We start from the raw sequence: 67,596 nt of genomic DNA, 5'->3' as shown, positions 1-67,596 counted from the left end.
GGCCGCGGAGGAGTGGCCGCCGCCATATTGAGGGAGCGCATAGTCCGGGAGCCTGACAGCAGCCGGGGCCTGGCTGTGCAGTGCGGCCGGCGGCGCGGCTGCCCTGCCCTGCCCTGCCCAGCCCTGCCCTCCCCAGTGGGACCCGACAGACGTACGAGACCCAGCGGTGGAGGGAGTGGCCGGCCGGCCGGGCGCAGGCGAAGCCAGGTGAGGCAGCCCTGAGAGGGTCCGGAACTGGGATGCCCTGAGCCCGGGTCCTGTCAGTAGCGGCAGGTCACTTGCCAGGCCTGGGCTTGTCCCTCCTCATCAACCACTACCTCCAAGACCCATATCTCGTTCTCTGTTGCCCCCTCACTGGGCCTACGGGCCTCCCTCCCCATGTCCTTCTCCCTCCACCCCCCTCATCCTACCCCCGCCCCCCTACAGCCCCTGACTGGGGCCTGCTGTCCCCACCATCCCCAGACCCACTATTTCTGCTGTCTTTTACTGCACTGCTGCCCCCCATCCCCACTATCATTGCTGTTCTCTGTTGCACCCCACCACCCCAGACCCAACATCCTTTGCTGACCCTTGCCTGCTTTCCTCTCAAAACAGTGGACCTCCCCTTGTGGCTCCCACCTTGGTCATGCTCCCCCCACCTGTGTCCTCTTCTGACCCTTGTCTGCTATCCCCCCAGACTAATCCTTTCTACTCACCCCAACAAACACTCCCTACTGGTGTACTCTGCTGCCCTACTAGACTCAAATATCCTGCTGCCCTCTTCACAGTCTATTAAATGTACTGTCCCCCATATGTTGTCTGCTATCTTCCTTCTGTTCCTCTCCACTCACCTCATATTCATTCCTAAACCCACTTCTGTCCTCTCTACCTTTTCCTCATCTTTTCCCAAATAAACTCCTGCTTCTTCCATCTCATTACTACCTCATGATCTACTTATAGTTCCCCATCCTTTCTTGGCCCTTGTCTCTCTTCTGTTTCCCCATTCTCTCCTTGTCTCTTATATTCACTTGTTTCTACTTTTCTACTGTGTTTCCAAACCCACTTTCATTTCCTTCTTATTTTGCCCTTAATTTACCTGGGCTCTCATCACTCCAGATCTACCACTGTTCTCCCTAGCCTTTCTCTCCTCTTCTTGTTTTACTCCTGCTTCCCCCAGTCCACTTAATTCTGTCTTCAGTCCATATATGTCATACATCCTTATCCCTCAAACCCAACTTGGCCCTCCCTAACATAAGCCAAACTCCCAAAACCCTGTCTTGCCCCATCAAATTTGGGAAATTATATATCTACTTCTCAAACCCAATTTTGCTTCTCTCAAAACCTAGTCCCATCTTCCCCAGCCAATTTGTCTTTCCCTGTCTCCTGAATCAAACCTCCAAGCTCCTAACTCACCCTTGCTTCCTCCAAACATTGGCTTCCCTGCAAATTGAACACTGTCCACCACTGTTCTGACCCTTGCTCCCCTCTGGTATGAACTCCCATAAGTCCTGCCTCTTGCCCCTCCTCACTCCAACTCTGCTTCTTCTAAGCTTGATCTGTACCCCTAAAGCCATCCTGTCCCTCAGAACTCATCTCTGCTTGTCCTCTTCCCCCTACTCCCTTGGCTCACTGAAGTCATCTCTAAATCGAAGCCCTGTTTGTTTTTTTCTTTTGAACCTCTTTCCTTGAGACCAATCACCTTTTCCTACCAAATCTTCTTTTGGATCTCTTCCTTGTTTAAACATGAGTTACCTTCTTTCCTTGAGAGAACACCTCACCTGATTTGAAGGATTAAGGATAACTTTTGTGCCAAAGAATTTCAGGGTACACAGAGGACAAGGGTCCAAGAGCCACTACTACAGTTCCTTCTCTAGATAAAATGCCTTTACTGCCTTGTTGAATGGAGTAGCAACTGGTTCATTCTACTAAACCTGGGTGTTAGCCTCAACATACCATCTTTACCTTCTGTCTTAGTAAGAGTTCTAAATTAGGCAAACGGAGTTAAGTGGTTTGCCCAGGGTCATATAGCTAGGAGGTATGAAGCTAGATTTGATACCTGGACCTCTCATATCCAGGCCTGGTGCTCTATCCACTGTGTTAAATAGCTGCCCCAAGACTATCCCTTCTATCCCTTGAGGATCAGTACCTTCTTACTATTTCTGCCTCTAGGGATTAGTTAAAACTTTTTATCTTTTGAATGAAAGAGATTTACCCAAATAAAAGGACACTTGCCTCTAAGTATTGCCAGCAAAATTACTGGGAAAGGTGAAAATCTCTCCTTAAAAGATGGAGAGATAATCTGTGGGAAAATAGTAAATTGTTTGGAATCTGGTAAGATTTGCCATTTCCTGTTAACCATGTATGTTATGAAGGTGAGGAGAATGTGGCAGCTCATGGCTTAGTTACAGAATACCTTGTACCTTGAATTACTATATCTTGCTATAAAAATTTTCATTTCTTTCCCCCAAGATTATCAGAAATCTTTGGGATACTAGAAGAGAATAGATAAGAGAAAAAGGGACTGAACAGGCATGTTCATTATTCTTGAATAATTAAAGTGTGGGACACAAAAGGTTTAGTCAAAAATATAAAGCTCTGCCAGTAAATTTTAAGGAAAAAGTTTTGGGCTCTCTCCTTATCCATGAACAGCTCCTTTTTCCCAAGAGATTGTATTTCCATGGAGTTAGGTTTTAGCTACTTGATCTACCTAGACTTGTACGTTGAAAAATCTTGAGTGTTTCACATCTTGAGAATGCTTGTTTTAAAAGGGACATTTGGATTAAAGTAGGGCAAGAAAGAGAAGGTTGTGTGGAAGCAAAATGTATGAAGTTGTCAAAAACAGAAAAACGGCAAGGATATTCTGCATTGGTTTTTCTTTTAAAATGTATTTCCTTGCTTTCACATTTATATTTCAGATTAATAAATAACTATGTATTGTACAAAAGGGACTTCTCTAATAGGCTGGTTCAGATGATTGACAGTAATTTGGTTATGGAGGCCTTTACATCCATATGGATGGTAATCAAAAGTCATTACCATTTTAAAGGCTAACTAGGTTATTGGGAAAGAATTCTCAGGTCTGTATTACTTAAGGATAAAACAATAGGAATTCGTAAATCAGATGAGTTGGACTGTAGAAAGGCATTCCCTCAACCCCCATTTCATGAAGAAACTGAGGCCCAGAGAGAAGTGACTTAAGTGTTCAAGGTCACAGAAGTAGTATTTGGCAATGCCAGGATTTGTCAGCTTTTTTACATTATTGCTCCTAAAAAGTATATATTATTTTGAGTTTTGTTAGAGATTCATATTATTGCCTCTTGAAAGGAAGAAGTGGCCGGAGCTGAAGGCATTATATCCCATTTTCATCTGTGTCTTTTGTCTGTTCCTGAATTTGTCAGACTATGGTGCGAATAAAGCTGAGCGGTCATGTCAGGATGAACTACTTTGTTTCTTTTTGTAAACTCCTACCAACTCTGTCAAATTTTTTTCCTTCATCACTTCCTCCTTCTATTCCATACTCAGCTGAGCTGCCGCTGTTTGTTTTTACTATTTCTTATGTCTGGAATAACTCCCCAGCCACCTTCAGTCCTCATTGAAATCTTCTTTGATCCTCAGCAGTCAATGAACTTTAATAAGAAGCACCTTGTTCTTGATTCTGCATTTGAGAATCAGTTTGGTGTAGGAAAAAGAACACTGAACACTAGTTCAGTAAAGATCCTAGGGCTAGTTCCAGCTCTGCCACTAAATTACCATAATAAGACCTTGGGAAAATGAGTATTAGAGGACTACAGGCTATCTATGATCCCTTCTAACGCCATTATTTTTTTATGACTTTTGTTTTATATCATATTCTGTCTTCCCTTAATGATACTCTTTTTTTCTTTCCATTTTCTTTACATAGTAGGTTCATAGAATTAGAGTTAAAAGAAACCTCAAAGGCCATCTATCTAGTCTAGTTCTCTAATTTTAAAAATAAGAAGCCAGAAAACCTGTGATTTAACTTAACCCAAGGCCATGTAAATTAAATGTTAAAAGTTCAGAGGTGGGATTTGAACTCAGGCTCTCTGATTCCAGAGAATCATTGTTCTTTCCACTGCTTCCAAGGAGATGCTTGATAAATATTTGTTATCTTTAAATATATTTGTTCATTAAAGAAATTGGTGATTCTACCCCTACTATACCACCCTCACTATGGGCAGGACATGCAATTTTCTTAACTACTAAACAATAATTATGAAGAAATATGACATTCTATATAAATATGAAGAAATGACTTCTCCAGTGCTATCACTTATTTTAGCTGTCACCTAATCTAATTACTTTATAGAGGAGAAAACAGATCCACACTAGGGAAAATGACCTGCCCCAAGCAATACATTTAGTTAGTGGCACAATTTGGACTAGAAAGGGCCCTTGACTAGCTTTTATATTGTATCACTCTTTGGTGATGACTAGAATAATTTTTATAGGCATTGAAATGAAGAATGTTAGATGTAAATGTTACTTGTAACAGAAGCAAATAAGATAACCTCTTTTAGGATTTATTCACTTTTGTCTTCCTTCCTTGAAGTAGGAAATCGACTTTAGCTCTTGCTGCTACTAAGCTGCCATATTGGTATCACCCTTGGAAATCCACTTTATAAAATGTTTTGAAAGCCTCATCAAATATCCCTAAAAACCAATTTCCAGTTTCATTTGCACTTTAGTCCTCTTTCTCCGGCTTCATTGTAATAGTACTTTTTGCCTTGGTCTGAAACAAATTTTTTAAAGAGTATAAGGGCTGAAACTTCTAATCAAAGCATCTTTTTTTTCAATTTGGGCTCTGCATATTTAGTGCCTGATTGACCTTGAATAAGTCACTTACTCTCTTAGTCAAGAACCTTAGTTGGAAAATAGAACATCTCAAAGGTCTTTTCAATTCTACAGGTTTATGAGACATTTTCCTTCAATTTTTTAAGTGGGGTAGGCAGAGTGACAGCCAGACCCAGAGATGGGAAGTCCTGGGTTCAAGTCTAGCCTCAGACACTTCCTAGCTGTGTGACCTTGGATAAGTTCCTTACATTGTCTAGCCCTTACCACTCTTCTACTATGGAACCAATACACCTTATTGATTCTAAGACAGAAGGTAAGTAGGGGGGAGGGGGAGGTGGGAGTTAAGAACTTCCCATTTGAGGAAATCTCAGGGAAGCCTGCTTGTAAAATTCTGTTCCTGATTGATAAATAAGTGATTTCTGAACAAGATTCTCTTCTTGGTTCTGGGAATGTAAAGATGAAATAAAATATAGTTCTTGATCTTGGGTGTACATACACTCAAAGAAGGAAGATAATACAATATAAACTTGACTATAACACAGATATGACAGTATGTGCTAAGGAATTCATTCAAAGTACTGTGAAAAATTTAAGGAAGGAAGATCACTTCCATTTGAAGAGAATCAAAAAGGATTCATAGAGAAAGTATAGAACCCTGAGGGAAAGGGAATGTTTGACTTTAGATTGGGAAGTGAGATCCCCATTCTCAGGATGGAAGATTGGGATGAGAATTCATAGTATGAAGACAGGTTATGGAAGGCTATGAAGTATTTTGTTTGGGTAGACTGCTGGATCATAATTAAAAGTTTTTGATTTAGTGAAGTACTATCAAAGCAATGCATTTGACAATATTTCAGAATTGGGAAAAGACACATAAGCATCAGGGAAACCAGTTTGGAGACTTTTATCATAATCCAAAGGAGACGATGATAAAGGCCTAAACTGGGAAAACTAGTGTAAGAATAAGAGGATCAAAGAGACTTTACAACTGATTAGATGGCTGAGAGGGGAAGGGGACTGATTGGTCAAAGAAGGGAAAGAAATAACCATTTTATTGGATACCTTTGATGTGCCAGACACTGAGATTAAGTACTTTACAAATATCTCATTTAGTCTTCTCAAAAACCTTACAAAACAGAGTTGTGTTCACTTCTTTGTGATCCTATGGTCCATGCTAGGCCCTGCTATCCTCTACTATCTTCTGAAATCTGACCAAGGTCATATCCATTGCTTCCACGACACTATTTCATCTTTTGCCATCTCCTCCTTTTACTTTTAATGTTTCTCAACATCAGAGTCTTTTCCAGTGAGTCCTTTCTTATAAGGTAGGTGCTGTCATTATCCCCATTTTAAATTAGAGGAAACTGAGGCACACAGGTAAAGTAATTAATTCAGAGTCATGGCTAGTAATTGTCTGAGGACAGATTTGAATTTAGGACTTGTTAACTCCGCACTCCACTATTCATTGTGCTACCTAGCTGCCTGAAAGATGATTGGGGTTTCAAGCCTAAGTGGATGATGGAGGCAAGGAAAAATCATTCTAAAATCTTTTTATTACCTTTGCATTGAGCCAGTTCCTCTCTTCTAGCTGAAGGTACTCATCTGAATTTTATTCTTTCAGGCCTTTTAAAATGAATTCTTAAATGTAGGCAACTAGTTGGCAGAGTAAATAGAATACCTGGCCTGGGATCAGGAAGGTCTGGGTTCAAATCTAGCCTTGGATATCTACTGGCTGTGTGATTTTGGGCCAGTCATATAACCTATATTTGCCCAAGTTTCCTTATCTGTAAAATGAGGATAATAGTAGTACCTTCCTTCCAGGGTTGTTGTGTGGATAAAATGAGATAATTGTAATAACAGCACTTACCTTGTAGAATTGTTATGAGGAAATAATTTTAAAGTGCTTACCACTGTGCTTGGCACATAGTAAGTACTATATAAACATGTGCTATTAATAAGTGGGAATCTGGATAGTGACAAACTAAACATCTGAGCTGAGCCTTATACTGTATACCTGAATAGAACAGATGTACAACATTTAGTAATTTTCTTGCAGCAGATAGAACTAATTGAAACCTATGGATCATTTTCAAGAAACAAATCAAAATCCCTTACAGAAATGCTAGAATGATTTTTACTTGATTTAATGTTTCTTATTTATCTTTATTTTATTTTAATAAAAAATGTCCACATAAGTTTTCCAAAGTTATATGATTCATATTGTCTCCTTCCCTTCTTCCTTCCCCCCTCCAGAGCAGACAAGCAATTCAATCTGGGTTATACGTTTATTATCACGAAAAACTTATTTCCATATTATTTATTTTTTGTAAGTGAATAATCTTTTAAAACTGAAACCCCAAATCATATAGCCAAATAAAAAAGGGATAAATCATATGTCTTCATCTGCATTTATATTTCAACAGTTCTTTCTCTAGAGGTTGATAGATTTTTTTTCATAGTCCCTCAGAATTGTCCTAGATTGTTGTATCGCTGTTAGTAGCAAAGAATGTGACATTTGATCATCCTACAATATTTCAGTTACTGTGTATAATGTTCTCCTTGTTCTGCTTATTTCACTCTGCATCAGTTCACATAGGTCTTTCCAGTTCTTTTTGAAATTATCCTGTTCATCATTCCTTATAGATTTATTATGTCTCTTGAAGGCTTTTTTCTCCCCAGGAAAGTGAAGATTGCTGTGGGGTTTACTAGTAGTAAGTTTAATAATGCTAAAAGTTGGTGCTTAAGGGGAGTCATCCTGCTAAAAGCACCAAAGTTGGTGCTTAAGGGGAGTCATCCTGAAAGGAACATTCTACCATGGCTACATTTCTTCAAATGAAAATAATTAGCAAGATCAGTCTCTGTAAATTGACTTAGGATGCTGCCTCTGAGGACACATGGCTTTGTCATTTTCTGAAAAGAAACGGTCAAAGATTGTAATGGATCAAATAATTCAAACATCAGGGGGCAAGTTACCAAATTGATGCTTGGTGTGTACAAAGTCATACCAATAAAATCATTGTTTAATGAGGAGTGCCCTGGGATAAAGGTTCAAAAAATAATTTGCCAGTAAGCTTATATTCAGAGAAGCCTATAAACTAGATTGTAAAATCCCTGTGCTTAGAAGCTAACGTTTCCCATTCTTTACAGCACTGAGTATAGGACCTTCCACATAGGTATTTAACAAAGTTGAATCGAATTCAGTACAACTTGGAAAAATTAAGAGACAACTATTGTTTTTTTTAATTAGTCATTGGGCAAAGCTGGGACTAGAAGTAGACAGCTGGCCTAGGACACAATGTTAAAGGTAATTATAGAAGATAGTAAAGAATACTTTTTTATATGACTTTGAATAAATGTATACATTTTGAATGTCAAAAAATTCTGCTTTTTGTGGGACTTCATTATTTTGTGGTAAGTCAAGAGGTTTCTATAGACAGAAACATAGGGAGCACACACAAAAAATTTATTGATGATATCTTTTGTTTTTACATTGCCACCATTTCCTAATGTATATAGTACTCCCTTTTAGACTATCATCCCTTATACAAAGAGTTAAAAAAAAAAAGAGAAACAGTTCAACAAAACTAACCAACATATCAGTTAAGTCTGATTTTATAGGGTTTGTTCCATACCCATAGTACCTGCAGAGAAGGAAGTAGGGATGTATATTCTTGTATTTTTGCTTTGGGCCAAGCTTCATCATTATTAATTTGAGTCAATTGAGTTAATACTCATTTATTTAGTGCTTACTATGTGCTAAGCACTGTTCTAAATGTAAAATATTAAATCTTAACTTTATTATTTTTTAATTTAAATTGTTATAGTCAATATATATTGCTTTCCAAGTTGTGCTTTAACCTTTACATCATCTTACTGCAGCTGCAGTTCATACATGTTTTTCCATTCTTGTATTCATCATATTTTTGTTATTTCATCACATTCATGTACCCTAGTCTATTTAATAATTTTTCTCTTGATTAATTTCCAGTTCTTTGAGAGAATACAATTTTCTTATCTGTAATGTACAAATGCATTTTCAGTGGTAGATCCAAGTCTATATGTCCAGCATATTTAAGGAAGGTTAAAAATAAAATTAGAATCTATGTCCATAGGGGATGGAATGTAGTCTCGGATTCAGGAAGATCTGTGTACATATCCTGCCTCTGACACAGTAGTTGTGTAACCATAGACAATTCAGTTGACCTTTGAGTATACCCAGGAAGTTCTGTTAGACTCTAAATTACAGAGAAATTGCCTATCTTTATTGGTGGGAAGATTTTTCATACTCAGGAGTAGCTCACACCAATGAAATTATGTATCTGTACCTTTTTCCCCCACCTCTCCCCAGGTTAATGAAATCATAGGTTGTTAGAGCAAAAAGGAACCTTTAGAGGTCCTCTACTTCATCCACAGATGGAGAAACTGAGCCTTATAAGTTGATATTACTATCCATTATTATATATTGTATGTAATAATATTATGTATTGTAATACTTTATTATTATTAGCCTATTTTAGGTCTTGTAGCCTGTTTATTCCTGAATATGGGGTTAGACAGAGTTCTTAGTTGAGAACTTTTTTTCTACTACCCTTTTTATATTTTGTCAAGTGGTTGAAGAACATGCCTTTTTTTTTTTTTTTTTTTTTTTTTTTTAATGCCATTTCCTTAAGATCTTTCCTAGCCCTACTGTAGACCTGAAATTTTAGAATCAAGGACTCTGAAAGCTGGATGAGACCTCAAAGATCATCTGGTTCAAACACTACCTGAAGCAAAAATACCCCTCTCCCTGTAAAATGAGGAGGTTAAATTAGATGTCTTCTGAGATTCCTTCCAGCTTCTAAATCTATTATCCTTGGCAAATCATTCGGTTTCTGCTTGAATGCTTCTAAATGAATCTTCTGGAAACAGCCAGTTCCATGGTTAGAACCATCTGATTGTTAAGAAGTTCTACTTGAAAGGAATCCATATCTGTCTTTCTTCAGTACCTTGGCATTGATCCTACTTCTGCTCTGTGGGGCAAATCCCCAATTTGAATTTTGACTTCAGGTTTGAAACAAGTGTTTGAGGCAAAACAAATCAAAGGTATACTACAGTTGTTATTATTAATAATAATTTAAATTTATGACTTTTTTGCTATATATTGGGCATGGCTCCTGATATTCCCTTAGCACTTACCATTTGTTTAATCCATGTGATACACAGCAACTAACACTACAGATTAATTACTTTTTAAATGTCTATGTCTTGTTTTCCTGATTAGGTTCTAAAGTTATTGAAAGCAATGTTTTATAAAATGATAGAATTTTAAACTTTGCAAGAAACTTTAAAAGATTATCTAGTTTGACATCATCATTTTATAGAGAGAGAACCAGACCCCAAAAGTAATGCTTGCCTAGAGCCATACAATAATTTTTTTAAAGAGATTGGACTAGAACCCAGGCTTCTTGCTAATATGATGCTTTTCCCACTCTACCACAGTGCCTTGGTTTTTTTGTTTGTTTGTTTTTGGTTGTTGTTGTTTGTTTTTAAATATTTTTTCCATTTTTACATAATACATTTTCTTTCTCTCCTCACCTCCTAGAGCCAACAAGCAATTCCACTGGGTTATACAAATGTTATAACTTGATACCTATTTCCATATTATTCATTTTTGCAATAGAGCAATTGTTTGAAACCAAAACCCCAAATCTTGTACCCATATAAACAAGTGATAAGTCATATGTTTCTCTTTTGCGTTTCTACTCCCACAGTTCTATCAATGTGGATAGCATTTTTTTCTCAGAAGTCCCTTGGGATTGTCCATTGCTTCTAGTAGCAAAGTTCATTACATTCGATTATTCTACAGTGTTTCACTTTCTGTGTACAATGTTCTCTTGGTTTTGCTCATTTCACTCTGCATCAGTACATGGAGGTTCTTCTAGTTTATATAGAAATCTTCCAGTTCATCATTCCTTATAGCACAATAGTATTCCATCACCATTGGATACCACAATTTGTTCAGCCATTCCCCAATTGAAGGATACCCCTTCATTTTTCAATTTTTTGCCACCACAAAGAGTGCAGCTATGAATATTTTTGTACAACCTTTTTTATTATCTGTTTAGGGTACAAACCTAGTAGTACCACAGTGCCTTGTAAGTAGCTAGTGTTCAATAAAATATGTTGCTTGATAGTAGTGATGAAGGCCACAACAAAAAAATTGTTGGCATTGTCCTAATAGTATCTATTTGCCTAAATAGGAATCACTATTTTATAAAAGCATCAAACTTTTATAAAAGCATCTGAAGGCAGGGCAGTATCAATTTTAGTATAAACTGGGTAGTTTTATATCCAATATTTTAATGAAATTTTTTACAAACCAGCTGATAATAATTCATATTGGCACCAGTATGATTTGCCTAGCTCTACCTACAGCATGTGTGTCCTTCCTTTTGCTCAAGATGTCACAAAATTTAAGAGCTATAAGGCATCACAGATGTTATCATTAGAGAGAGCTCAATAATGTAATGCATAGAGTGCTGACCCTAGAGCTCAAATTTGGCTCAGATACTCAAAAACTGTCTAACTTTGCAAGTCATTTAATTTTTATTTGCGTCAGTTTCCTCAAATATAAAATGGGGTTAAATAGCATCTACCTTAAAAAATTGTTGTGAGGATAGTATTCGTAAAGTGCTTGGTAGTGTCTAACACTAGTAGTATTAGTAGTAGCCAGTAGCAAGTTATTATTCATTATCATCTTGGCTAACCTGTTCCTTACCAATAATCCTCACCTCCAACATATATGTTCATCAAGTCCTTCTTTGAGGACATGTGATAAGGCAAAGACCCACTACCTTCTGAGGCAATTTAATCCACGTTGGACATGTCTGATTGTGAAGAAATTTTTCCTTACGTCACACCTAAATCTCTCTGAAGCTGCCTCTGGAAATGATGCCACCCATTGCACTTAATTATCCTCTCAATGTCAGTAAAATAAGATAAATGCCCCTCCCCCTCTAAGTAGTACATCCATTAGTTTCATTTCTGCAACACCAGAAACATCCATTATCCTACATATCTGATGTTCTCAGGTCATATTAAATAACATTAACTAGCCCTTTCTGCTATAAGACAGTCCTTTTTTACCTCACTAATTGATTACAATATTGCTCTCAAGATAGCAACTTTTCCGAATCTTTTTATCCTTCTTTAAAGACTCCCATGGATTCCCTCCTCCCTCTAGCTTCTCAGCTAAGAACCTTGCTTCATATATAACTGAAAAAATTGAGGCCATTTGCAGAGAGCTCCCATTTCTCTTTTTCTCATCTCACCACTCAGATGCCATCTCTATCTATCTATTCATCTCACTTATAAAGGAGGTAGCTGTTCTCATCTAGGCAAAGCCCTCTACCTACACAGGTCTTCCTGTCTACTGGCTGATTCCCTACTTCATACAACACATCCACATCTCCCTTATCCTTAAAGAAACTACTTGATCTATCCATCCCTGCTGGCAGTCATAAGGCTCATCTCTTTTGTCCCCACTGTTACTCAGTATTGTACTAGAAATTCGAAGTATAGCAGTGAGACAAGAAAAAGAAATTAAAAAGATAAGAATAGGCATTGAAGAAATAAAACTATAACTCTTTATAGATGATATGATGGTGTCCCTAGAGAATCAACTAAAAAACTAAGTGGAATAACTTTAGCAAAGTTGTAGAATATAAAATATTAATAAAGCATACTTATATTATTTATGAATATATAATCACATGAATCATCATTTCTAAATATTACCAACAAATCCCAGCTGGAAGAGACAGAAGGAGAAATTCCATTTAAATTCACTGCAGCCTAAACTCAGGAACTATATATGAACACAATTATGAAACATTTTTCACATAAAGACATCTAAATCTAAACAATTAGGGAAATATTCATTGCTCATGGATAAGATGAGCTAATATAGTAAAAATTAATTAAAATGACAATTTTAATTAATAATAGAACTTTCAGTTCTATATCAATAAAACTGGAGGGAGGGATAACAAAATTTACCTGGAAGAACAAAAGATTAAGAATATCAAGAAAATCAATTTTCAAAATATTAAGGAAGGCAAACTAGCAGTGCCAGATTTCAAACTATTACAAAAAGTGGTTATCATTAAAGCAGGCTGGTAATGAGTAAGAAATAGAATGGTGGGTCAGTGGAATAGATTAGATACACAGTAGTAAATGACCATACTATTCTGGTATTTGACCAACCCAAATAGCCAAACTTTGAGGGCAAGAATTCACCATTTGACCAAAAAATTGTTGGGAAAACTAACACTGTGTGTCAAGATATGGTCAAAATGATATAGACATTAATTAAGGTAGCATGGGAAAGTGCACCTGTCAGTTTTTTATGGATAATAGAAGAGATAAGTACAATAGGTAGTGTAACGATTAAAAATGGAAAAATTAGATATTATATAGACATATATTAAGGTGTGGTCGCCAGGAATCAATCAGATTTAGATTGATTCCATAATTAAAATGGACCCAAGTCAGGATCGGTTTTATGGTAGTTTATTTACAATTGGGAAGGTTGAAGGTAAGAAGAGAGAGAGAGAAAAAACTCTGGTCCGGACCAAGTGAGAAAAGATTAATTAAATTAGGCCGTAGCAATTAGAGAGGCAAGAAACCTACTTGAGGTAGAGAGTCTGGAAAACACCAACGTAGGCCCAAGGAAGTCAGCCTAACTTACCTACGTGACAGTTCAGAGAGAAAGCTGCCTGAGGTCTCAGCCGAGATCCTTCAGCACCAAGTTCAAAGTGCGAACTGCCTCAACAGGAAGTTACCATCATACTTGAAGAGATAGTATCTTTCCGCACTTCCTGGGGGTCCACCTCCAATTCAAGTGGACAAATGGCAGTCTCATACTGGTTTTGGACTGCCCAAAGGGCAATCCCTTGTTTTTGATTTGTTACTTATTGTCACGTGTGGGTAACTCATCTCCCCTCCCCACTAAGGGAGGTGGGGGTGACATTCTCTCTGGTGGCTAGAATTTTAACTATGAATGGGCTTTGAGCTAATTCCATTTACACAATAGAGAGGATCATGAGAAATAAATTAGATACTTTTGATCACATGGAATTAAAAAGATTTTGCACAAACAAAACCAAGGTAGCCAAATTTATAAGAAAAGCAGGAAAATAAGGGATGGGGGAAGATTTACAGTAAGTTGTCTAATAAAGACCTCATTTCTCAAATATATAGGGAACTGAGCCAAATTTGTAAAATTAAGAGCCATTCCCCACTTGATAGTCAAAGGATATGAACTGTCAGTTTTTAGAAGGTGAAATCAAACTTATCAATAGTCACACAAAAATGTTTGAAATCACTATTAATTAGGGAATATAAATTAAGACAATTCTGAGGTACCACCTCATACCTACTAGATTGACTAACATGACAAAAGAAAAATGACCTGCTAGAAGGGATGTAGAAAATTTGGGACACTAATGTATTGTAGGTGGAGTTGTGAAATCATTCAACCATTCTGTAAGATATTTTGGAACTATGGCCAAAGGGCCATAAAACTAATGCATACCCTTTGACCCCATAAAAGGTATGGTTAGAGATGAACGAATGTCTTCTATTTAAGTATGGCCACTTAAAACTGTCCTAATCTCAATTCCTGAGGACATCAGACTCTTAATTCTCAACTAAAAAATAGATTCCACATAAGATTTGACAAAATAGTAAAATAGAATGGTAATTGGTTTGAAATCCAGGAGGTCTGGCTTCTGGTCTGATCCTTGGTGTGATCATTCTTGGGACTTTAGGAAAGTCACTTCAGCTATCTAGACTTCACTTCAACTATCTCTCAAAGGAGAGCGATAGTCTCTACGGGCAATTCTCGATCTAACATTCTTTCTTCTGGTGACCTTTCTTGTTTGGTCCATGTAATTTTCTATATCCTAATAAGTCTTCCTGCTTTGACTATCATTTTTAAAAAAAGGCTGGGAAGATATATTTCATTTTCAGTCTTTTGAAGTCATGATTGGTTACTACATGTATCAGAGCCCTGAAGGCTTTCAGAGTTATTTCCCTTGTAGTATAGTGGCTATCATGTATATTACTTTTTTATTTCCTTCTCATTTCAATCTGCTCAAGTACATAAAATCTTTAGAATTTCCTTTAAATTTATCATTTCTTATAGTACAGTGTCATTCTATTATGTTCAGAATAGAACACAAAATTTTCAGCCATTTTCCAATTAATAGGTACTTAACCCTACTTTGTTTCCATTTCTTAAGAACAACAAAAAAACTATACTTTAAACATTTTTTTGTACCTGTTATTCCCTTCTGTTTTTTTTTTTTTTTACCTCTTTGAGGTATGTATCTGATAATGGTATCATTGAGTCAAAAGGTATCTATAGTTTAGTGACTTTTGAGGTATAATTTCAAATTGATTTCTGATGGGGCTATACTAGTTCACAGCTCCACCAGCATTGTTTTTCTTGCAACCCATAGCTCTTCCAATAATTTCTTTTTTCATCTCTTGTCATCTTTACTAATCCAATAGCTATTAAGTAAAATCTCTCATTCTATTTGTATTTTTCCTATCTTTCTGAAGCATTTTTCACATGATTTTCAAAAGTTTGTATTTATTTAAAAACTTTTCCCTATATCCTTTGACCATTTGTCATTGGAGAATGGCTCTTGTTCTTTTAATTCTCTCTTCATCAAACTTGTTTTTCCCAAAGGGTATATTCAGAGAGATCTTATAGACATTCAGAATAATAGAATCACAGAATCTCAGGAGGAACTTAGAAGTAATTATGTGCAACCTGTTCCCGAACAGGAAAACCTTTTATAAGATCTCTGGGAAATGGTTATCCAGAATCTATTTGAAGACCTTTAGTGCCGGGGAAATCTACTACCTCACAGATGCCATGTTTGAAGGCCAAGAGATATGAAGCAATGCATTTGACCACATCTGTCGCCAGACAGGACTTATATTTCTAAACTTACCTGGTTGGTCATCAATCAGCAGGTATGCAAGTTATAGACAGCTTCCTTTAAGCTTTGCATGAATCCCCCTGGCATCTATCAACAGACTCTTTACTTCTGTAGAGGTGAAAAAGTTGGACTGTGAAATCTGAGGAAGGAGTTGGAGGATACTACAATGGAAAAAATCCTGGATTTTGAGTTAGGTTTGAATTTTGTCTTTAGCTCATAGTATGTGGGGTGGGATTTGGGGGGAAGATAATTAGATCTTTGAGATTAATAATTCACTTAACCCCTCTGCATCTCAGTTTAAAATTATTCCTATCAGAGCAGCTAGTGATAGATAGTAGTGAATAGATGGTGACTTAAGAGTCAAGAGGATCTAGGTTCAACTATACCCTCAGATACTTCCTAGCTATGTAACAGTGGGCAAGTATTTTAGTATCAATTCAAAGGCAGAAGGTAAGGTATTTTAAAGAATAAACCAATAAATTAAAATACAGTCATCCTCGCTCTATCACAGGTTCACTTATCACAGGTTTTAAAAAAATCTGATTTTGTGTCACGGAGTTGTATTTACCATGGCACCCTATTGGCTGATGGAATAAAAGACAACCAACCACAGTGCTGTGTTCTATATCCTGGACTCTGATTGGCTCAGTGACTAGGTTAATGAATGTGGAAAAGGTTTATAAGAGAGTGGGAAGGGTTTATAAAACCTTAAAATATATAAATAATAAAATAAATATGCCCCCACTACTTTGGGGATTTTCACCTATTGCAAGGTTTCCGGAACCTAACTCCCATGATAGGTGAGGGATCATTGTACTCCCATCCATTGTCTTATTTCATCTTGTAAATTGAAGCACAAGCTCAATGAAACTTAGATCTCAAATCTCTCTTCCCTCAAGGGGGAGCAAACACCCCAGAGAGCTGTGACAAGCACAGACCACCCCCCCCCAACAAGACCTTAGTCCCTTTGTTCCCAAGAGGAAGATTACCTGAGAGATGCTATGCTTTTAAAATCAAGATAATTTTTATTAAGCAGAGATATACATGCACATGTGAAGCAAATTATCTATTGCCAAGTAGCTTTAAGTTTATCCAGATAGCAGCTACATATATAATTCTTGCAAAGGGGAGGCAAGAAAAGAGGCTTGAAGGGGCCAATCCAGAGAGGTATCTGTGCATGGTATGGATGGAGAATTCTCAGGAACAAGGTGTGACAGATTCTCAGGTGCAAAGGAGGAAAAAAAACCACAACTTTTTTTTGGGGGGGGGGGCTGTGCAATAACATTCTTTAGTATGATAAGCAAAGGTATGAAATAATCATATTCCCAGACCTTAGAGCACAGAGTATACAGAATCAATACCACAAGTGCCTTGTCAAGGTTAAATGATAACAGTAAACAATTCCAAAATGACTCAAGCTAACAGATAGTCCATTTGGGACCAGACATGTTTTTGTGAAAGTGCAAGGACACTTGGTTATCTCATACTAGACACTGTGAGAGCTGGCATGCAATGAGCTGCTCTCTGATGGGACCTGAGTCTAATCAAGTATCCCAGGGCCATGAGAACTGGTTTCCATGACTACCTCAGTCAGGATCTTGGGTCAGTAAATGGTTAAAACACTTTTCGTATCTTAGTACAGAATTTCTTATACATTGGAATTTAAACATCACAGAATCTAAAAGTATGTAGAGTCATTAAAAATTAGGTACTATGCAGTAAAAAGAGAATTGATCAAGGAGTCTTCCCTTAATTGACCTCAGAAAAGTTTCTGTGAGTCTTTATTTTCTCTATAAAATGAGAGCGTACTAGAATATAAGGCTAATAGATTTAAAGTTGGAAGGTACTATAAAGGTTATGTATTTCCATCTCCCTTATTTCACTGTCAAGGGAATGAATCTCTTAGGTCTCTTCCAGCTCAGTCCTTCTTTGATTCCATAATATCCCAGGATCTTCAGAACAAGGTTACTTTTCCTTACAAAAGCAATATAGTATAATGGAGACAAGACCCTGGTTTTAGCTCAGCTCTGTCATTGATAGCCCTTTCGCCATCTGGACCTCAATTTCCTTCTCTGTGAAATGAGTGTTGTATTAGAACATCTCCAAGGTTCTTTTTTTGTACTAAAAGCCCATGATTCAAATTAATCAAAGACTAAAAAAGATGTTGGAATTTTAATACCCATGAATAAGATATAATTGATACATCATCTAAAGAAATATAAAAAATTGTAGAAAAGAGGCTTTTTCATGGGGAGGTGGAATAATTGGAAAGTTTTAGATAACCATATTATAGAGCAGGGATCTGAAATATTCATATAAAAATGAATTCAAGGGAGTTAGGGCTTTCTTTGTGCAAGGGGAGGGAGGCAGGGGCTGCCATTTATATTGTTTTAGAAGACCAGAACCAGGCATGCTGCCATGTTTTCTTTTCTCCACTTTGAGTTTTGTATGTTGGAGAAATCCATAGAACTATACAACCAACCTGAATTGCTGGTGTCTGTAGTTGATCCATTCTTATCAATCTTTCAAGGTAAAGGAATTGTTGAGGGTTACTGGGTATGCAAGTAGGATATTTTAGTTCAACAAGCATTAAACACTGCTCATACTACTGGGTTCTTTTTTCTGTAACCCTCCACATTCATGATAGCCTCATCAAATCCAAAGTGTTAAATTCTCTTTTCTATGCAAGTAACTTCCAGATCTATAGATCTATTCAGGGCTTTCTCCAGAGCTCCATTCCTATCTCCAAATGCTTTTTAGATGTTTCCAACTGGATATTCCAAAGATATCTCTAAGTCATCATGTTAAAGAAAAAAGAATTTATCTTTCTTCTCAAACCCCCATTTCTTTTTCTAACTTCCTAATTTTTGACCAATACCCAGATTCACAAACTCGGTCATTCTTAGTTCTTCATTCTGTAGTTATGAACAAGTTTAGTTATGAACAAATGGCATTTCTTCTACTTGTTCCCTTTTCTTTATTTATATAGCCACTACCCTGGGTCCAGCCATCAAGCAACTCTTACTCCTTAATTAGGGCCTCTGCCTCCAAGTTTCTCTCCTCTCCTCCACAAAACTGACAGTGATATTCCTAAAACACAGACCTGGAAATTTCACTCACTTTCTCAAAAACCTTTCCTGGCTCCCTATATCAACTCTAGAGGAAAATACAGATTCCTCTGTTTTGCCTTTGAAGTTCTTCACAATCTGGCTCCAGCCTACATTTCTAAATTTATTGCACATTTTATCCCTTCATGAACTCTGAAGTCCAGCCAAATTGGCCTTTCTGTACCTTATGGAATTCTATCTCCTGTATCCATGCCTTTGCACAAGCTGCTTCCCATATGTGGAATTTACTCCCTCTGCTTACCTTTACCCTGTAAATGCTAAGTAAATGCATTCATTGAGAAAAAAGCAAAGCTATCTTGAACTCTACTGCCAAAGGGATCCTCAAATGGTGGATTGTGATCTAGCAGTGGGTCTTTAAGGTCATTCTTCCCTATCCCCAAACTTGTGTTACTGCTCCCATCCCCAGCAGAGTTTTAATGTTTTGGTCAGAAAAGGTGGGGGGAGAGGAGGCTGCTGCTTTATTAAAAGAATTGGAAATTATATGGTTCTTTAAGGTTCACAGAACACTATTCCAATTCCATCAATAGCAGTCGACCATAGGCATAGATAGGATTAAAGCTAGATACAAAAGGATACTGGGACTAGAAACATATCTCTGAGAATTTTTCAGCCTCTTTTCAAAGCCTTTAAAAAATAATTTCAAGTTCTAGCCCAGAATGCTTCTATAGCAACTAAATGCTTTTTTCCCCCCAGCAACTTCCTTGAACTTGATGTACTAAATGGTAATCATTACCACGCCAGCACAATAAATTCATGAATTCCTTTGGTTTCCTTGCTATTTGGCAAAGGAACTTATCCTGAACTGAAGGAATAGATGTACTAGGTGTCCTCAGCTGTTTCATTGATTGACAACAAGTGTGAATTTAGCCCTAGGTAGTGCTATTCTATTTCTTTTCCTAGCTGGACTGTTATACAAAGATTGTGTATGTTTTTCAGTTGCCTTGTAGAGAAATGTTTGTTCTGTGCATGGAGTCTGACTAGGCCTGATGAGTGGGAGCTAGAGAAAAGCAGATTTCAGCTCAATGTAAGGAAGAGTTTGAGATCAAAGAATTTAGAGCTGGAAGAAAGATTTTTTTAATCTAGGAGTTCTCAAACTTTTTGGTCCTTTTACACTCTTAAAAATGGACCTCAAAGAATGTTTATGTGAATTAATTTATGTGTAATATAAAACACAATATTTGAAATTAAAATGTCTTAGTATTATTATAAAAATAATTTTGACCTTGAAGACTCCCTGAAAAGGATACCTACCAGACCACATTTTGAGAACTGCTGACCTAGTCCAACTCCAACATTTTATAGATGAGGAAGATGCAAACTTGCCAGGTTAAGTGGGTTTCCAAAGGTCTCCCACCTAGTAGTAGTTTTGAACCTAGGCCTTCTAACTTAAAATCCCACTATTCTTTCTTCTGCAATGTTCTACATTTACAGCTTTTCTGTACTGAAATGGGCTTCAATTAGTCACCAAACATTTTTAAAGGCTTCTACTCCAGGTACTGGGAATTCAAGAAGTGAAACATCCCTGCCTTCAAAGAGCTTGTTTTCAAAGAACGAATACTGTGTGTATGTAAAATAAACACAAGATGTTTGTTTTGCTTTTTTGTGTGTGTGGGGGAAGACACTAGCTGCTGTGAGAGTATCAGGAAAAGATTCGTGTATAAGTGGTGGCTGAGGGATTCAAAGAGGGGGACATGAGGAGAGAGAGCATGCCAAGCATGGAATCAAGTAGTATGCAGGCACTGAGAATAGGAGATGGTGTGTTGTGTAAAAGGAACAGCAAGACTGGTGTGCCTGGATTTTATTATGGGTGAATTACTGTATGGATAATGAGGATCATTGGAGCTGTTCAGCTAAAGGCTAAATGACTACTTGTCCAAGCCATGGCTTTGCATCATTGGTTGAATAAATTTAAACTGCTTAGTTCATCATTTAGGATCCACAGCGTATCTTCACAACTGTTTGCCTATTCAGACTTTTTCATTACTCCCCTGCTGTACTTTACTGTGCTCCAGTTAAAGTGAGCAGCTTGTATTCTTGGTACGTAACTAGTTTGTTAATATTTGTTCTCCTTTGGTTACACTGTTTCTTTATTCCTAGAATGTTCTCTTCCTGTACTTTAATTTTTTAAAAATCTTATCTAGATTACTCCAAGGTCTTTTTTCAAGATTCAACTCTTCAGTGCCACCTTCAGCTGCCTTCCCTAACATCCCAGTAAGAAACAATCTTTCATTTCTCCAACCTTGAAAAAGTACTTTATACTTTTCTCATGTTCTCCTTGTTCTATATTACATCATTATTAGATAGTACATTCTATTTGTATATATTTTATAACCTACTACCAGCATTTCTTCTTTCTTCTGTCTCTAGATTATAAATTCCATTAAGGCAGAGACCACATCTTAATTATTTTTGCATTGTATTTCCTTCTCCCCATGAAGCAGCTTTTATTGTAGCAGAAAAGATAAATGCCAGTTGTGGTACTTAACTCTAACCCAGGTTCCATGACACTATATCTAGTGTTTTACCTCCTATACCATGCCATCTTAATTAAAAAAACAAAACAAACAAAAAAAAAACCCAAAAGAATCCTAATGGATTGTAGCTTGATTTGAGTTTTTTGTGAAACCTTTGCAGATTGTACCAACCTACAAGCTTTCCCTTCCAATGAATCTTCAGTTTACTCATTTATGAAGTAGAGGTGATAATAATTGAAATACCAACTTCATAGTAAACTAATCTAACCTGTTCATTTTGCAGTTGTGGAAATAGCTTAAGAGACTTTGTGGTGCTTACACAGGTAATAGGGCAACAAGGAGGTACAATTGATAGAATGCCAGGCCTGGAATCAGGAAGACTCCTTTTCCTGAGTTCAAATCCAGCCTCAGACACTTAACTGGTTATGTGATCCTCAGCAGGTAACTTTACCCTGTTTGCCTCAGTTTCCTCATATGTAAAATGAACTGGAGAAGGAAATGGCAAAACACTCTAGTATCTCTGCCAATAAAAGCAAAGAGTTGGGCATGACTGAAATGACTAAACAACAAACACAGGTATTAAATGGTAGGGCAGAGATTCAAAGTCCCCAGGTTCCTTGACACCAAATCCTGCATTTTTTTCTATTGTACCATTCTGCCTTTAAAAAATAAAACAAAACCTAAAATTATTTCTGTGGAACCTCAAAAACCATATCTGTTCCTCTCTCAATTTGTGTTCCTTATCTGGTGGTTAATACTTTGTGACAGCTCTGGACTGTTGACTTGAACTGCTGCTACTATTTTTTTTTTGCTTTTATTTAGTTTATTTTGCTGACAAAATCCAGAACTATTTTAAACTCTGGAGTTTAAAGAGCAGTGGTAGGGGGAGCATATTCCAAAGCTAAAGTAAGTCTTTGTAATTTTTTTTTTTACTAACCCATAATTTTGCATACATACTTGAAAGAGCTTTTATTTTAATTCAGCAACTGTTTAGGGTGCCATACTTCTCCCTTTACTGGTAGAGATAAAACATTCTTTTCATATCTTCTCTATTATCATGCTGTTCCATGATCTGTAGCCATATGGCAATACCAGGAAAATATTGGTAGTAGAGAGATGAGCATCTGCTCTAGTAAGTAGCTTGTGATGATTGACCAAATGCAGGCCAGTCCGTTCTCCTCTTACTTGATTTTAAGCCCAGCTCTTATTTTCCATTTGTTATCTCCAGGAAAGGATTATACATAGAAATTTTAGGTAAAATAGAGTTACTGCCCATTAACCTCATTCACCATTTAGTTGGGACTGGAGGAAGAAAGGGGAAGTATAAGAAAACAAAGATTTTCTGCAAAAGGTCTGAAGTCTGATTTGTTCCTTTTGCTTGATAATAATCCAAGCCATGTATAATCTGCTATCATCATGGCTCCCTGTTGCCTTTATAATAAAATGAATTCCTGTGTTTGGTATTTATTAAAGCCCTTCACAAGCTGACTGCAATCTGTTTCCAGGCTCATTTCATTTTATTCTGTGTTCTAGACCAGTGATGGTCAAACTTTTTAAAGAGGGGGCCAAAGGAAAGGAAATGCTCATCTGTGTCAGTCTGTTTCTAAAGCAACTCTTTCGAAGTTTCATTGTATTCATCAAATTAGGAATAATGTCATGTGGCTGGATAGAACATTTCAGGGGGCTGTATCTGGCCCGAAGGCCATAGTTTGCCCATTAATGTTCTAGACAAATTCAATTACTTGCTGTTCTATCTCTTGTCTCCATGCCTTTGCATAGACTGTGCCACATACCTGGAATTCTCTTCTTCTTGACTTCTATCTCTTAGAATCCCTAGGCTCCATTCAAGGCTTAACTCAAATGCTACCTTCTATGGACCCTTTTTTTTTTTTTTTTTTTTTTTTTTTTTAAACCCTTACCTTCCGTCTTAGATTCAATACTGGGTATTGGTTCCAAGGCAGAAGAGTGGTAAGGGTGGGCAATGGGGGTTAAGTGATTTGCCCAGGGTCACACAGCTGGGAAATATCTGAGGCCAAATTTGAACCCAGGACCTCCCATCTTTGGGCCTGGCTCTCAATCCTCTGAGCCACCCAGCTACCCCCTCTATAGGCCTTTTCTGATACCCCTAATTAACAATTCTGCCTTTCTTCCAATTATTTTGTATTTACTTATCTTTCTGTGCCATTGTTTTTCCTACAATAGAAAGTAAGCTTCTTAACTGCAGGACTGCTTTCATTTTTATCTTAGTTTCCCCAGGATTTATCAGGGCCTAGGGAATTGAATCTCATCTTTCTCCTATCCCCACATACTCCCTTCCAGCTGAACTAAACTGACTTGCCTTTCTTTGTTCATGCACCTTTGTCCACTTTTCCTAGAATGTCCTTACTCCCTTGGCCTTCCAATTAAAAACCTACCTGTCTTTTAAAGCTTGGTTCAGATGCCAGCTTTTCCACAATGCATCTGAGTACCTCTCTGATTCACTTATCATGTATTATATTTCTTTACCAAATTGTGAGCTCCATGAGGACAGGAAACTGTATCTTTTCATCTTTGTACCTTCTCTTAGGAATAGATGAAAAAGCATTTATTGGCATACAAATAAAAAAGGCAAAAGAGTTTCTTAGGGGAGACAACATTAAAGAAAATTTAATTTTAAAAGGACCAGAAATTGTGAGGTGCAGTCAGGGGCAGAGGGAAGTTCTCAGAATGGCAAGACTCAGTGTTTGTTTCTTTAGGTTTTATAAATGTGTGCCAGGATGACAGTGCCAGGAACTGTTGAGTATAGAGATAGGACAGATCATAAGGCCTGAAGGACCTTAAGGAGTAGTGGTAAAGCCTGGTCCTCTGTACTAGTACTCTAGTTCAGCTTTTTTTTTTTTTTTTTAACCTTTACTTTCTGTCTTAGAATCAATATTGAGTAGTGGTTCCAAGGTAAAAGAGCAAGTAAGGGCTAGGTAGTTGGGGATAAGTTACTTGCCCCAGGGTCATGCACTTAGGAAGTATCTTGAAGTCGGAATTAGTTTATTAATTAGTGACAAATAATGGGGTTTTACTATATATATATGCTAAGCATCATTCTTGGTTCTGAGGACAGTAAAATAATAAGTAGAACTTCTATTTTGTATCCTTTTGGTAATGGGAAGTGGGCGTGAGAAATAATATAATATAATATAATATAACATAATAGGACATAGGATTTAAAGCCAGAAGGGACTTTAGAGATAATCTTGTCCAATCTCCTTTATTTTACAGTTTAGGAAACTAATACCTAGTTGAGATTTTTTCAGAATAGGAATATCTAGGAAAGCTTCTTAATGAAGAGACTTAATTCTGAGTTGAGCCTTAAAGAAATGATTGGGAGCTGGATTGTAGAACTGGGTGTAGGGGAGGCATAGGGGAAGAATAAAAGCATATATATGGAAAACCATAGAACATAGTCATGATACAACTTTGTATAAATATATCCTACCTTGCCCCTCTTTTTCAAGCATAAATATCCAAGTTCCTCCTCAGCTTGGCTTTTAAAGCCCATCAAAATCCAGTTCTTGTCTACCTTTCCAGATTTATTGCATATTTTTGCTAATCAAATGTTCTGTTGATCAAACTGATCAACTTGCTATTCCCTAACTCAGCATTTCATCTCTGCTCTTTTTATATTTTACAAGTTGTCCTTTGCGTCTAAAATCTACCTTATTTCTTAGAATTTCTAGCTTTCTTCAAAGCTTAACTTAGGTGACTTTCCCTATGGGAAGTTTTTCTTGCTCCTCTTAATTGTTAATACTTTATCCTCTTCAAAATTATTGGGTACAAGCCTCAGACACTTCTTAGCTATGTGATCCTGGGGAAGTCAGTTACCTAATCCCATTTGCCTTGCCTTTCCCCTTCTGTTTTAGAGTTGTTACTAAGAAAGTAAGACTTTAAATTTTTTAAAATTTAATTTTTAAAAAACAATTGTGAACATATCGGCTTACATGTTGTAGAATATCCTCAAGGACAAAGACTTTTCATTTTGTCTTTGTTTCCCCAGCATGTAATACAGGACCTTTTATAGAGCAGGTGCTTAATAAATGCTTGTCAAATTATTGGATACAAGTAGGGATAATATGTTTTTCTTTACTAGATAGACTGCCTAACAAAATGTGGATACTTACATGCCAAAGTGATAGTTATGATTAAAAACTGAAATAGTCACTCAAATCTTAGCATAGAAAAGAAAGCTCAATTTACTAACCTCAACCATATAATAAACAGCTATTATCGAATCCTTAATCACAATAGCCTCATAAAAAAACTCATTAGTGTATAGTGATTTGGATTTATGAAAAATATAACCAACCTCTCTTTAACTTTTAAAACCTTTCATAAATTAGTCTTAGCCCAAACTTGCATCCTTGTAATAAGTTATTCCCCTTACCATACTCTATGATTTAGCCAAACTGTCTTTCTTTTGTCCTTATACATAGCACTGTGTTTCCTGTCATCTTTGCACTGTAGCTAGAGTCAAGTACTGCCTTCTACATGAAACCTTTCCTAAATACCCCAGCTACTTAGTGCCCTTCCTAAATCTGTGTGTGTGTGTTCTCTCCCATAAATAAAACTCCTTGAGAATAAGGATTGTTTAAATTTTAGTCTTTACCACTTAGCACAGGGTCTGGCATATAATAGATCTTTAACAAATGCTACTGATTGATTTACATAGCATTTTCCTCCTGACACTCTGGAATGTAGTCCAGTCTTCCTTCTATTACAATCAACTACTGTATAGGGATGAAACAGACATATGAATCAATCAAAAAGCATTTTTTGTTATCTGAACAACACGTAGGGAAGATTCTCTGTTCTTAGCTTCCTGAGTGGTATTAATTGCTGAAGTTAATGTAGTGTTGCTTGATATTTTTCTTTCATTCCTTGTTGCCACAGACTGACTTTAGCAATTGGACCTCATGAATCAAAGGCTCTGAGTCTGAAGGCTGCCTCAGCTCCCACCTTTTCACCATGGACCAAGATTATGAAAGGCGTCTCCTCCGACAGATCAACATCCAGAATGAAAACACAATGCCTTGTGTAAGTGCATTCTATCTTTCTGTTCTCTCCTAACTTAGTGGGCAATTGCCAATTACCTTCTCTTGACATTTTTGTTCCCTGAGATGGCTTAGTCCTTAGTTCAGATACAGGGAGCCATAAAAATAACAAAATAAATCCAGGAGAGCTCATTAATGTGAATAACATAAAGGGGAAATTAGCAATGAAAATATTTCCTTTTGTTGTTGTTTCAGTTGTAACCAACTCTTCATGACCCCATTTGGGGTTTTCTTGGCAAAGATACTGGAATGGTTTGCTAGTTCTTTCTCCAGCCCATTTTACAGATGTGGAAACTGAGGCGAACAGGGTTGAGTGACTTGCCCAGGGTCACACAGCTAGTAAGTGTCACAGGCCAGATTTGAATTCAAAACAGTGGATGAAAAAGAGATGTGGAAATGTTGCTTCCCACAGCAGAGCCATGTGAAACTTTATAGGAGTTATTGAGAAAGATCTCTCAGTGTCTAGAAGAAACCTCCAGAGGTTAAGTAGCTAATCAGATTATACTTGCCTCTCTTGATGTATAAAATCCTGTCTATAGCATTGCTGATAAATAGTCATTTGCTCTTTCTTTGAAAACCTTTAGTGAGGGAAAATCCACTACTCTTGGGGTAGCTCATTCAATTTTTTGGATAGCTAATTGGTAGAAAGTTTTCCCTTACATTGAGCTCTTGATACCTATGCCTCTTTAACTGCTAACCCATCTAAAGTTCTAAACACAGTTCTGGGAGCCTCATCTTAGGAAGGCCATTGACAAGCTGGAGCATGTTTAGAAGAAGATGCCTAGAATAATGAAAGGACTAGAGAATAGACCATCTGAGCATTAGTTGAATAAACTAATGATGCTAACCCTAGAGAAGAAAAGACTTGGAGGGCAGCTCATGTTAGCTGTCTTTTGAAGTATTTGAAGGGTTGTGAATGGAAAATTAGACTTATTCTCTTCAGCTTAAGAGGCTAGCATCTAATTGCTGAAAGGCAGATTTTGGCTTGATAAAATATCTGTACAGAAGAACAGATTCTCTGTCATTGAAATTCTGTAAGCCAAAGCTAAATGACTATCAGAATATTTTAAAGAAGATTCCTTTTCTTTTTTTTATTATTCAGATATTTCTCCAATTACATGTAATAATTTTCAACATGTGTTTTCCAAAATTGTAAGATCCAAACTGTCTCCCTCCCTTCTCTCCCCCAACTTGGAGATGGTAAGCAATTTGATCTGGCCATATATGTATTCTCATGCAAAATACACTTCCATATTGATCATTGTTGTAAGAGCACACTCTTACAAAATCACAACTCCAAAATAAAACTCTAAATAAACTGATGTGAAAGAGAATGTGCTTTGATCTGCATTTGACTCCCAACAGTTTTCTCTGGAATTAGATAGCATTCCCCATCATAAATCCATCAGAATTGTCCCAGATCACTTCATTGCTGAGTAACTGTCTTTCAAAGTTGATCATTGCACAATATTGCTGCTACTGTATAGAATGTTCTCCTGGTTCTACTTATTTCACTCTGCATCAGTTCATGTAGATCTTTCTAGCTTTTTTGAAACCATCCTCTTTATTTCTTTTAGCACAATAATATTCCATCACCAACATAAACCACAATTTGTTCAGCCATTCCCCAATTGATGGATATCCCCTCAAGTTCCAATTCTTTGCCACAACAAAAAGAGCTGCTATAAATATTTTTTGTACAAGTAGGTCCTTTCCCCTTTTTTGTAATCTCTTTGGGAAACAGACCTAGTAGTATACATGATTGACTTCAAGCCTAATGTACTTTTTTTTTTAAAAACCCTTACTATCTATCTTAGAATTAATACCAAGTATCAGTTCCAAGGCAGGTGAGTGGTAAGAGTTAGACAATTGGGGTTAAGTGACTTGCCCAGGAAGTGTGTGAGGCTAGATTTGAACCCAGGACCTCCCATCTCCAGGCCTGGAATTTCCTGATTGAACCACCTAGCTGTCCCAACAACTAAACTACTTAAAGGCACTCATGTAATATGCTGATTTGGGGTAGTCTTTTTTTTCCAGGGTTTTCCAAAATTGGGTACAACATAAAATTTGAGAAACTAAAGAAGTAACATCCTTTATAGCCAGACAACTTTTGCTAGGTCAGGAAGGAATAGAGAAAAGAAATCACATCAGAAAGTGTTTTTTTATGAATGAAAAGATACCGAAGTATAACAGCTTAGAAGTATTTTGTTTAGAAGCATATTTTTAAAAACGTGTGTATGTGCTTATCATTTCCTTAACTAGGTAATTAGTTTTGTAAGGACATTTATTTTTACATCTGATAGGACCTCACCTTGTTCTTTAACAAACATTTTGTTAACTATAGAAACATTGGTTCTCCAGAAAAGAGAAATTAGAATTTTTTATTCTTTCAGTTATTTAGCTTTTAAATCTCAGACTAAAGGCAGCACTAGTTTCAGAAATTAGTCAGTCAGTCATAGTTCTCATTCCAAAGGTTTCATGTATAGTAATTGTGTCCAGACTTTTGTATGGTGGTTTTGATATGACATGAGGACAAGAATAGGTTCCAGATGAAGCACAAACTTGACACTATGCAGGGAGCAGAAACGGGTGCTACCTAGCAACCCTGTTGCTCATACCCCTGATGTGGGTCCCAGTTCAGCACAGACTGAGGACATTTGTGCCTGAAGGTGACAGATCAGAGAAGGAGCATTTATGATCTGAGGCTCTGTACTAAGCAAGAAGCAGAAAGAGAAGCAAACAGTTACTATGTAGCTCTGTTCCTAGAGTATGGTCTGAAATCCAGCTCCCAGCTTAATCTGAAACCTTCAATTTAGTAACCAAGATAGGGACCTCAGATCAAGAGGGATTTCTGTAATTCTTTTACTCCACTTAGAGAGCTGCTAGAGAGCTGATGGTGCCAAAGGCCAGTAACAGTTTACTGGAGCTCCAACTGAGGCAAATCACAGTTGTTTTTGTCCAGACCTAGAAGAGGGGATCAGGAACTTGCAGAGCTCATAGTAGAAGGGAAATAATTACATTTTGCCCCAGATCAGATATTTTAGGGATCATTGAAAGTTTGCAGGTCCCCAGCCTGAGTCACCCTTGAAATCTTTGAAGAACACAAGATTTAATCCATAAAGAAGGCAACAGAACTCCAGCAAATACAAGTTAGAACCAGGCAAGGCTCAGATATTCCTTCCTGAAGTGCTGTCTGGCCTTTACACAAATTTTCAATTTAGGAAGTAAGACTGGAAAAATAAGTAAACAAATTTAAAAAAAGACTCCCACCATAAAGAGTTGGTGGCATATGGTGACAGGGATGCCTAAGACACAAACTCAAAAAAGAATATTTATAACCACAAAAAAAGTCTAAAGAAAAACACAGCTTGGACACAAATTCAACTAGAATTCCTGGAAGAATTAGGCAAGAGGTTTTTTAAAAGGGAGTTTAAGATAATTTTCTAAAAGAAATGAGAGCATTAAAAGAAAGATTTGGAAAAGAGAGACCAAGCTAAGATGGAAGAATAGTAAGAGAAAAAGGAGAGAAAGCAAGCATTTATTAAGAAGTTACCATGGGGGGACAGCTAGGTAGCTCAGTGGATTGAGAGCCAGGCCTAGAGACGGGAGGTCCTAGGTTCAAATCCGGCCTCAGACACTTCCCAGCTGTGTGACCCTGGGCAAGTCACTTGACCCCCATTGCCTACCCTTACTACTCTTCCACCTATAAGTCAATACACAGAAGTTAAGAGTTTTAAAAATTAAAAAAAAAAAAGAAGTTACCATGGGGCAAGTACTGTGGTAAGCATTTTACAAATATTTCATTGGATCCCCAAAACAACCTTGTTAAAGTAAATGTTTTTATTACACTTGTTTTACAGTTGAGGAACCTGAGGCAAACAAAGAATAAGTGACTCATTTGGGGTCATACAGCCAGTATTGGGTCAGATTTGAGCTCAGATCTTCCAGAGGTCCAAACCCAGCACTATGTTCATTGCACCAACTGAAAAAGAAAACCCAATTTCACCTCATACCCTGCAAATTGGCAGAGATGACAAAAGATGGGAATAGCCAATGTTAGAGGGGTTATGGGAAGATAGGCACACAAGTGGATTGTTAGTGCAGCTTTTAAAGGCTACCATTTTCTTCTTAGAAGAAATGTAGCCTGCCTCCCCTCATATCTGTTTCAGCAATGATCTATGAAGAACACTAGAGACTAATAAGTAATTAGAAATTGGAAAGAAAAACTACAGTGGATCATCTTTCCAGCCCAAGACAACAAATTTAGCCTGCAAACAATGAGGGCAAGAACTGTGAAGCAAGTGGACTAGGATCACAGACTCAGTGCTCAAAGCTGCTAGCTAGAACAGTTTAGAGATGTTAAGAACTGACCATAGGCCTAGTCCCAGGCTTGGGTCAGCAACAAGAGGTCTTTCAAAGATCTAAGAGCAAGGACTTGAAATTCAGAGCACTGAACTACACCGGCAGTGTTGGGACATACAGACTTGGTCCTGGCCCCTGGTCCAGCAGTCCTCCCTGAGGGAGGTGGAATAACAAGGAGTCAATGTCCAAAGCCCTAGATTTGGACAGAGGGATTTCCCAAAAGGTCTGAGATTGAAGCCCATGAAGCTTTCCAGCTAGACCAACGGTCGGCAACCTTTTTGGCTGTGAGAGCCATAAACGCCTGCGGAAGGAGGAGGATGGAGGTGGAAGGCTCTGGAATATGGGGCAGGGGCTAACGGTCCCCATGGGGCACATCCTGGGGCTCTGCCCCGACTGGCCAGTCGGGAGGTGGAGCCAGATATGGCTCAAGAGCCATATGTTGCCGACCCCTGAGCTAGACCATAAACCTCAGCTAGGCCTCAGCTAGGTTGCCCAGTATAAATCTCTGGAAAAATCAGTAAACAGAGCAGTTACATGAAGAACGTCTAAGGCATGAACAGAGAACAAGAGAACAACTTCCAAGTACTTGCAAGCAGAGCCAAAAAGAAAAACACAACTGCCCACAAGATAAATTAGCATTCTTTGAAGAAATGATATAAGAACTTTTCAAAATTTAAAATATTATAAATGAATCAATGATAGAAGAACAGGAAAAGAAATGCGAGCTAAAGAGAAATTTAAAAAAGAAAATTCACTGCTTAGCACAAGTGTTGGTACAAAATCAGAATCCCTGAAAATTATAATGAACCAAACAAAAGATAATTAGTCCATGAGACAAGAAATATTAAAACAAAGTCAAAAAGATTCTTTTAAATGAGGGAAATGTCAAGTATCTAATATGAAGCAGAATTTACTTAGAAAATGAGAGATCCTCATTGTACTACCAGAAAGCCACGACCAAAACATAAACCTTGTCATAATTTAAGAAATCATAGTGGGACAGCTTGGTGGCTCAGTGGATAGAGGAGGACCTGGGTTCAAATTTGGCCTTAGACACTTTAGTTAGTTGTGTAACCTTGGGCAAATGACTTAATCCCATTTGCCTAGCCCTTTCCCTTCTGTAAGGCAAAAGGTAAATATTTTTTAAAAATCATGAAAGAAAACTTCCCCGAACTCTTAGAATCAGAGGGCAAAGTGAAAATCAGGCACTTTGAGAAATAAATTCCAAAGTGAAAACTCCCAGGAACATAATTGCCAAAATCTAGAGCTTACAGGTCAAATAAAATTACTTAAAAGAAAAAAAAATTAGTAATAAGAAGCCAGAAGGAAAGAACTTGAGTGTTGAGGAGCCACAGTCATGATTGCACAAAATGTTAGCAGCCACAACTGTAGAAAATTGGAAAATATAGGATAAGACACTCCAGAACTAAAAAGATATAGGTTTAACAGCCAAGAATAATTTATCCTTCAAAACTGAGTATAACCCAGGGGTAGGGGAATGAATTAGGGAACTTCAAGCATTCCTAACACTGTAAAGATAAATACTAAAAAGAGAAATACAAATGAGCAATTTGAAAAAAACTTCGTAAGGATGAAGTGTTTGTATTCTAATGAGGAGGAGGGACAAGACAATTCCGTGTCACCAGGGGTTGTATAGGGAAAGTTTTATTATGTTTAGATAATCTTAAAAAGAAGAAAAGGAATGGAAAGGAATACACTAAGGAAGAAAGTTGAGGAAAGATAGGAAGAGAGAGGAGGCAAATCATCTCAAAATTTTGTATGAATTAAAGCTAAAAGGATATTTGCTGGAATTATCAATAACTTTATAAAGTAGTATTTAAACCAGTGTCAAGCACTGAGGAGGCCATTATGCTAGATATCACTCCTGGTGAACAAGAGACTGAGTTACTTTCTTTTAGTGGGACTCTGTTGTCCTAGTACTAACATGCTATGATTTTGTGCTATTAAAAAAAGCATTTCTTTGTGGTTTTAGGTAAATTATTCATCTTTGTTACACACAGCATATTCAACACAAGTTTTCTTGTCTATTACCATTAATCAGAAGGGGGAAAAAACCTGCTTTCTCTCAACAACTTAAATAATGCCACAAACTTTCTTTTGGATTTCAAAAGTTGCTTCCTTTCCAAAAACAATATCAAAAATGGCATTGCTTAAGTTAAATAGTTAACTACAGTAACTGTCTTCTTAGACCACCAGGTTAAAAGCTAGCCATATAATCATGGTCAGAGACCAATTTAGGCAGAAATAATTTTCACATTTGATAAATTTGAACTCTGAAAAGATTTTACTACCTCTCAGTTGTTAAAAGAAGTTCTAATGAAAGAGGCGGAGTTTTTTGCTTTGTTTTTTGGTTTTGTTTTGCTTTGATTTGGTTAGCTCATGGCTCAAGTATGACTTTTGTCTCTCAGAAGGAGCTTACAGATTATTCACTTAATCCTCAACAAATATTTTTTTAAGTAACTGTACAAAGTACTTGTAAGATGTAGTTCTTGTTCTAGAAATATTTATATTCAAATAGAGGAGAGAATAAATAGAAACAGATAACTTTATGTTACAGGGCAGTATATCATAGTCACCAAGTATATTACAGATAGTAAGTCCTATAGGAGAGCAGAGTAGAGAGAAATTCTTACTTCCCATTGAGGTTATAGAGAAGACTTCATGCAAGAGGTAGCAGCTGAACTTGGCCTTAAGTTGGAGAAGTATAACTGCTTAATGATTTTTATTAAATTGAATCAAAGGACCAGGCTATTATTCAAATCCTGGCTATTATTATTACCTCTTGGACCCTGAGCAAACCTAACTTCTTTTTTTTTTTTTTTTTTTTTTAACCCTTACCTTCCATCTTGGAGTCAATACTATGTATTGGCTCCAAGGCAGAAGAGTGGTAAGGGTAGGCAATGGGGGTCAAGTGACTTGCCCAGGGTCACACAGCTGAGAAGTGTCTGAGGCCAGATTTGAACCTAGGACCTCCCTTCTCTAGGCCTGGCTTTCAATCCACTGAGCTACCCAGCTGCCCCAACCTAACTTCTCTATGCTTCAGTTACCTCACCTACAAAGGGATAGGGTTGGAATAGATAACTTCTAAGACCCCCTTATTATCCCTCTGATCCTCTGAAAATTCATCAGGCCTTTGGAGAAAACAGAGATCAGCATTCCAGGCAAAGAGAATAGTTTGTGCAAAGGCACAAAGCAAGATCTCTGAATATGGTGCTTGAGGAAACAACCTACAATTTTTCATCTAGGTATGTCCTCTGCTTCCTAGTCATTTGACTGTGACTCATGCAACCTGTTTGCCCTCTCTGAGCCTCAGTTGTTTCTTCTATTAATGGGGATGATGATGCATATACAGCCTTCCTAGGGTGATTATGACAAAAAGGCTTTGTAAACTAGAAATAATTCACTTTTAATAGTAATAATTCTACTCACTGACTCAGGCTTTATAATTCCAGGTTGCTGAGATGAGACGAACTTTGACACCTTCCAATTCTCCCATGTCCTCTCCCAGCAAACATGGAGACCGCTTTATACCTTCTAGAGCTGGAGCCAACTGGAGCATTAATTTCCATAGAATAAATGTGAGTGGCATAAGAGCTTTGAGAAAGTCATGAGAGGGTATAACTACAATTTTATTGATTATTATTTGCCTGGGGACAATAATAAGCAATAACTGAACCAGATTGATTCACATAAGATTGATTTTTATTTTGATTTGCTTCTCTATATTTGTTCCCTATGTTATTATATAGTCTAGAATAGGCAAGAAATTTCAGAGACTGAATTGGTAATGGTAAATGTCTTTTAGTTATATCCCTTGTTGCTATTTTCAGCAGTTAATGCTGAACACTCAGCCAACAGAGGTGTTATACTTCACCCTTAATAAATTAGCCAAAATAATAGCCAGAAACATCAATGCACAAATAAATTAAATGGAAAGAGGAAGATAAATTCATACCATGATCCTTTCCTCTTCTCCAACTCAGGAAAATGAGAAATCACCCAGTCAGAATCGGAAAGCAAAAGATGCCACTTCGGATAACGGCAAAGGTTGGAAGCTTTTTTTTTTTTTTTTTTTTTTAAATTCAAAGGTTGGAAACTTAATCATCACCTTGACCCTTTTTTTCTGTTGTGTGCCAAGAAGCACCTGTAGCAGATATGCCACAAGTGAAAACATCTTGAAGTTTTGAGCTTTTTGCTATTCACCCTGTGTGGGAGGTTATCTTTCCTCTGTACTTTTTGCCTGAGCACTTACATTATCCTGTGTCTATACAGATGGCCTAGCCTATTCTGCCTTGTTAAAGAATGAGCTTCTAGGAGCTGGGATTGAGAAAGTCCAGGATCCTCAGACAGAGGACCGAAGGCTACAGCCCTCCACACCAGAGAAAAAGAGCCTCTTTACAGTAAGTTCAGGCAACAGTAGTGACTAAGTCAAATGTCTTGCCCTGTGGATTTACCTGTAGGTTTTAGAATGAGGGGAAAATCTAGATTGTCTTAATGAATGAGCATTTATTGAATGTACACTACATACACTATGCTAGGTGCTGGTGTTACATACAATTGTTCAATAGGTTTTGTGTCCTGTAGGAGGTTATATTTTAAATAGAGGAAGATAAAAACCATATTAGGTAAGTGGTAATCAGGGATTTTGAATGGAACCATAGGATAATAAAATGGCATGCCCTGTCCAGTAGAAATTATAATAATTGAGCTGAATATTGTCCCAGATCAAGAACTAGAATAGGGCGATGGTGCTGACAGGAGAGGGAAGAATGTAGAGACTCCCATGGCAGCGTGAGATATGTCAAGATGTCTCTGGTAGGTAGACTCTGGCTTATCCTGATTGATGGCTAAATAGGATGAGAAGAACGGACTGGGGCAGTTTAAATATAATGGATTAGGCGAGCTTGTACTTACTTATATATTAGTCCAAACAGTTTAGGCCTAGAGAAGTTCAAGGCTTAGTAGATTAACTTCCAGAGGGGTGGGGCATGGTTTCTGGAGACTCATTTTGAAGAGTCACTGTTTCACATGGGAAGAAGGGAGTCATTGGAGGGCAGCTGCTAAGATACCTATTGAGGCTGACTGTGATGTCCTACCTTGAAGACAGATATTAGATCACTTATTCATGTATGTCCCCAGTACTCCCCATATAGACTTTTTTTTTAAAAGTAAAAACCTCTATCTTCCACCTTAGAATTAATACAATGCATTGGTTCCTAGGCAGAAGAGCAGTTGGGGGGGCCGGGGGGAGTCAAGTATCTAAGGCCAGATTTGGATCCAGGACTTCCTGTCTCTGGGCCTATCTGTCAGTCTACTGAGCTGCCTAACTGCCCCCATCATACAGGCTCTTAATAAATGCTTATTGAGGTTTTGAACAATGATACATGTATAACCCAGTGGAATTGCTCATCAGCTCCAGGAGGGGGGAGGGAGGAGGAAAGGGAAAGAACATGAATCACGTAACCATGGAAAAATATTCTAAATTAATCACTAAAAATTAAAAGAAAATAAATGCTTATTAATAAGTAATGAGAAAATAATGATGCTGGTAATAGGCTAGCATTGTAAATCAGTAAGTAATGAAAGGACTTTGTTTGCACTATCCCCAAAACAAATGGAGCTGGTGGTAAGCCATGTTCGCCTTCTAGATGGAAGCCCTAGGACAGAGGGTTTTCAGTTAAGTTCAAAATGGTCCCTACTACAAGGTGCTTGCATTTTTAAGAATAGGAAATACAAGATTATCTGAAGAGAGAAAGAGAACATTAACAGCTATCGGAGATCAGGAAAGATTTGGCAAAAGTGGCCCATGAGTTCATGAGGCCTGGAAGGAAGATAAAGATTCCGAGAGGTAGAGTTGGAGGTAGTATATTGTAGTTGTAGCAGATAACAATTCAAATGCAAGGAGGCTGGAGATGAAATGTCAGGTTTGAAAAGTAGCTCCTATTTCAGTTTGACTTAAATGTTGAGTATAAGATAAGACTGAAAAGACATATTGCAACAGAGGCTGGGGGTTAATGTCTAGATGAGGAATTTGGGTTTTTTCTTAGAGGCTAGTAGAATATCACTGAAGAATATCTTAAGTCTGGGAGGGATAAAGTCAGCCTTATTCCCTATGGCTCTACCCCATTCCATTCACTCATAGCTGGAATGTTCAGTTTGTGTCTCATAAGGAGACATCACCATCTCCCATGGTCTCCGGGGGTGGGGGTGGGGGGGTGGGGGTGGGGTAGGTATCCTCGGAATGAAGCAGAATTAAGCAAATAAAAATGCATCACTTCCAATTCTTCTTTTTCAATGTATATAGGCATATGTTTCCTGCATTTGAGTCTTTTTGCAATCATAACATAGAATGTCAGATCTGAGAGGGAGGGACCTTTGAAATCATCATGTTCAGTCCTCTACTTTTATACATGGAGACTGAGGCCCAGACAGAAAGTGACTTATGCATGGTCACATGATAAGTTAGTTGCAGAGCCCGGACTAGTACTCAGATCTTGAACCATCAAGCCAATGCTCTTTTTACTGTAGCCCACCTCTTGTGGTAGGAGGGCTAGGTACTCCACAGTCATGTCACACCTCTCTGGTTTTCATCTTTCTCTGCCCTTTCGACTAACTTAAAGGTGATGACTCAGTTCTGATCAGTGTTCCCTTTGCAAAATTAAGAGGTTTGATTTCACTAAAAACTCTAGAATTGAGATGAGGGGGCTATAAAAATCTTTATTAGGTGGTTTTAAATATTTGTTATAGCATTCCAATCATTTAGTGTTGGATGTTACAAGATATGTAATAGGGAGCACTTTTTTGATCTCAGGATGCTTACATTCAATTACATTAGATCAACAGTAACTGAAAACACCTAGTTATAAGTTTGTCAAAGTTTCTTTTTGCTTTTCTCTTTTGTAATTCTGTTTGTATTCCATATCTGTTGAGACTTTGTTATTTTTGTTGTATATATTCCTTTAATTTCCTTCTTCAGTACTCTCTCAGCACCAAGCGCTCAAGTCCTGATGATGGCAATGAAGTCTCTCCATATTCTTTGTCTCCAGTCAGCAACAAAAGGTATGAGTCCAGTTCTGCAGCCAAAGAATAAGATTATTGTCAGTCACTTCCATAGGCATTCCCTGAGTGATGCCTGGATTCCAGGCCCAGATCTGACATGTCTTAACTGTGTGCTACTAGATAGGGGTTAGGGGTGACAGTCCACATCTGCTTTACAAGGTGATTATGAGGAAAACACCTACAGAATTAAGTATTAGCTACTGTGTGAGCCAAAAAAAGGGCTTGACAGCTTTGATTGGGTCTATGAAATGATGACAAATGAAATAACATTAGAGGAAATTGTTCAGTAGTGATATAAGTGGAGTTTGGGAATTACTTTCTAAGGTAATAGATGAAAAAACTTTTTTTTAAAACATCATTTAGTAGTTATATTGATGGAGAGATTTGACAGTACTGTGTTGTTGCTATTCTTGCAAAATGGTCTTATGTAGTATTATGTGGAATAATCCTAACCCATGAAGTGTTTGAAGCCTACTTGAAAAGACATGCATATTTGAACATCTACCAGCTAACTCTTATCATCTAATATGTGTGATCTTAAGATGTCACCTACTCTTTCCTGGCCTCACTTCCTTCATCTATTCAATGAGGGAAATGGGCTAGATGACCTCTCTAAGGTCCCTTCCAATTTTAAATCTGTAGTCTTATGAATTAACAAGTTGATAAATTGTGATAGTTATACCAGTTTGTGAAAATAACATTAAATCATGAGGTACTAATTATGCATTATATATAATAATTACAAAACCTGCTAGGGAGAAATTATTTGGTCTTAAGTTATTGTGAATATAGTTTGGTGTAGAGCACTGGGTTTTAATCCTATATCTATCACTCATAGTTTTATGGGCAAGTCACTTCTCATTTCTGTATCACCTATAAAATGAAGTTAGACCAGACGATTTTGAAGGTCACTTCCCGAAAGAACTGAGATTATGATTCTAAGGAAGAAGGACTTGGGCTCTGAAATGTAAAGAATTGGTAGTATATAGATAAGAGGAAAAGGAGACAGGCCTAGAGAAAAAAGGTTCTGGCTTCAAGTCTGGTCTCGGACACATCCTAGCTGTAACCCCGGGCAAGTCACTTTACCCCCATTGCCTAGCCCTTACCACTCTTCTGCCTTGGAACCAATACACAGTATTGATTCTAAGATGAAAGGTAAGAGTTTAAAAAAAAGAAAAGAAAAGAAAAGAAAAGGAGGAGAAAACAAGGGGCAAGAATTGTAAGAACCAGAAGCAAAGAGAAAAATGAGTGCAAGAAGAAAGATAAGAAATACCCTTTAAATCCAGCCTCAGACCCTTCCTGACTGTGTGACTGTGAGTAAGTCACTTAATCCCAATTGCCTAGCTCTTTCTGCTCTAAGATAGAATTCTGGTAAGGATTTTGAGAAACAGAGTGTGGAGTAGAGGTTTCACATTTGGGAATTAGTAAAATAGTAATGTTGAGTGGGACCTAAGGGGGTTTACCAACTGTAGCTTGAAGGCCAAATCAGGCCCACTAACCTATTTTTGCCCTTAAGCCAAAGATTTTTTTTCTTACATTTTTAATTACAGGAAAACTCTTTAAAGAATTTTGGTTTTCAAACAGTACAAAAACAGGCAGAGGAGCCACATTCCCCCAACTGTGGTTTGCTTACTAAATAATAAAGAGCCTTAAGCACAAGGTTGAAATGTTTAGACTTGAACAATAGGCAAAAGAGAGCCATTAGAGAGACCTCAGCAATAATATGAAATCATGAATCTCCATTTCATACTGCTTGTTCTTTAAAGAATATAATAAATTCCACATATTACTTTTATACCTCCTAAAAGGACACTTTGCTCTGTTAAGTCACTTTGTGGGGTCTGGGGTATTTTGTTTGTTTTGTTTGTTTTAATCAACCAAAAGCAAGCATCATCTCACATATCTTCTACAAGTCAGTCAGTTGTGTGACTGAAAAGGTATGATCACTTAGTACAGAAGTATTTGCAGAAGCCTACCTGTTCCTTTATGATACATAAATAGATTGCATCAAGATGGGAAAACCATTTGGCATGTTAGATACAAATGTCCATCCTCTTTATTGTCTTTGGTGGGGGAGGGGTAATGATATCATCTAGGATCTTTTTCTAGTTCATTATTTGTCCTCTGAGATATCTCGAAGATTGTCTCCTTGGTACTTTCTAAATTGTCACCTAAATCAAGATTTTTTTCTATTCTGAACTAGCCATTCTTCCTATCTTTTTTTTTCTCAAGTGTACTTCTTCCTCATATAATCAGTCACATGTTTAGTCCAAATATAATGTTTCCACTGTCATTAATGATGACAATAAATCACTGTAGTTATAGCTGACAAATCTTTTCCATTTTGCATCTTATTTTCCACATCCTGACTTAAATTAACAAATGCTTTTGAGATGATCTGTCTTGCTTAGGTCTCATCTCAAGCTTTCTATTAATTTGATTTTTCTTCTAGTGCCTTTCACTGTTTTACAAAACAACTCTATTCATAATCCTTTTTGTGTTGACATAATACTTTGTGTTAAGAAAGTATTTAAATGCTTATTTAGCAGAATACCAAGTACTGGGCTTACAAATAGAAAAGCAAAATAGTCCTAAATCCACTACAAAATTTATGTTGAATTTAACTGGACTCTCACTGGCACATGGTAATTCTTTGACACCTCCCTAATTAACTTCCTGTCCCACTCTCCACAGCAGCTTTTTCAAATCTTTTCATCCCTTCTCAAAACTCATGGCTCTCCCAACACTTTCACAGTTGAGAACCTTGCCTCATTTCACTGAAACATTTTAAGCCATTTGCAGAGAAAGACCTCTTCTCCCCTCTTCATCTCACATCACTCCCATCTCTTTCTTCACCTATCTCACACAAGTGAAATGGTTCTTCTTGCCTATTTATATGCACAAGTGATCCCCATTCTAGCCTGTCTTCTTCAAAAGATTATCCTCTATATCATTCTCTCTCTCACTTATCAGTAATCTCTCCCTGTCTGCTGACTGCTTCCCTACTGCCTAAAACATGCCCATAGCTCCCCCATCCACAAAATAATCTGTCCCTTGATCCATCTGTCCCTGCTAGCTCTGATCCTGATAAACCTGGAGACACCTGTTAGGAGGATAGGTCAGAGAGCCAAGGATGAAGGGGGAGAGAGAGAGAGAGAGAGACTCATGTGCTATCAACTGAGTTAGCTGGGAAGGAGAGATAAAGAAAGAGAAGAGAGAGAGAGAGCCTCAAAGTCTCAAGGTTGAACTGTGTCTGGGGAGCCAGGGGTGACTCGGCCCAATTGAATCACACCTTACCTGCTCCCAGGTTTCAGCACCATTATATCAGTCTGACTGACAGTAGTAGCAGAGTAAGACATCAGTCTGACTGACAGAGGTTCAACCCAAGAGACAATGAAGCCAAAATAAGCCAGTATAGCAAAGCTTTAATAGAGGAAAGAAGGAGTGTCCAGTGCTGGTAAAGGTGGCTGAGGAGTCCCATCAGGGTGAGGGAATGGAGGAAAGAGGCAAGGAGGAACCCAAAGCCAAGAGAGTTGGTTTTGGAGTCCCATGGTGGGCGGGTAGGGGAAGGAAGTGGCAGCAAAGGTAACCATTGAGCCCCACTTTAGTGGGGGAATCATGAGAATAAAGCATTAAGGAGTTTCCTGTATTGGTTGTCTCTGGAGAAGGTGAGCTACTTGGATTAACTTCATTGGATGTTCCTGAGGGGTGGGATGTTGTTGGTAACCATTTTGTGCCTTCCTGTTGCCTAGCTGGGGTCTCCAGGTTTATCTTTCTCACCTTTTTCTTTGTATAAAAGAGAAAATGGAGGTGGAAGATAGAAGGTTTTTTTTAGCGATTTCATTGGTGGGTTTTTTTGAGGGGAGGGTTGTCATTTGCCTCTGGTCTCTTAGGCTGAGGAATGGTTGTCCTGAGGTCCATCATATCCCATTTTTTTTTTTTTGTAGCTAATTTCCTTGAGAAATGTATCTACTGTATGTACCTTTACTTTTCTTCTCTCTTCATAACTGCAGCCTGGTTTCAGACCTCATCATTCAATTTAAAGTGCTTTCTAAAGTTACTTATTATCTCTTAATCACTAAATCTAGTGGCCTTTTCTCAGTCCTCACACTTCTTGACAATCTGCAGTCTTTGACTCTGATTGATCATCTTTTTTGATACTCTAGATTTTTTCATGACTGTTCTCACTGGGTTTTCCTAATTACCTGAACACTCTTCAGGCTTCTTTACTGGATCTTCTTTCAGATAGCACCCACTATCTGCATGTAGGTATCCTGTAAGGCTCTGTCCTAAGCCTTCTCTTCTCTCTCTAAACTATTTCACTTGATGATCTCATCAGCTCCTATGTATTCAGTTATCTCTATGCTGATGATTCTCAGATCTACTTACCTAGTTCTAACCTTTCTGCTGACCTCGTCATCATCTCACCAGATATCTTGAACTGGATGTCCCATCTACATCTTAAATGGTGCCACCACATCCAAAACTGAATTGTCTTTCCTTCTACCAAATCTTCTCCATTCCCCTATTATAATTGAGGTAGTACTACCCTCCTCCCATGTTACCTTGAAACCTAGTTATGATTTTTAACTCTTTGCTTACCCACATACCCACACACACCTCTCCAATCTCTTGCCAAAGCTTATTGCTTTTATTTACACAATACTCTCATATATGCTCCCTTCTCTCTTCTGCCACCACTGTGTTACAGGTCCCTCATCACCTTGCTCCTGCACTATTTCAGTGACCTGGTAGGCTACAAATTTCTTCCAATTTGTTCTCCACTCAGCTATTAAAGTGATTTTTCCTAAAGCTCACGTCTGACTATATCATTCAATCAGCTCCAGTGGTTTCCAGTTAACTCCAAGATCAAATAGAAATTCTCTGCTTGGCATTCAAAACCCTTTAAAACTTGGCACCTTCCTACTTTTTAGACTTCTTATATTCTGCTATACAGCAACAGTGGCTTCCTTATTGTTCCTCAAAAAAAGACACTCCCATCTCCCAACTGGAAGTGGGTTTTTTTGGCTGTTCTTCACATTTGGAATATTTTCTCCCAATTTCTCCTTCTGGCTTACTTCAAATCCTAGCTAAAAATTCCATCTTCTACTGGAAGCCTTTCCTATTTCTCCTTCATGCTAATTGATCTACGCTTCCCTCTATTGATTATTTCCAATTTATTCTATCTATATCTTTTTTTATGTAGTTGTTTGCTTGTTTTCTCCCTCATTAGAATGTAAGTGCCTTGCCAGGACCTAGTATAGTGTCTGGCATGTAATAGGAACTTAATAAATGTTTTATTGACAATAATAGAAGGGTTCAACTGCAGGTTGAATTATAAAAGTATATGTTGACTTTGAAGAATCTCCAATATTTATAGAATTACTTTACCTTTTTCTCCTTTAATAAGTATTAACACGATCTCCTTTTTGTTATTATATATTTTGAGTGCTAGACATTTAAAAAAAACTTTATTTACTTTTTGTCTTTGAATCAATACTAAGTATCAATTCCAATGCAGAAGAACAGCAAGGATAGGCAATTGGGGTAAAGTGAGGTGAGCTGGGTCACACAGCTAGGAAGTGTCTGAAGCCAGATTTGATCTACCTTTTCCATGCCTGGCTCTATCCACTGAGCCATCTACTTGTCCACTATATACTTTTCAAAGCCTAATAGCCACATTTTACTTTTCCAACCTGATTATCCATTATTCCTTGGTTAGCCAGCCTTGCCTTCTTCCTGTTCTTCCCCCACAACATTCCCTTCTCCTTTCTCCATGCCCTTTCCCTGACAGTGGGCAGTTTCCATGCCTAAAATATAAAACCACTTCTCACCCTGTGAGTTCATGTTGTCTTGCCCATTTGAATGTAAGTTCCTTAAAGACAGGGATAGTTTTTCTTTTGCCTTGGTATTCCCAGAGTTTAGCGCAGTGCTTCTTTCTTGTAGATTGCTTGCGATGATTAAGTGTAATGTTTGATATTTCCCTTGCTCTGCTGGAACAGAGCCTGTGAGTCATCTTATGAGCTACCTGCAACTCATTTATGCCTCTAAGTTGACTTACAGTGAGAACATCAACACTGACAGGGTTCATTTTCTTCAATCAAATGTTAATCTTTTTTGTCACTGGACAAAAGATCTCACATCTGTAGTGAACCAGTGGTTACCTGATAATTTACAGACAAGCTGTAAAAGGATTCTTAGAGCACTCTTTTTTGCTTTTCTGCTGCTAACGACAGAAGCCTAAAGGAGCCCCAGAGTTCTGAGAACCATTTTGCATTTATCTTTTTTATTTTTTGGGTTGTTGCTATGCTATTTACCTTATGTTCAACTTCCTGACTGGTCATGGGACTCTTCCTACCAAATTGGACAGAACATTGGTGAGACTATACATTACATCTTTGAAATTTCTAGATCCTGATAGAATTTGTACTCTGTTGGCCTTGCCTTCAAGTACTGAGGTTCACTCCATGCTACGGTGAAGAAGAATCAGATTTGTATCCCTGCCCACCATGAAGCTCTGAAGAGCACTTTAATAAAATGCTTATTGAAACAAATTGAACTGAATTATAAGGGTAGCAGTATCTTAGTGCAAAGAGCGATTTGTAAATTCAGAGACAGAAGACCTAGCTTTGAATCCCTCCTCTGCCATTGACTTCCAGTGTGATATTCAGCAACTCACTTCCTTCTTGGCTGTTTTTTTTTTCAAAATGTAAAATGATGAGGGAGTGGAGATTAGATTTTTTGCCCCAATTAGTAACTTTGATTTGTGTCTTAAATATGAAAAAAAATTTTTTAATCATTTCCCCCTCCCCAACTAAATGTTCCTTTGTAATAAAAAAAAATGATGAAAAACCAAAGAAGTGATTGCATCTGATAAAATATATAATATTTCACATTTATAGTCCCCTACCTCTCTACTAGAGGAATGATATACTATTCTCTTCTCTGTTCTTTGGGGCCGTGATTGGCAAATGGAGCATTTTAGTGATGTTTTCATGTAGATGTAGTTCATTGTAATCATTACATTTATTATTTTTTGGTTTCTGCTTTTCTTCCAAGCTTTATCATTTCATACCATTTTTCTCATTTCTCTGAATTTGGAGTAAATTATTTTAGCGACCTTTTTCAGTTCTATCCTATGAACTGAATTTATTAGTAGTCATTAAGTAAGTGTTTTAATTAATGACCTGCCTCTCTGTATTTATGAAAAGACTGAAAAGAAAGGGTTTTTCTTCATCTTTAATCCTTATTAATCATTTATCATTGAAAGGTGGTACTATTTCTAGTGGCAGGTGTATAATATGAATTTTTTTCATGTAGATACATATAAATATCTTTTTATTTTTTTGGTAAATAGCCAGAAGTTATTAAGATCTCCACGGAAACCCACCAGAAAAATTTCCAAAATCCCTTTCAAAGTCCTTGATGCCCCTGAGCTCCAAGATGACTTCTACCTGAATCTAGTGGACTGGTCTTCCCTCAACGTTCTAAGTGTTGGCCTGGGCACTTGTGTTTACCTCTGGAGTGCATGTACAAGCCAGGTAGGGATGATGAACCTTTTGGAAGAGTGGAGGCAGTGAGCAAGAAGAATGCTGCTAAGACAATTCTCTTCTTCAGCAAAAAATGCTGAAGTGGTTTTTATGCATTTTTTAAGCAAATGAATGATTTTCTGTTCTCTGTAGAATTTCAACACATCAAGTTATAGCTGGGCAAGACCTTAGGTCATACAGTATAAAATATCATTTTTGAAAGATTCCTTAAAATCTTTCAAAATCCTTAGCTTTAAAAGAGCTAAGAGAGACATAATAGCAATAATAAAGCAACAATAAACATTTATAGAATATAAATCAGAAATCCTAGAAGAGACTATAAAACACAAAACTTAGCTGAAATGGAAGACACCTCAGAGCATAATAGTACTTTAATGCTGAAAGGGATCTTAGAACATAGAGTGTTTTGAGCTAGAAAGGACCTTAATATCATATATTTTATTACAGTGTGAGAGATTTTAGAACAGCCTTTTAGACCTGATGACATAAGATAAAAGCAAGTCCATAGTTTACATATTTATAGCAATTTAAGATTTATGAAGCACACTCCTAATTTGCCCTATAGTATTATATAGTTTAAAATGCTTGCTTATAAGAAAAATACTCAAGAAACAAAAATTGAGTCTGTTAGGATCCTAGCCTTTCTGCAGAACTGCCTCTTCTATTCTAGCTTTTAAATCAAATTATTTTAAATATTTTTTAAAATCTTAATGGTTTACAAATTTAAATATTTTAAGTATTAGATTTTTTTATTAATTTTGAACCTTGGAGGTTCCATTGATCTTTTTGCAAAGTGTGCACCTTTTGTAATATCCTAAAATCTTCACCCAAGGCAGTCTATCAAACTGACTAAGTGTCCAGCCCAGGTGCCCATAGGGGGTGCTCTGACTGATCTGTAAACTTCATTGTTCATGGTGACAAATTAAGTCTGAGTAGCGGCCATAATCCTTTCTAGCTTTCTCCATCAATCAACTCTGCTTTTATTGAATCTCTTCTATGTCTGTTGTGGAGGTGGAAAATTTGCTACACCTGAGCTAAATTCCTAGCATCCTTTTAAGTACATCTTCATTTGATGAACAGGGGCTTGGGAGATAAATTTGGCTGAAACTCACACCGCAGGGCTCTTTTTTAGGAGCTTGAGATTTGCTTTGGTTAAGGTGTGGCAGATGTGGGTCTCTGGCTCTGTGCTCTGCTCATTTAACAGCCTCATAATTTAAATTGTAATTATTACACTGTATTATAGTCCTAGGGGTTGTCTAATGTAATAACAGAAAGAACACAGGTCTTAGAGAAGTAGGCCTGGGTTCACAGCCTAAATGATACTGGCTACATTACTGAGAGCAAATCATTAACATTTAACATTTTCTTTAACTGCAAAAATGAGAATAATAATCAATCAAGTGAAATAATATATGTAAAGTATTTTGTAAATCTTAAATGTCAACTCTATTAAATGCTAAATTGTGTGATATGACAGTGTAATGGGAATTCTAATAAAACAGATCAATGTAGAATGGAGGATTTGTAGACAAGGCTTCATGGAAGAGGTAGGTCTTTAGTTGAATCTTGATGGATGGATCATATTTAGATAGGAGAGAAGACTTGAGAATACTCCAGTTGGGGGGAAATGGAGTTGAAAAGGCTTTGGAAGTAGAAGTAAACCTGCTGTGCAAAGGACCATAAAAAGACCCCTCATCAGGAGCCACCTGTACCCTTAGGGAGGAGAGAAAAGGTCAGTGGATATAATTGGGGTTAAGAACTGCATGAAGAAGAAAAGACTTGAGTTGGATATTGGAGAATGAATGTACATATACCTGAGCACTAACTATTAATGTTTACTTTTTTCTAGGTAACCAGGCTCTGTGATTTATCTGTGGAAGGAGATTCTGTGACTTCCGTAGGATGGTCTGAACGGGTCAGTACAATGTGTTTTTTTTTTAATTTGTTTATTTTTTATTTTATTTTTAATTTTTAATTTTTTTTTAAATTTTAAACCCTTAACCTCTGTGTATTGACTTATAGGTGGAAGAGTGGTAAGGGTAGGCAATGGGGGTCAAGTGACTTGCCCAGGGTCATGCAGCTGGGAAGTGTCTGAGGTCAGATTTGAACCTAGGACCTCCCGTCTCTAGGCCTGGCTCTCAATCCACTGAGCTACCCAGCTGCCCCCACAATGTGTTTTTAATAGGCACTGTGATATGTATTAGGGCTGAAATAGTTTGATCAATACTCAACTGATAATCTATTCTAACAACAAAAATTATTGAGATTCTTAAGAATGAATGACTTTGACTAAACCGCTATATTCATCCCATGCATGGGATTTTTAAGAATAGCAACAACCAGAATATTTTCTTTGTTTAACAGAGAAAGTCTCTGAAGTGGTATGATAAGGTGAGAAAAAAGTCCTGTAAGCTCTTTAAAGTTTACAAAGCACTTTGCCCACAATAACCTTGTGATGTTAATAAAAATATTAAAAGAACATTGGATTTCAAATCAGAAGACCTGGATTTGAATCCCTGGTCTGTCATTTTTTTCCTTTTTATGGCCTTGGGCTAAACGCTAGGCTGGCCTCAATTTTCTCATGTGTGAACTATCTAAACTATATGAGCATAAGATTACATTTCCAAGTGAACCTATTGCTAGGATATAACAATTGTGGGGGTTGTTTTGTTTTTTACTTTAGAAAAGCATTTATTAAATTATTGGGAAAACGAAAGCTCTCGGGAGATCTCCTTTTTCTGTATCTTTCTTTTCCCTTTCCTCTCAGGTCATTCTGTGTGTATGTCTTTTGCTGATTTAGGGGAACTTGGTAGCAGTTGGCACACACAAAGGCTTTGTACAGATCTGGGATGCAGCTGCAGGGAAGAAACTGTCCATGCTAGAGGGTCACACAGCCAGAGTTGGTAAGAAACAACAAAGAAGGTAAAAGGAGGCACTCGTATTTGCCTAGTGGAGGGCAGGGGAAGATTACCTAAATATCTAAACTGGGATTTCACCCTGTAAAATGGAATCCATTTTAATATCAAGCAGCGTAAGCCTAGCCTAAATTTCCTGAAGGAAGAAACAAAAGGCTTCACTCTTTAATTCACCAAAGCTCCATGAGGAGGAAGGAAAGACTGTCTTATTTAGCATTTACTATATGCTAAGCACTTCCAAGAGCTTATAAATTCAAATATAAGCAAAAAGAAAGACAATCTCTGTCCACAGGGAGCTTATATTCTAATGAGAGAAGGTAATACATTAAAGGGAGCTGAAAACTGGGGATGAAGATATATAGAAATTAAGTGCACACAGCCCAGCTCCAAAGTCAGAAAGTACACTGGTAAAAAAAAAATAAAGGCAAACAAATCCCATCATAAAGAGCTGTTGTGGTGACAGGGATGCTCAAGGCACAGACCCAAAAGAAGAAACTGAATATAAAACATCTCCAAGCAAGCCTCAAAGAAAAACACAGTTTGGGCACAAATTCAACTATAGAATTCCTAGAAAAGAAGAAGAGTTTAAAAAGGATTTTGTCAGTGAAGAGAGTACTAAAGAAAAAATTGGAAAAGAAATGAGAGCTATGGAAGAAATAATTGAAAAGGAAATTATTAGCTTAGTACAAGAGGGATAAAACCTTAAATAAGCAACCAACTCCCTGAAAATTAGAATGGATCATATAGAAGATAATGACTCCATGAGACAATAGGAAATAATAAAACAAAGTAAAAAATGTGAAAAGATGGAAGAAAATATAAGACAGTTTTACCCAAAGCATCTGCTTTAGAAAACAAATTATGGGGGAAAATATGAAAATCATTGAACTTCCTAAATTCATGATCAGGATCTAGACCTATTTTAAGAAAACTTGATGGGGCAGCTGGGTAGCTCAGTGGATTGAGAGTCACGCCTAGAGACGAGAGGTCCTAGGTTCAAATCTGGCCTCAGACACTTCCCAGCTGTGTGACCCTGGGCAAGTCACTTGACTCCCATTGCCTTCCCTTACCACTCCCTCTGCCTTTTAGCCAATACATAGTATTGACTCCAAGACGGAAGGTAAGAGTTTAAAAAACAACAACAACAACAACAAAGAAAACTTGACAAAGTCTCTTAGAACCAGTGGTAGTAATCCACCCATTACCCCCTGAAAGAAACCTGTAAATAAAAACTTCCGGGAACATTTTAGCTAAAATCTAGAATTTCCAGGTCAAATAAAAAAACACTACAAATAGCCAAAAAGAAAGAATTCCAAGTATCAAAGAGACACAGAATTACACATGATTTAGCAACTACAACTATAAAGAATGGGAGAAGTTGGAACACAATATTCCAGAAGGCAAAGGTGGCTTACAGCCAAGAATTAATTACCTAGCAAAATTGAGTTTAATAATACTAGAGGTAAGAAATGGACCTTTAGTGACATAGATAGAGGATGTCCAGGTATTTCTAATGAAAGACCAGAGCCATGTAGAAAGATGAACAGTAACAAGGGACATCAATGAAGAAAGTAACAGAAGGAATTTGCAAGGGGATAGGGGGCAGGGAATTACTTAAGTAGGGAATTCATAAATTGGAAAATATCAATATCCAGCAGCATGAGTCTAGCCTAAATTTCCTGAAGGAAGGAACAAAAGGGCATCTTATTTCAACAAAGCTCTACGAGAAAGAAGGAAGAAAAAGATTGATTAATTGCAGATAAACTGATACACAAAGAAGCCAGACAGTTTTAGTGGGGAGGGAATGTATGGCATTTGAACCTTACTCTCCTCTAAAGTGTTCAGAAGAAGAAAGAATATAAACATACACACAGACATGGGTGTAAAAGTACATTTCACTGAAAATGGAAATTAAAAGGAAAAGGGGCAAGGAATTACAAGGAGGGATTAGACCTAAGTAGTATTAAAATAATATATACACACACATATATATGGGGGGAGAGAGAGGGAGAGAGAACATTTTGAGATAGGAGAGTATGGGGATCTGAAGGGGTAAATTGGGCAATGGCTGAACAGGGTATGGTACATAAATGTAATAGTATACAACTATGCTGTAAAGAAATGATGGCCCTCAAAGAAACCTCAGACACGTATGAACTGACACAAAGTGAAGGTGAACAGAACCAGGAAAACAAAATTTATACAAACAATATAAAGACAAACAATTTTTAAAAAAATTAGGAACTGATTAGTATAATGATCAGCTACAATTACAGAAGACTCATGATGAAACATGCTATCTGCCTCCTGATAAAAGAGATGGTCTTGAGCATAGAATGAGGCATTTATTTTTTTGGACTTGGCAAATGTGGAAATCTGTTTTGCTTAACTACACATGTTTGTAACAGGAATACAAAAGTTTTGTTTCTTCCTTCATTCTCATTGGAGTTGGGGGCAAGGTGGAGAGAAAGAAGAAGGCTCATTAAAAAAATAAAATAAAACTTTTTTAAGTGAGTTCTCTATCATTTGAAGTATTCATTCAGATATTCAACTCAGTTGTTCCTTCTACAATGAAGCCTTGCAAATGTTTATGTATGTATAGGTAATCTCCCTTGGCTATAGACTTTGAGTTCCTAAGGCAAGGACTTTTCATTGTTTATATTTGTATATCCCCTTTGCCTAACAGAGTGCTTGACACATAACAGTCATTTAATAAATACTTATGTAGAAAGGATTCAGCCATCAAGACAGGCAAATTAACTTGGTGGTGACCTCCAATATTTTTTCTAGTCTTGAGATTCTAGAAGTCATAATATTTCTTTAGTCTGGCGGTTTTCAGACAGATTTTCAACTCTTTTCACTTTCCTACGAAGGGTTTATGTACTTCTAGCCTTCTCCAAAGAAAAAGACTTCATAGAACAGTTTCTCCCCTCTCTATAAAAGTGTATGCCTCTGTTTGGCTTCCTAGAGGTAATCTTGTACACTTTCTCATATCATTGTTTCTCTCTCTTAGGTGCATTGGCCTGGAATGCAGACCAGCTTTCTTCTGGGAGCAGAGATAGAATGATTCTCCAGAGAGATATTCGAACACCCCCAGTGCAGACTGAAAGGCGACTGCAAGGTCATCGGCAGGAGGTGTGTGGACTAAAGTGGTCCACTGATCACCAGCTTCTTGCTTCAGGTGGAAATGATAATAAGGTATGGAATTGTTCATCCTCCTCCATTAACAGTCTTGTGTCTCAATTAACCAATTATTATTAAACATCTACAATCTACAAAGTCCTTGCTTCATGCTAGGAATACAGAGATAAAAAAAATCAGTATCTTCCTCAAGGACCTCATAGTCTAATAGGATTTCTGGTCTTTGCTAGATAGTCTCAACTCTGCTGTGGTGCAATTTATTAACTGCTTTAGATTTTCCTCTTTCTTTGGGTTTGGGGGAGGTTATGTCCTGCCTCTCAAAGGTGATACAGTATAGAATTGATTGAACTTCTGTTGTATTCCCAGTTTCACTGTACCAGACCCATTGGGTATGTGGTAAGAGCGGGAAAATCACAGAACTTAGTGTTAGCAGACCTTGGTTTGAATCCTGACTTTGACACATAGTAGCCATGGGACCATGAATAGTTGGTACTACTTTACCCAACTGAGCCTTGTTTTCTTCATCCTTAAAGTGGGAATGAGAATATTTGCCTGTCTAACAGATTGTCTGAGGAATGCACTTTGTCAATATTAAGGTGAATTGTGGGGATAGCTAAGTAGTTCATTGGATAGATAGCAGGCCTAGACTCAAGAAGTCCTGGGTTCAAATATGACCTCAGACACTTAGCTATGTGACCCTGGGCAAGTCACTTAATCCCCATTGCCTAGTCCTTACCATTATTCTGCTTTGAATCTAACACTTAGTACTGATTCTAAGATGGAAAGTGAGGGTTAAAAAAAAAAAGTAACGTGTGAAGGTGATATTATTATTATGACTCCTGGCCCTAAAAAATCATAGTCAAATTGAAGAAAAAATAGAGTAATAAAATTTTAAACAATAAAATTTAAGAACAGTGAAAAGAAAAGCAAGCTGTATATGATGGTAATTAGTGTTTTCACATGTTAAAGACAGAACTAATTTCTTTCAGCTTCACCTGCCTCTCTTCCAAATGTCTCTATTTCTTTTGAGGGTGCTACTATCCTTCCAGTTAACCCAGCTTTGATATGTCAGAAGTCATCCTAAACTCTTCACTCTCCTTTATCTCACATGATGCAGCAAGGTGGTGCATTGGATAGAGTGCTGGGCCCAGAGTTAAGAAGACTTGTGTGCAAGTCACTTAAGCCGTGATTGTCTCCATTTCATCTTTGTAAAGTGGGAAGAATAATAGCACCTACTTCTAAGGGTTGTTGTGACAGTCAAATAAGATCATAGTTGTAAAATGCTTGGCATAGTTCTTGAATGTAGCTATGAGGAAAAGAATGCCAGTCTTAGAGCATCTCTCATATCCATCCCCTTCTCTGTACTGATATACCCACATTCTAAGGTCAGACCCCTCTTGCCTGAAGTATTGTAGCCTCCTAATTGTCCTTCCTGCATATTGAGTTTCTCTCTTCTCCAGTCCATCCATCCTTGACCAACTACATAGTGACAAAAAGCTCAGGTGTTTATATTTTTCTCCTATTCAAGTAAGCTCTAGTGGTACCTTATTTTTTCTGGAATCAAATACAGATTCCTCTATATTTAAAGCCATTCTCTATAAGTTGTTTTATACCTATGGTTTTATACTTATTTCATATATATTATTTATGTGTACATCTGGCTTAAAATAAAATATAAGCTTCTTAAGGACAGAGCCAGCTTCATTTTTTTCTTTTTTTTATCCCTAGCTCATGATACATTTTGGATGTTAAACTGAATGCTTATTGGTTGATTGGTTGGTTGGTTGGTTGATCAGTGATCTCAAATGTTGGTGTGATTTTGGCTGCCCTGCCTCCCAAAATCTCCTCTCACCCAGACCTGAAATTCTACCATTAATGGTTATTTCTTTTGAGTTAAGTATTTCTCTCTCCCTACAATTTTTTTAACATGTGAAATCTGACTTCCCTGACAAAATCAGGCCATAAAACCATATAAGGCATTTTTTGAAAGGCCTAGGAGTAATCAATGAGAAGAAAACCTAGTCTGAATGGATTTGGAGTCAGAGGCTCTTGGTGAGAATCCTGCCTCTGTTCTCTTCTACTTATGTGACCTATCCTCTGTGGATTTGAGCTCCCTCATCTGTAAATTGAGAGGATTAAACAAGATCATCTGTAAGACTTTCTCCTTCTCAAGTCCTGTGAACCTATGGTTCTAGTCACAGTTCATAATGACTTTAGGAAAGTCATTTCCTTTGCTGGGTGAGGTTTCTCTACATGTAAAAGACAAAATGACTTCCAAAGACCAGTCTAGTTGTTGGGGTTCAGGAATCATTCACTTTACTGTTGCAAAATAACTAGTCTCATATTCCAGAAAACTCAGATTGATTTCATCTCTTTTGTCTTGTTTCTCCAGCTTCTAGTCTGGAATCACTCCAGTTTAAGTCCTGTCCAACAGTACACAGAACATCTGGCAGCTGTGAAAGCAATCGCCTGGTCTCCCCACCAGCATGGCCTATTAGCATCAGGTGGCGGAACAGCTGACCGTTGCATCCGCTTCTGGAACACACTTACAGGACAGCCCCTGCAGTGCATTGATACTGGTTCTCAAGTGTGCAACCTGGCCTGGTCCAAACATGCCAATGAACTAGTAAGAGCCAGACAGCCATCTAGTGTCTGTTAAACAACTGTCACAGGTTTATAGAGTGTGTGCCAAAGAGACCTCGATGGGATATTTCTTATTGTTGTGTTAGTGATGGTTGTGGAAAGATCTGGATACATTGGGGAAGAGCAGGGAGTAAAACCTGTTCTATTGTCATTCCCTAACTCCCCAAGACATGTGAATTCCAAAAAACTAAACTGAGGGATTGGGGGTGGGCAAGAGGAACGTTGAATCTAGGCAGATCTTAGAAGTAATGGAATAGAAGTTGCAGAAAGATTTTGGCTTGATGTAACCAAAACTCTTAAGAGTTGGGACTCTCAAAAAGTGGAACTAGAGGTAGAGGGTTCCCCATCACTGAAGATTTGTACACAAGAGGCTGGCCAGCCATTTGTTGGGAATGTTGTAGGATTTTTCCTGTTGAGATAACAGGTTGGACTAGGTACCCTGTAAAGTCCCTTTTTACCTCTTAATTTCTTTGCATCTGTCCCCTTGACCACATGTCTGTGGACTTCCTCTGAGTATATGCATTCAGGCACATACCTTCTTTCTTTACTTCCTGCTCTCACAGGAATGAGTCACTTAAGACCTTGGATGGCACTTGAGAAGGATTGTCATCTCCCAGCTTACAATGTGCTTATTTATTAGCACAATGAAAGGAAAGAAATGTAATTAATGGTCATTGCCTTTAAATCAGTAATACATGTGAAGTGTTTAAACTGTTCCCTGAAGTATTAAATTGGGTAGTATAGATGATAGACCCCACCCAGAACAATACTTCCCATGCTGAGTGATATCCAGAGCCTGGGTGCTAGTCATACTGTAGGAGAGTGATCATCCTTGGATCTGCCACATTTGTTTTGAAATTTCTTGTGTTCCTCCTCCCTCTTAGGTGAGCACACATGGATACTCACAAAACCAGATCCTCGTCTGGAAATACCCTTCCCTGACACAAGTAGCCAAATTGACCGGGCATTCATACCGAGTTTTGTATCTGGTAAGTCACTAAAGAGCAGAGTTTTCCAAACTCATTTGGTCACACAGTGTTTTAAGGCTTGATACAGATTCAGTTCTGTTGAAAAAATATTAAGCAGATCTGCCCTGTGCTAGGCGTGAAGCAGACAAAAGCAAAACAAATAGAGCCTCTGGTTAAGGAAATTACAAGGAGTGGAAGAAGTGGTTAAAAACAAGTACGGATAATACAAATTAGGGACTAAGGCAGGGGGGAACAAGGGTGACAGAAGATATGACCCTGAAGGAAAATTTGAGGAGAGAAAGAACACTAATATATAAGAGGGTTAGTATAACTCAACCTTGAAAGAAGATATAATGATTCCAAAAGGCAGGGATAAAGAATGAATACCTTCTAGTCAAAGCAAGGGGATGGAGTGGTTTGTATGAATGTATAGTGATAGCTTGATGAATTCTGGGGACAGATTTGGCTGGAATATTTGAAAAGGGATAAGATGAAGTAAGGCCAGAAAGAGGAAGGAAGAAGCCTAATGTGAAGGGTCTTGAATTTAAGAATTTTATGCTAAAGGATTTTAATGATGATTGCTAGCATTTATATAGCACTTTAAGGTTTGCAAAGCACTTTACAAATACCTTATTTGATCCTCACAACAATCCTGGGAAGTAGGTGCTATTATTAATTTAACAGATGGGGAAACTGAGGCAAATAGAGCCTAAGTGATTTGCCCAAGTAAGTCACTTAACATAAGTAAGGTAAATAAGTATAAATGAATAAGAAGTTTCTGAGGCAGATTTTGAACTCTTGACTAGATAGATTCAGCACTCTTTCCACTATCTATTTTATCCTAAAGGTAAGGGCATAAGGGGTGTCACTGAAGGTTTTTGAGCACAGATATGAAATATGGTCAGAATTGTACCACAGAAAGATAATTTTAGCAGCTTTATGCAGGATAACTTAAAAAGGAGAATGCCTAGAGGGAAACAGACCAGCTAGGAGACTGTTCTATGGACAGGAGTTGATGAGAGCTTGTCTTTAGATTTCTGAATAGTTGTCATGGGGAAGAAAGACTAGACTTCCGTTGCTTGGCCCAAAAGGCAAAATTCAGACCAACAAGGGAAATTGGCTAGATGCAGTGTAAGGAAAACCTCTAATCAGCAGAACTGTTAGAGGCAGCAAGCTGGTATGATAGATAGCTCTTAGGCCTGAAGTCAAGAAGATCTATAGGCAAATTTGTTCTTGGACACTTAGCTTTGTAACCTGTGGCAAGTTACTTAACTTCTACTGCCTCAGCTTCCTTAACCGTAAAGTGAGGATAATAATAGCACCTGCCTCTTGAGGTTATTGTGAGGATCAAATGATATAAAAGCACTTATAAAGTACTTTAAACAGTGCCTGCCACATAGTGTGGACACTTAATAAAAAGCTTGTTTCCTTTCTTCCTCACTGCCCAACAATGAAATAGGCTACCTTGGGTGGATAATGAATTTCCTCTTCTGGGAGTGCTAATAAAAACAGGATGCCCACTTGTTGGAAATGTTGTATAATAGTCTTTCCCAACTATTAATCTATAGCATATTATTATTGGATTTCAGAAATTTGACTTCCAAAGGATATTACTTTTTAAAAAAAACTTTAAGAGGAGAAGTTCTTGCCTGTGTTCCATTCCTCCCATTCTTGTTTCCTTTTCCCTGACCCTTGCCCACCACACCTAGGCTGGGTCAGGTAGGAAAAAAAAACAAACACACATACAGATATTTGGTAAGTCCTCAGTATCAATTATGTTAGGAAACATTACAGAAAAGGCATTTCATGTTTCAGGCATGTTGTATTGGGTGACGTTTCATACAGCTCTTGAGATTTTGTTACTGTGACTTTTCTTGGGGGTATAGAATATTCTTTTGATAAATGAGGGCCAGGGAAATCTTGACACAAAATTGAATGAAAAAGGTCTATTTTTATAATGAGGAAAAAAATCTTAAGTATTTTTTCATAGGGACAGGGATAGAACTTGGACCTGGGATTTCTTTAAGGTGGGGAGCTCCTACTGAACTCCCTGAAACATCCTTCTCTGCAACGAATAGTCTTTGAGAACAGAGAAGTTAAGGAATTTGTCCAGTGTCAGGCAAAATTTAAACCCTGGAGATGCTAGTTCTAAGGCCAACTCTATCCACTAGGCCAGTGATGGCAAATCTTATAGAGATGGAGTGCCAGACCCATCCCCAGATTGAGTGCCATGCCCCATACACATACACACAACCCTACCCCCACTCCTACCCCAGACAGAAGGGAAGAAGTATTCCCACTGGGCTGATGGGTAGAGGGACAGGTGATGAGAAGTACATGTGGAGAAGGGGGAGGAAAGTGACCCCAGCACTATGCTCCCCTCCAGCTATGGGCTACACTATGAGCTATGCTCTCCTGAAACCTAGGTCCTCTCCAGCCCCACCACCAGAATCACCTTCAACACAGACTCAACAGGCTGCCATTTGTGCTGCCCCCTCATGCAGCATGTGAGCAGTGGCTCCCTCTACCCCCCAATCCTCCCAAGCACTTTACCCCAGCAAGGGAAGGGAGAAAGCTTTTCCATTGGGCTGCTGGGTAGGGGGGTGGGGGAAGTGAGGAATGTCCATAGGTGCATGGAGAGGGGGAGGGGAACAGCTCTACCTGAGTCCCTTGGGCTTTCTAGTAATGAACTCTGACAGGCGACTGCAGGTGTGCCCACAGAGAGGGCTCTGTGTGTCCTTTTTGACACATGTGCCATAGGTTCACCATCACTACACTAGACCTTGGTGTCTTTTTTTTTTTTTTTTTTTTTTGAGGTAGCCTTCATATGTAGATTTCATAGATGCAAATTTTACACAATTATCAAAGGATCTGTGGTTCGTGTTCATGGGAAGGTGTTTGCAAATTCTCAGTATAAGATTTTCCTCTCAGTTCATTCAGTAGTGCCAGAGGTTGGGTTTGAACTCAGGTCTTCTTGACTCCCAACTCTCTATCCCCATTCTGCCATACTACCAATCAACAATTTTTCACAAAAAATCCTCTTCAAACTATATTGAATATAAAGATTCAGTGAAACAGACTTGGTCAGAAGTGCTGGACTAAGACATCAGACAGCCTTCTCTGTATTCTGCCTTCTCCCTTTCAACTTCCTCCTTTGCTATATAATTAATTCATGTGGATATTGAAGGGATATGCCATGTTTGGGAGACTGGGGAATAGAACCATGTTTCTTTTTGCCTTCAGATTTATTTGACATTAAACAATTTAAATGAAACAAAAGAATTCACCTGTTGCCTTGAGTAACTCTTGATAGAACAGTTTTTTCATCTGTAATCTTTCATTCCTAATTTAGAAGTTCACCTGCTTGAAGACAGGTAGCTGAACCTACAATGGCCTTAAGAGGAGGACATTTCTTCACTATAGGAGATTTAGACCTATTGGGGGAAAGTTGCCTATATACCTATTGTAAAATGAACTATAATTTTCTTTTAAAGTTTCAGTATTAAAATATAGGAATAAAAAGTTATAGCTATAGTAATATGAGTTAATTCGCCCATGATGACTCAGCTTAAATACTAGGTACCAGCTTAAATACCTATACCTAACCTGAAAGAAAAGAATTGTTTGTATGGAGGGAAATAATACCCACATCTAATATTTGACAGGAGGAGAGTAACTTTTGTCAGTAAATTGATACTGATGTATTTTTCCCTTTTCTCTTTCAGGCAATGTCTCCCGATGGAGAGGCCATAGTTACTGGTGCTGGAGATGAAACTCTGAGATTTTGGAATGTTTTTAGCAAAACTCGTTCAACAAAGGTAAAGTATTTTGGTATAGGAAGGTCTAGGTATTCTCCTTGTCAGACCCTCCCAAAAGTGTCCCAGAGCCAGTGATGAATCCATCTATGAAAAGCTATGTCTGGGCTTACCTACATCCCTTTTCATACTGTCTGAATGTATATATTGTCTGTCCTATAATTGTGTCTTCATTTGTTTAACTTTCTATTACTTTTACATTCTCTGTCCACTACCTGGAGGATATGTAGGAGTGTCCTCTATTAGGCAGAACTCTATAAAAGCAAAGACCTATATCTTACTTATAGTCTAGTGTGGTATGGTAGAAACTTTGGACTTGGAGCAACAAGTTCTGGTTCTGCTATAGGGCACATCATCTTTCTTAGCATTCTTTGGGCACATCATCTTTCTTAGCGTTCTTTTTTTAGTTTCTTTGTTTGTAAAGTAAATGCTTAATAAACTTGTCCATTTGTTCTTCTTTCAGTATGAAGGACAACCACCACCTATCTCCTTAGTTATTTTGAGTACTCTTTTATTAGCCATTTTTGTGCAATACTTTCTTTAAATTCTGAAATTCATTCTTCTTGGAAAATGAAATAAGCAAAATAAATATTGAGACGCTTTGTCTGCTGTCATCACATGTCACCCAGTTTTCTCCAAGGAGTAATTCTGTCTCACCTTTGCTACTTCTCTTTAATCATTTTTCTTAGTTTTCTTTGAGAACTGTAGCCCATTCCTAATTTGAACAGTTCTGAGTCACCTAGCTGTCCTTTTTTGTTTTTTTAAAAATTCATTTGTATTTTTTCTTCATGATTATTTCTGTCTAAAGAATTATTTCATTCTTTTTTTTTTTTTTGCCATTTACTAAAATTTTATCTTTTAACTCAATTATGGGGAAAAACATTTTTTAACCTTCATTTTCTTTATGTTTGAAGCAAATTCTCCCTTCTTCCCTCTCCTCCCCTTTCCCCAAGAGAGCAGGCAAGCTGATAGAGATTTTACACGTATAATAGTGTCAAACATCTTCCTATTTAGTCCTTTTTTGAAAGAAAATTTGAACAAACTAAAGAAAAGTGAAGGTGTAAAGTGAAATATAGTATGTTTTGGTCTACATTCAGATTCTATCAATTCTTTCTCTAGAGGCAAATGACATTTTTCATCATGAGACTTTGAGGAATTTCTTGGATCACCATGTTGTTAAGAATAGCTAAGTTATTCATAAATGTTCATCATATAATATTGCTATTACTGTATACAATATTCTTCTGATACTGTTCACTTCACTTTGCATTAGTTCATGTAAGTCTTTCAAGCCTTTCTTAAATTTTCTTTCATGGGGGCAGCTGGGTAGTTCAGTGGATTGAGAGCCAGGCCTAGAGACGAGAGGTCCTAGGTTCAAATCTGGCCTCAGACACTTCCCAGCTATGTGACCCTGGGCAAGTCACTTCACCCCTATTGCATAGCCCTTACCACTCTTCTGCCTTGGAGCCAATACACAGTATTGACTCCCAGACGGAAGGTAAGGGTTTATTTATTTATTTTTTTAATTATCTTTCACATCATTTCTTATAGCACAATAGTAGTCTATTAAATCATGTACTGCAACTTCTTTAGCCATTCCCCAATTGATGGACATTGCCTGAGGGATGTTTCCAATTGCCACCTCACAAAGAACTGCTGTAAATATTTTTGCACAAACATATCCCTTTCCCCTTTTAAAAATCTCTCTGGGATACAGAGCTAGTAGTGATATTTCTGCATCACAAGGTATGCACAGTTTTAAACTCTTTGGGCATAGTTCCAAATCACCCTTCAGAATGGTTGGATCAGTTCACAACACCACCAGTAGTACATTAGTGTCTCAATTTTGCCATATCCCCTCCAGCAAGAATTTTATTCTTGAGAGGTTCCCATCTTTCCTGGGCTGACTTCCCCTGTTCTTTAGTCCTTGGGATTATACCTCACATTTCTCTGAATATTCTGAATTCTGTTCTCCTCCAACTCAGTTGCATGTCATACTTTTCCTGACTTTCTTCTGCTTTTCTACCACAAATTCCAAGGTGGGGTGATCACTGCTTCCCAAGGCTCCCATCATTTATAGCTTAAGCAATTGGTTCTTCTCTGTTGATAAGAATCAGATTCAGAATAGAATTTCTCCTTGTTTGTTCCACTACCTTTTGAAGGATGAAATTAGCAATAAGGCAAATCAAGAAATCAAGAAAAAACCTCTCTGTTTTTGTCCACGTGAAAGAGCTCTAGCAAATGTCTAAATGGTTTAAATCCTCTATCCCTATGACATCATATCTCTTACATTATAATCCAATTCTCAAGCTCCTTATTTATATTTCGTCCTTCTGTCTAGATTGCCTATAGTGTAGCTTTTTGACATTGACAGGGTACCTTTTGTTTCTGCTTGTCTTTATCTTCTCCCAGATGTTTTCTACCATTGCTTTCCTATTCTGGTTTTTAGCTTTCCTCACATGAATATATCTTCTTTTCTTTTTGAGTATATCTTCTTAATGTACAATAGTGCTATTCCACTTACACCGCTTTACCTATCATTTATTTTCTAAATAAAGAGCACCTTACTATGGTCCTAGATCCCTTCCAACCAGGTCTTACTTGGTAATTATCACATCAAATTTTCCTCCTCACAGCTATATTAGCTAGTTCGTCTTGCTTCTTATCCATACTTGATACATTTGTTTATAGACAATGGAAATGGAAATTTTATCTTCTGTGAACTTCTAAGTGTCTCTATCCTATCCACAAACCTGTCATGGGCTCTATTTTAAGACATGGTTCAGAAAACAAAATCCCATTCTCCAACACTTGTTTTCAACTTCTGAGTCCTATGGGAACCCCAAGAGCAGAAATCTAGGAAACAGTAAGGAAACTCTTCCCTTTCTTTATCCCTGAAGTTAAGAATACCAACTACTTCCCCTTAAGTCCTAGATTTTAGGCCACTGATCTCCCTCTCAGACACTTGAGTCAAAGTTTAGTTACTATTCCTAGGTTAGCTAGAAAGGAGTTTTAAAGTTCTTCTAATCCAACTTCCATTTTATAGAAGAAGAAACTAAGACATCCTGAGATTGTTATTTGCCCAAGGTTACACAGCTATTAAGTTGTAGAGGTGGAATTCATACTCAGATCTTCTGATATCAGGCCCAGGGCTCTCCTTTCAAGTATCCTACTGTTTTAGTTATATTTGATTTTTAGTAGTTGATTGGACTATCAGGGATACATTCCTTCAAAATCATTCCCTTTGTGCTAGCTTAGTGGTTCCTAAACTTTTTTGGCCTACCGCCCTCTTTCCAGAAAAAATATTACTTAGCGCACCCCCTGTCACATACTATCACTGCCCCCAAATATACCTGTGGCCATCACCGCTCCCCTGGATTGCTGCAGCACCCACCTTGGGGATTCCACTTTGGGAATCACTGCTCTAGCTGATCCCTTATTATACAGTTCACCTGTTGAATCACATGGTTTCATGATGTCCTTTCCTGCTTTGAGATTCTAGCATTCTACTTTTTACACCTTCCCCCAACTAAAAATCTCCTCTTGATACATGTGTCACCCAGTGGAATTGTTCATCGGCTCAGGGAGGGGGGAGAGAAAAGGGTAAGGAAAGAGCATGAATCATGTAACCATGGAAAAAATATTCCAGATTAATTAGTAAAAATCTCCTCTAGCGAAAGTTCTGACTATTGTTGAATAAATTGGTTCCTCTATTATAGAGTGATACTGTCTGTGATGGGTTTAGTGTAGAAATTGTGGAAAGAGATTGAATTAAGGGATTGAAACATTATTTGGATGGTCTTGATAATCTCCAAAATCTTAACTACTGCTTAACATTCTTGATTTCAATTCCAAATCTATCACTAACTTTGATAAGACTTTTGATTTAGTAAATCATTTCACCTCTCTACAGGTTCCATTTTCTCATTTGTGAGATGGAGACTTTTTTTTTTTTTTTTTTGGTAATGCCTGTTTTTGCCACCTTCCTGGAAATCATGTGAAATAAGGGGTATTTTAGGCCATACAGCCTAGAAAGCACTGTACAGATATCTGTACATAGGATTTTAAAGTCTAAAGGAATTTATTTATAAATATAAAATGGCCTAAGAAAATAGCAAGCACTGTATATAAAATCCTTGAATCCTTATGCTGGAGAAGACATGAGATGGTCATCTAATCTATTTCTTAGATGATTCTCCTCTCATACCCAAACTTTTTTCCCCTAGTACAGGAATTTCACTCTAATCTCTCCTTGATAACCTCGAGCTCCTTACATTGTTGGGCAACTCATTTGTCTGGAAGTCTTCTTACCTTGAGCCCAAATTTATTTCGTTGATGCTTAGCAAATGCTAATTGTTATTTGTTCAACATCCTTTTCTTCTCTTTATTTTTAGGAATCTGTATCTGTCCTAAATCTCTTCACTAGAATCCGGTAACTCCCCAACCCTGAACACCAGGACCACACTACATTGTACAGGGAAAAACCACTAATCAATGTGCATGGAACCCCTGTTATCAGCTGGAAGAGAAAAGGGGTAGGGTGGGTAGGTGGACCTGGAGAAACCTTCAAGATTCTTATTAAATACCTGATTGTGAACTCTGTTGAACAGTATTTGGAAAGGGGACAAGGTTGGGAGGAACCACTCAACTCTTAAGAGGAGCCCGTTCTTCACAAAGGGCAAACAGAAGAGAAACAAACTGGGCAGCATCTGCATTTCACACGCCAGACAGGATTGGTGTGGCCAAGACCAGCTCAACTTGAGAACAGGGTCGCCTTTTCTGATCCATTATCCCTGGGAAGAGATGAACAAGCTTACTTCCTTTTTTGTCATTATTGTATTCTGGGGGAAATAGGGACTGGAGGTCAGGGGAGAGGCAGGCTGTATGTGACCTTAAAGTCATGGCAGCCCCATACCCCTGTGTTTAAATGGACTGCTTTAGAAGTCAAGGCTCTTTGGGGCCAAACTTTCTCATGTAAAATGGAACAGGAGTTAGAAAACAGTAACTTTTCAAGGGATTTACAGCTGGAATTTGGAATTTCCAATCCCCCAGAAGGTGCCAAAGCTAGGAGTGATCATTCAGAAGGAGAGTGAAATGCCGTTATTATGTGTTCTCCAGTGCATGCCACATACTTTTTTTTTTTTAATAATTTTAAACTCTTCCTGCACCTGCTTTGGTAATAAATATACAAAGTGTAACCAAATAGAGGTTGCCTCCAAACCGGGCTACCTATGAGATCAAATAGCTTATCCATCCTGGTGGGTTTGGGAATGAAAAAAAAAAAGGGAACTCTACCAAGGAGTGTGGTTCAAGCTGTAGGGATGATTAAAAGAGGGGCATAGCTTCCTAGAGGAGTCAGTCTTTTGACCTATAGGGGTAGTACATAAGATTGACAGAATGTGCACTCACAGCAGTATTCTTGGGTAGGTATCAGGGAGAGAGAACGTTATCATGTGTAGTCCTTTGTATGTTATGGGAAACTAGTGTGTGGTCTGTGGGTAGAGTGAACTGAGCCCATCACTCCAGTCCATGTGTTGCCATTTCTGAGTGTGTGGGTCAGTCATCTGTCCATCCCTGATCTGGGTAAACCAGTGTATGGATTGTCAGTCAATGGATTGGGTGGTGGTTTTCACCGGGGCTGACATTTGAGTGCATATGGCCAGTTATCATGTTTTGCAGAGTGTCGCTGGTTTTGGCGTGGGGCCATGCCATAGAGGATGAGCCCATGATTGTCCCAATGATAGTATAGTTGCTGAGCCGTTGTTGGCCCAGCTAGGGATGGTCCAGGGAAGACTGCATGGCCCTGGTGGGCAGGGTGGGATGCATGATTCAATATGTTGTGTGGCCTTCAGGTAAATTGTCTTCATTTGGATCAGCTGCATGGCTTTTATTTGCAGCCTTTTTTTTTTCTCTTTGTCATGGCTTTGGTGCAATTGTCAAAGACATCATCTGCCTGAAATATTCCACTACTATAGTCAAATTATTTTTGTATGTGATGCACCATGATTTGTGTGCCACTCATCACAGTTCCTTCAGTAGTCTTGTAGGTATGGTTTGCATGGGATATAAAGTTATCTAGAATAATTCAATCAGCATGGGAGTATATCTAGACCCATTATCTTTAAGATTAACTTAAATGGCAGAGCAGTCCTTAGAAGAACAGTAAAGGTATTTGTTTGGGACCACAACAACTATAACATTCTCTGTGACGCAGTAACATTTTTCATTTTTGTAGTTACTCCATATCCAGTGATGCCAGCACTTGTGAGATCCTTTAAGAGAAAAGTTAATAACTGTACAGTCTCACCTGTGCAATGTTTGCTAGGTGTCATAAACCACTAAGGAGGCCCACTCAGAAGCCAGAGTGTGTAGTGCGCATTAGTAGACATAACATTCCATTGGTGTGAATGGACAGATGGGTTGAATATGATTGACAATAATGTTGTGGGGAACATCTCCCCTTATAAGATATTCATGGCATGAGAGGGACTCGCTGAAGGGCATGTACTGGAGAACTCCACTAATAAGGTACTTCACTTCAGTTGTGTTCATCTCACTCTACCTGTCCTCAGGGTCACTGGAGTGAGAGGGAGGAGCAGATAGAATTGCTGCAGGAGGCACGGCTGCTGAAGTGGGAAGCAGTGACTATATCTTGCTTGTAGCAGGTATGCCTTGTGCACTTCTGAATGGGAATCTGAATCCTAGGAGCTGGGACTTCTGGGCAGAAGCCTTGATTTTTTTGCTGCTGAAGCTCTTATCTTGACCTCTAGTGGGGTTTGCTCCGTTCCTGTCTCTGCTTTGGAAAGAGCCAAGAGAGCCTACCTGTATCAGCTTCTCTTTCACCAGGCCCTCCAGAAATGCCAGGGGCATCCGATAATCCAGCTCAATAGAGCAACCTGCATAGAATCTGTTGACTTGAGCATCCCAGCAGATGATGAGACGCCTGATGACTTGGCCAAGGCTCAGACATTATTTTCTGGTTCCATGGAGGGAGTTCCCATGCTACACACTCTTAACTGTAAATCCAAAAGGCCAAACAGCTCTACTGTACTTCAGTGTGGTGATCTGTGTAGGCAAGACAGCTTATACTGAGATTTAACCAGCCAGCTTAAAACAAAATGGTGACATCCAGCACTTTAAATTGTTTGAGGTTTAACAACCACCGAGGCCTCCATGGATACAGCAGAAGAATTCATCGCAACTCAATTAAAATGACTTTTTAAGGAAACAATATCATTGAGAATGTGACCCATTCAAAACTCATCTCTCTATGTCTCTTAGCCTTATGAGAAGAAATGACCAGTGTGTGAAAGTCTTAGCAGAAACGAGGAATGTTTGGTCTACCATAGCTATTGTATTGCCACGTAGGTCGTAGCACCACGTGTGTCAGAAAAAGGGTGGGGGGTTGGATGTTTTTTTTTTTTTTAAGGATGAGGTAATATTGGGTTGGATTTGCTATCAAAGAAAACAAGTTATTTCAAATTGTCATTCTTTTGGATGGAAAAAGAAAGAGGGCATCATGTGTTTATGAATCTGGACACCAGCTTTTTTTTTTTATCTTTATTAGATCAAAGCTTTTCAGAAAAGCATTTTTATTTTTCAGAGTGAAATCTTAGTTCTTTTGTTTCCTACTGGACAAGTGGGGTTCTTGGTGCTTTGAGTGGTACGGTGAGGAGGACCTGGGGAAGGGCAATTTATGTGGCTTTTAGCTTAAAGAATGAAAACATTGCTTCCACTCCCTGTAGTCCTTTACTCCTATCTATGTGCTAATCCTCAATCCTGCTGTACATTTTGCCTTCATCCCTGTTCCCTTTCCCCACTGTAACTGGATGTCAGTCTGTTCTGTCTCTTGTTTTCTCTGTTTTGGTTGTTCCTTTCAGTAGACCACCAGCCATGCAGAACACGTAGGTTCTGAGTGAAGAAGAGGTCAGTCAGGACCGTCGGGGTAACAACTCCTGATTAATGACCCTAGTGAAGAACAATCTCCTTAAGAAAGAATTGGAAAATTTGGACCTGACAGATTGTAGAATAATGTATGTTCTTAGAGCTTTAGGCAAGAAGATCTTTGAAACCCAGTGCCTGGCTCTTCCTCCTCCTTTTACCCTTTTGACAGTTCTTTAGCCACCCCAGGTGTTCCTGTTGTGGCCTGTAAGAGCTGTTGAAGCCAAACTACCAGTTGAGCCTTTCAGTCTTTTGCCTTCCCCTTCCATGCCCTCTCCTGTCTACCTTTTACGCTGGAATGACATGGCCTAGACTTCTGTGACTCATGTAGAAATTAGCAGCCTGTCACAGCAGTTCCTACCTCAGAGGTTTAAGCCAGTGAGGGCCTGTTCTTGGAGTAGGAAAGAGCACTGAGCCTAGGTGGGGGGAGATTGGGGAAAGTAACTGACTTAAGTTCCAGGAGAGGTGCCTTCCCCACCCATGCCCTGAATTGCAGGGTACTTTGAAAATCCCAGATTGAAAGAGATGTGAGAAACCAGAAAACCATCCATCTCCTCTAGGGTCCAGATGCTCCCCTACCCTAGCTGTGCCATTGGAAAGATTATGGCAGAGCAATTGTAAACATTGTTTATTAAGTAGAGCTGAAAGCTGGCAGGAGACAACATTGAGGCGGAGAAAAAGAGAGTTTTGCCAATAAGTCAGGGTTTTCTTGGCTT

At 38.0% G+C, this 67,596-nt stretch overlaps 1 protein-coding gene across 3 annotated transcripts; it reads left to right on the top strand.

Moving 5' to 3' along the window:
- Positions 1-26,351: 26,351 nt before the first annotated feature.
- On the top strand, positions 26,352-63,726 carry FZR1 (fizzy and cell division cycle 20 related 1). Of its 3 annotated transcripts, XM_044671360.1 has the most exons (14): positions 26,352-26,448; positions 34,301-34,426; positions 34,832-34,895; positions 35,121-35,248; positions 37,825-37,907; positions 45,265-45,448; positions 47,307-47,372; positions 48,258-48,360; positions 51,386-51,570; positions 53,906-54,139; positions 55,041-55,145; positions 58,850-58,947; positions 60,262-60,265; positions 63,334-63,726. In XM_044671360.1, the coding sequence occupies exons 1-14, from the start codon at positions 26,380-26,382 to the stop codon at positions 63,373-63,375; spliced, it is 1,491 nt and encodes a 496-aa protein (XP_044527295.1). In that variant the 5' UTR covers positions 26,352-26,379; the 3' UTR covers positions 63,376-63,726. The 3 variants fall into 3 exon arrangements, with proteins under 3 accessions (XP_044527295.1, XP_044527287.1, XP_044527303.1); XM_044671352.1 differs by lacking the exon at positions 60,262-60,265 and having other exon boundaries at positions 58,850-58,942; XM_044671368.1 differs by lacking the exons at positions 37,825-37,907; positions 45,265-45,448; positions 60,262-60,265 and having other exon boundaries at positions 58,850-58,942.
- Positions 63,727-67,596: the final 3,870 nt, after the last annotated feature.

Source organism: Gracilinanus agilis, chromosome 1 (genome assembly GCF_016433145.1).
Source record: "Gracilinanus agilis isolate LMUSP501 chromosome 1, AgileGrace, whole genome shotgun sequence".
NCBI lineage: Eukaryota > Metazoa > Chordata > Mammalia > Didelphimorphia > Didelphidae > Gracilinanus > Gracilinanus agilis.
This window is presented reverse-complemented; position numbering and strand designations above follow the sequence as displayed.

What these genes read in the sequence shown, in the direction of transcription:
- FZR1 (XM_044671360.1), top strand. Translation starts at nt 26,380, where the DNA reads ATGGACCAAGATTATGAAAGGCGTCTCCTCCGACAGATCAACATCCAG. An exon ending in TTAATTTCCATAGAATAAAT is followed by an intron (nt 34,427 to 34,831) that starts GTGAGTGGCATA and finishes TCTCCAACTCAG; the next exon opens with GAAAATGAGAAATCACCCAG. An exon ending in CAGGTGGAAATGATAATAAG is followed by an intron (nt 51,571 to 53,905) that starts GTATGGAATTGT and finishes TTGTTTCTCCAG; the next exon opens with CTTCTAGTCTGGAATCACTC.